Source organism: Ictalurus furcatus, chromosome 12 (genome assembly GCF_023375685.1).
Source record: "Ictalurus furcatus strain D&B chromosome 12, Billie_1.0, whole genome shotgun sequence".
Taxonomy (NCBI): Eukaryota; Metazoa; Chordata; class Actinopteri; order Siluriformes; family Ictaluridae; genus Ictalurus; species Ictalurus furcatus.
The window spans coordinates 28,076,410-28,148,498 of NC_071266.1; the positions used below are offsets into that span (position 1 = coordinate 28,076,410).

The window sequence follows — 72,089 nt, forward strand, 5'->3', positions numbered from 1 at the left end:
TCAGCACCGACAGTGGTGTTTCCATCTGAAAAGGTTGATAATGAAAGAATATCCAGTCACAACACTCCTGCGGTACGGTTCTTCAATCATAGCACTTCTGTAGGACATTTGACCAATCACAGAGTTCGTGTACAGTAGCAGCATTCGCTAATCACACTGCCCCTGTAGCTCCTTTTCATAATCACGGCCATCCTGTAGGACCTTTCTGTGATCGCGGCACTGTTTTACACTGAATTTCCTCCAGCAATGATGGAACTAATTTGGAGACCGAGCGGATAAAGTGACATAATGTGACTATGTTTATGAAAGTCTATAGCTTGTAGGTCAGGGCTTATTAACAGTTGTCAGACTGCGGGTGAAGAAATATTTCAGCAGATCGAGTCAAGCATTTGAAAAATTACGTAGCAGAACTGATCAGTCTATAGAGAAAAATGGCTATAGTTCAGCAACTCTAAACGTGAATCAAGGCGTCTTCTGTCGCAGATCCTCTGTCGAGTCTCTTTGCGTTTACAGTGGGCTCCAAATGTCTGAGACCACATTGAAAATCAGGTTTTTCTTATTTATTTGAAACTGGAAATAAACTCTGGAATAAATTCTGAAAAACATTTGGACTATTCAGTATTCAAGATGTTGTACAATTTCTAGTTGCTATTTAAATGTAGGCAAATGCGTGATATGACATGAGCGTGTTACCCACTTTGTTCAGAAGGTTTTGATCAAAAATGGATCGTAATGTTCTGCACAAACTTGTGTTGTCCCTGCTGTTGCGAGCGCATGCTGTGATTTAAACAAAAAAGGGACCTCCCAAACATTGAGAAATTCATGTCAATATTTCTACAGGTCTACTTTTCACTCAGGTTATTGCAGATGATATCATTTGCAATGAAGACCTTTGTGTTAAATTGAAAAAGAACACCAAACTGAAACGTTTTAGCTAGCGCACTCAGACTTTTTGGACTCCACTGTATATAAATTATTCTTTATACGAGTTTTCAAAGCTTTAAATTCAATGCTCTAATTACTCAAAAAAAAAATTCAAGAAAAGGTTCAAGCATTAAAACAAAACTGCTGTCCACCAATCAGTTACGTTAGCTGTTTATCCTGACATTTGTAAATGACAACGTTTGTGTAGCTGTACTTTCACCTCATTTTAGTTGAACGTCTGTATTTTAGACCGCTCGAGGTATCGTATCGCATGAGTCATGACATCATCCTGCTGCCTGCTGCAGAATCAATGTGCCTTTCAGGTGTAGAGAGAGTGGTGTCAGTTCAGCCACTGTGTGCAGGGGGTGCGCTAACGGCACAGAGATCGCTCTCATACACACACGCCGCACACAAAAGTGCACACTTACCGACCTGGACACATTCGCATGCACATTCGCAGAGACTCAGGTATGAGAGGCCTGCCACTTGGTCACTGGTTTTCAGCAGCCGTTTCTAAGTTGGATCATGAGTGTCAAGATGAACCTAAACCCATATCAGTGGGTCACCGGCTTGATGCAGTTACGGGATATGCAACCAAATATGACTTCTTGTTCACTTTCATTTACTTTAAGACTTATCTGCTCCTATACTCCTATACTATTGCTCATCTAAAAATCGGTTGGTCTACCAGCAAAGGTGCCATGTTGGTGCCAAGTTGTTTAACACATCAAGATGTAAATACGAGGAAATGAAAGCTGAAATTCTGAGCTGTCGTTGATCTGAAACCCAAATGTCTTCGGTGTATAGCAAAAACAAAAGAATTGGCCTTGTTGTTCCAATACTTTTGGAGGGGACTGTATAACAACAGGCTCAGATCTTACACAAACATTAGGCATGGCAAGACTTCACAATGAAATGCTTAAACACCTGAAACGAACAGGAAGTAATTATTAGGTCACACTGAAACTCTAGTGACTGTGATCTCTGCTGGCGTGAAGCGGAAGTGTCCTGAGATCTTGTTACAAGAGGTGACTCAATTTATCCATCGGTTATGTTCATATTATATACTGGTCCTGTCCTTTGGCTTAGTTTTTGTCTAAGCAGCTCGCATTGAGAAAAAAATGCTTCAAACTAAAACACACGCCAGTGCAATTCACTCCCTGCAGTCGAGTCGATTCAGAGTCGAATAGCTTTCCTCACCCAGATGCTCTCAAACCCACATGTGTTTGCTGTGCTCTCATCAGCCTAAAGAACCACACCGTGTGTGTGTGTGGGGGGGGCCGCACCAGGGTTCCGACTATGTATATTTGCAAACATCCTTAAAAATTCTGTTGAACCACACAGGTTAACCTTTCAGAAAAGCTAGAACCTCTTTAGAAATCTTCATAGGCCCATTAGGAGTGTAGCAGACAGCAGGAGATAGAAGAATGTTGATACTGTGCGATCCCGACCTTACACACACACACACACACACACACACACACACACACGCACACACTCACACACCCATCACAGGCCCCAGCTTAATCTATGCCTGGACAGAATGAAATGTACTCGGCTCACGCAAGCTGACACAGAGGCTAGAGGCGGGGTATGTATAAAGCTCTGTTTGTCCGCGTGTTGTTGGTGTGTGTCTGTGTGTCTGTCTGTCTCCACCTGTAACACTGTGTACTGTGTACCTTCTACCTCTCTCTCCACTACGTAACCAGCGTTCAACACTTCATAAATCACGCATGGCCTCCTCTCCTCACATGAGTTCCATCTCTGTGCTGGACTCTATAGTGGAGTCGTTGTGCGGCTGGTGGCGTTCATCCCTCACACTCGCGCACGCATGCACACACACACACACACACACACACACACACACACACACACACACACACACTGGAAAACATACCAGCAGAGGCTATAAATAGCTCACAGTGCATCTTGACAGGTAGAAGCATTCCAGTAAACAACCAACATCACCACTTACACTAGTATATACACAAATATACAGGTGTGCAAAGTACATAATGCATGGTCAGAAAGTCATTAAAGTCACCTCAGAACACACTGCGTGATCTGAAGACACTTAGGATAGAATATAATAGAGTTTTTTTTTTAGAGTAGTTCACTTTTTACGATATAAAAAAGAGGTCGTCTTTGGTCATGGCACCATAAACCGACTATGTATATATTTATATAGATATTTTTAAGAAAAATTTCTATCAAGAACTCAGAAAAAATGAAGCAGTGGTAGTGCGCAGTTGGGAAATAGACATGAAAGAAACAGTTACAGATGTAAATATCAACAAGTTTATATAAAAAACAGAGAAGTGAGGGGGTGGGATGGGGGTTTAATAATGACAGCCTAATTGTTTTTGGGATAAGTAGTGATCAGCGATTGGTCAGTGGATTTAAACTGGTGGTGAACTCATATAACCAGCAGCTGTTATGTAAGATAGAGAGCCCTATAAAGTACAGGACAGTTGCTAGGACAGTTGTCGTTAGGCACTTTTTTTTTTTTAAACAAAGATGCTAAAGGTTTGTAAACGTTTTTAAGGTCACTAAGTTGGCAATGCTGTTTGTATTTAGTGGCATATTGACTGGTTTGCTTGTTTGTCTATTCCTGATTCCCCTGCATACCAGGGAAAGATAAAGGGTGGCAGCAACACTTCAAGCTCTTGGTAAGCCATTCTCGTCTCCAGTCTCAGTGGCCTCCACAATTGAGATTGGCTCCTTAGCCCAAATCCTAAAGGACATGACCTGTTCTTTAGGTTTTATAATGGTATTCCCAGGGGTAAAAACAAGTTTGTTCTCTTGTCCTCACTTTAATTTGAGCATATCCTTTCAAACCCAACTAAAATCAACCATAATTATCTAGTGGCTCATGGGGGAGCATCGAGATTGCATTGGTTCCTTCACCCATGGGAAGTATGTCTTGTTGTCGACCACTGGCTTATAGGAGAGTCTGTTCTACACTACACTGTTTACACTGTGACAGACCTTAAATACCCTTCCAGAAAAGCAAGTACCATTGCTAGCAAATATTACAGTGCATTATATCTTAGATGAGAACATCTGTTGTGTTAAATCATCATTATCTTCTATCTTACGTTCCCTATTTCATCTCTTAATAGCTCAGCTTCTGATTTGGAGCAACAAGTCCACCAGCCCCCACTTCAGTCACAGCTTTATCTACAGCCTCAGCTGTGTCCCTGGTACTGCTCCTACTAACACAATCTACTAACACAATCTCTGTTGATACATCTGCTCTTAGCTTTGTCTTAGCTTCTGTGCTTCTAATATCATATCATGTCACCCCTGACACTGTCTTAAGCTCAATCCCTGACCCTTCCCTTGTGTCAGGCTCAGCCACTGATCCTTCTCATGTGTCAGGCCCAAGGACTGTCTCAGGCCCTGATCTGGTGCCAGTCCCTGTCTCAGTCCCTGACCCCGTCTCTTCTCAGTCCCTGACCCCATCTATGTCATGGGTCCTGACCCTGGCTCTACTCTCATGTCAGTCTATGCTGCTCATCCTGACCCCTTGTCAGTTCTACCCATGAGCGTGTCACTGTCACTGACCTTACCCTTGTTTCAGTCTCTGAACAGTTTAAGTTCTTGATCTAGCTCCAGATTTTGCTTCTGCTTCTATATCTGACCCCACTATAGTGCCTGTCCCTGTATCTACTTCAACATTAACTCTGGCTTCACCAGTGTTTAAACCCACAGGTTTCAACCCCTGGTCCTTGAGAACCCCAAGTCCTGCAGATGTTTTTGCAATTTCCCTTCTCTACCACACCCACATCAACTCAAGAAGGGCTGTTAATTAGCTACTTAGTTGAGACAGCTGTGTTGCAGCAAGGAAAACACTCAAATGTGCAGGACAAAGGGTTTCCCACGAAATTCTGATGTTTTGAGATGCACCTGTATATTCTAACCCTACCGTTAGACCAGCTTTTAGTTTGCCTCTTCAAATAAGCATCTGAAGTTTGCAGATGATCCGACACCTATTTGTCTCATATAAAATGGTGATGATCCTGTATGATAAGTCGGTGTCCAGAGTGTATCTTGTATCAGTGTCAACAGTTTGGAGCCTAATACAGTGCTCTAAGGGGGCTTTCACGGTTTCACGTCTACTCAGTTTGAACAGAACCCTGGTGTGTTTTCTCAGTCAGTGCAGTTCTTTAGGCAGGTGAGAGCACAGCAATCATACTGAGCCAGGTGGTCTCAGTCCTCATCCAACTCTGAGGATAGAACTGTAGCGCTGCAGAAATGCTGTGTGATCTGAAAATTTGGACACACATATTTGTGAAACACATTCAATCGGTAAAAATTTGTGTTCGTTTTTTATTAGGTCATTTTCAGCCCTACACATCCCTCAGCTGTTATTTTGCTTTTTGGTTTGTTTAGTTATATGCAGTGTGAAACCAAACCAAACCAAACCAAGGGTAACAAATGAACCAATAGCATCCATCTGACTCAGACTCAACAAATGATGCAGGTGTGAATGCAGCCTAAGAGTCCAGAGATGATTTTAGATGTCGTAAGAGCTCTCCTCTCTACTCCACCTAATCCCAATTTGATCAACTGTAAACCATTTAGATTTCTCACCGATACCATTCTCAAGAAGGCCGAGCAGATGATGTACCTCCAGCAGCAAGTGAATCCTATTTGGATAATTAAATTGATTCTGATTATGCCGACTGTGACCAGCGTACAGAACTTTTAGTCTATCGGCGGCTAGATTCAGACTAATAAAACACATTCATATTGGGCTTCAGGACATCCATCAGGTTGCAACCACAACCCAGAGTAGAGGAGCCAATTGGTACCTCTATCCACATGATTAATATGATTTAAATCACCATTCCTTCATTTAATTAGCTGTATTTATTTTCTCTGAGCAATTCCCCAGTAGCACCAGCTTAGACAAACATACGCTGCAATTTCTGTCTGCTTATTTTCCTTAGAAAATAATTAGCGCCATAACGAGTTGTTTGTCAAAAGTGTTTTTAGAAGGCAGGCCTGTTTTTTTCTGATATATTTATATATTTCACAGTGGGAGGTAACGCTCTGTCCGTTGAGTGGAAAAAGAACCTGCTCTCTCCCCGACCTAAATAAGGCTCTTTATACAGCTCGCAGGTTCGCTATAGTTTGCGTGTGTCTGGCTGGACGCCTGATGATGACATCATTACCATGTTGACTCTGGAGCAGATGAGTGATGAACAGTGTGTGTGTGTGTGTGTGTGTGTGTGTGTGTATGTGTGTGTGTTTCTCTTTCCTCAGACCGTATGTAATGACTGTCAGCTTGGTAGAGTGCAGGACCATCCAAATGCTTCACACATTTGAAGCATTTTTTCTGAAATATGCATCCATCAGACACTGTTCTGCAGAATATTTTGAAAATTGGCACAAGATGACGTAAAACACGTCATGTTACATCATCGAGTATTCCAAACAATTTGTTTCAGTCAGCCTTTTTCAAATTATCAAACATTTATCTATTTGTTTGTTTGTTTGTTTGTTTTTTAATAAATTTCTTAAGTTTCCATTTTTTTTTTTTTTTTTTTAATGCATATTCAAAATTCCCATGTAAACAGGTGGATGGAAACCAAGCTACTGACCAGCCAGCACTTGGCCAATGTTCATACAAATGGCCAATGATGAAACTTTGCTGCCTAATGCTCTGGCTAAGGTTCAATCCAGATTTAGCCAACATTCCACCAACATTTCCCTGACATTTAGTTAATATTCAGCCTGCCCTTTTCCAACCACAGTGTTCATCCAGCATCTAGCCCACACTTGACTAATGTTTAGCATAGGGTTAACCAGCATTTAGTCTGTACTTAGCCATCATTCAGCCCATTTTAAACCAAAACTTAGCCCACAGTGAGCCAGTTTTTAACCACATAAACCAAAAAGCATTGGCTGAATGTAAGTTAATGTTCAATATATGTTTGGTCTACATTCTGTCCATGCTTAGCCAACATTCAGATTGAGCCAGTGATTATCCCACATTTGTACAAGATCTAGCCTGTATTTGTTCAGCGTTAAATTTAAGTTTGGCCAACATTCTGTCCATGTTTAACCAACATCGAACCAACCTTTGTCCCATATTTAGCCATATTTCTCTCTGCCATCTATTTATCAAATGTTCAGTCTATGACTTGCCAACATTCAGCCCATGTTTAGCCAACATTTAGTCCACATTTAGCCAGTTTTAAGCTAAATTTAGCCAACATTCAGTGCATGTTTAGATGATTTTTAGCCCACATTTGGTCAATGTTCAATCTGTGTTTGGCAAACATTCTGTTCATATTTAGCCCAATATTCAGCCAAAATCTAACCAACATTCAATTGGTCAGCCAACGTATTTCCCAGATTGCACCGGTGTGTAGGCCGCATTTGATCAATTTTCAAGGTATATTTTTTGAACTTTCACCCCACTATTAGCTAACATGCTATCCATATTTAGCCAGCATTAAGCCAATGTTTATCCCACACTTACTTAACATTCCACCTGTGTTAAGCCAGTGTTAAACTTACATGTATCCCACAATGTTTAGCTCATCTTCAGCTCACATTTGGCCAGTGTTCAGGGACTGGCAGATCAACGTTGGGATCACACTTAAATAAAGTTCTGCCCATTTTGAGCGTACACTCGGCCAGTGTTCATCCAACACCTGAAGCCAACGCTGAGCCAGCAACTGTCCAGCTTTGTTACTATCACTCGACACAGCTCATCTGCTCCACTAGCACCAATTCCCCTTAATTCAGATACAGAACGAGGTTTAAATGAGGGTGTGTGTGTGTGTGTGTGTGTGTGTGTGTGTGTGCATGTGTGTGTGTGTGTGTTATTGTGTGAAGCTCATGAGAACGTCTTGATGTTACACCTTGTGAATAAAACAAATATTTAATGTGTATGGACAATCCATCACAGTCACCATGAGAGAATAAAGACTGTGTTAGAGAGAGAGAGAGAGAGAGAGAGAGAGGGAGAGAGATGGTGAGAGAGAGACAGAGAGAGATAGAGAGAGAAAGAAAGATAGATGGTGAGAGAGAGACAGACAGAGAGAGAGTGAGAGACAGATAGAGGGTGAGAGATAGAGAGAAAGCAAGAAATAGAGAGAGAATGTGGGAAAGAGAGAGAGAGGGAGACAGACAGATGAGGTTAACAGTGGTTGTGTAAATGGTTAAGCAGAGAGACAGAAAGAGAAGGAAAGATAGAGGGTGAGAGACAGCGAGAGCGAAAGAGATAGATAGAGAGAGAGAATGTGGGAGAGAGAGGGAGACAGATGAGGTTAGCACCGGTTTGTAAATGGTTACGCAGTGAGACAGAGAGAGAGTGAGAGAAAAAGTGAGAGTAAGAGAAAGAGAGAGAGAGTAAGAGAGAGAGAGACAGAAAGAGTAAGAGAGAGAAAGAATGAGAGAGAGAGACAGAAAGAATGAGAGAGAGAGATGGAAAGAGTGAGAGTAAGAGAGAGAGAGAGCGAGAGACAGATGAGGGTAGCAGTGGTTGTGTAAAGGGTTAAGCAGAGACAGTAAGTGAATCCAGATGTGCTGTTATTATTAATATCTGGGTCTGATGAATGGGAAGGTAAAATTACAGGCGCCAGCCAGGGAGGCCCCACACGCTCACCCTGCCACCCAGCGCCACGCCGCTTACCTCCACACACTCGTCTACTGCTCACTCCCTTGCTTCACAACTTTCACCCTGCTATCGCTCTCTCTCTGTGTCATGCTCTCCTTCACCTCCAGCTAGTAAAAACATCGCAGGGAGCGAGAGACGAACGGAAAAAAGAGAGAGAGTGAGAGATGGCGAAAGAAAATAATGAAGAGAGAAAATATAGAGAAATAATAGTTTACTAAAGAATGAGGGATATATAAAGTATGCACACACACACACACATTAGAGACTGAGTAAGCCAGCTCTGTTAGCCATTTCACACACTTTAAAACTTTATGCTTTATTAGACCATTAGCATTTTAGTTATCATGAGATTAAACCCAGTCAATTAGTGCTCAGCTAACGTGTCGTGAGAAATAGACTGGATTTTTCCACTCAGCTCTGTGTGTGTGTGTGTGTGTGTGTACACTAGTAGAGAAGTGTGTCTGCACTTTTCCATGCACCATTTTCATGCATTTAGATTGAACCAAATAAGAGCCAGAAATATTCATTTAAGTCTGATTCCAACAAAGCAAATGAAAAAAATCACACTTTTTATTCACTTTTTTTGATTTCCGGAGACGGACCAGATCTGTGCCGCATCTGGGCCAAATGTTAAATCTAAAACATGGACCTGCACCAGGGACAGGACATAGTAATATTCTTTATTGTGTAAAAATCTGAGCTGGCTCTAAATTTGGCTCAGATCGGTAAAACGGATCCATTCTGATAAAGACAATTGGCTGGTTTTGTTGTGCGAATAGGAAGCAGATACTGCACTATTTTTGGTGATGATTTGATGATGTGAATGTTCGTTGCCTGGGAAAAGGAAAAAGGAAGAAGAAGAAGAAGAAAAACAAACAGGAAGAGGAATTCACAGGTCAAAGAAAATGAGGGGACAAATAAATAAATAAAAGCAGTGAGATATGTTAGATAAGAAAAGAAAAGAGACTGGAGAGAGCCTGTCTTCAGATTATAATAGGAGAGAGAGAGAGAGAGAGAGAGAGAGAGAGAGATAGGGATGAAAAGAATAAGTAAGGCAAAGGGAAAAAAAAGAGTGAGAGGTTAACTAATATAATAAGTAAGAAAAAAAATAATATTAAAACTGGTGTATTTTGTCGTAGGGCTCCCTGATGTCCTGCACATGAGCAAAATGATTTCAGACAAGCACATCTGCCCATTTATAAGGTAAAAAGTTTGATTATATACACACAAACCAGCCCTCCAGCCAAGAAGAGAAGAAAGACAGGATTTACACAGGAGCTGAGAGAGTGAGACAGGTGAGACAGGTAAGAACTGGGAGAGAAGAAAGGGAAAGGATTAATCTGCAGAGAAAACGAGAGAAAGAGAGACTTAAGAAAAAGAGACAGGATAGATGGGAAAACATTAGTGGTAGAGAGAGAGAGAGAGAGAGAGAGAGAGAGAGAGAGAGAGAGAGAGAAGATCAGATAGTAATGCTGAAGTAAAGAAGAAAGGAAAGAGTAGGAGAGAGGAGAAAGAGGAGAGAGTGAGAAATCCACAGGTAAATGGAGAGGAAATGTCAGCGAGAAAAAGAAAAAAAGAGATAAAGATTGAGATATATCAGTGAGACAGGTATGAACAGAGGAAAGAATGAGAACAAGTGTGGGAGGACTGGGTGATTCTCCGAAAAATAGAAAACAGAGAGAGAGAGATGCATGAGAAAAGGCAAACAACATGAACGAGAAAGGGCAACAGTGATGGAGGGGAAGGAGAAAAGAAAGAAATGAAGACTGGAGGAGCAGTTGGAGGAGCAGTTGAAGAGAGAAAGATAGCATGAGACAGGTAGGAACAGAAAGAAAGTAAGAAAGAAAAAAGAAAGAAAGAAAGAAAGAAAGAAAGAATAGACATATGGATATGCATGAGGGGAAAAGAGAAAGAGGGACTGTCTCTATGGAAAAGGTATTGAAAGAGATATTGAAAGATAAAAGTTGAAGAGTGAGAAAGGGAGAAATGCGAGATGAAAGAATGGAAGAGAAAGAGATGTGTGAGGAAAGGAAGAGTAGGAAAGACTGGATGGAGATGCTGAGAAAGAGGCAACCATTTGGAACAGAAAGAGAATGACAGCCCAAGAAATGAAAGGAAGGATGAATCTCAGAAGAAAGAAAGAAGAGAAAGAAAGAGTGAGAGAGACAGGTACAAACACAGAGAGAAAGACAGACCAAGAAAGGAAGGAATAGATTAAGCTTAGAAGAGAGGAGTGTGAGGAGAAAAAAGAAGAGAAAGACAGTGAGACAGGTAAAAACAGCAAGAACAAGAAAGCAAAAAAGCCTGCCTATATGGAGAAAGTGTTGATGTAAAAGATAAACAGAGTGAGAGATTAAGACAGAATCAGAGAGAGAGAGAGAGAGGTAATAGAAAGGGAGTCGAGGATGAACGAGAGGAGAAAGTGTCATGGGGCAGAGAGATGTGAAATCCTGAGGGACAACGTAAGAGGAAAGAAAAGAAGGAGGACAGGAGACGGGGGGGGGCTGGAGCGTGGAGGGGGGCTCTAGTCTGGCGCTGTTGTTCCAGCCGTCACACACTCGGCCATGAGGGGAGTCCCTAGTCCCTCTCATAACACACACACACAGACACACTCACACTCACACTCACACACACACTCACACAAGTCCTCTGGGAGATCCCGGCGAGCCTCTCTGTCGCTGTCTGCACCCCCTAACACCCCCCACCCCCAACACCCCCAACACACACACACACTCGTCTCTCGTTGTGACAGCTCAGAAGAATGCTTCCTCTCTCTCTCTCTCTCTCTCTCTCTCTGTCTCGTTGTATGTTTGCAGCCCTGATGGGACACCAGACAAATGGGCTACTTTGTTGCTACTGTCAAGAGTAGTATAAATGCATGGTCCACACACACACACACACACGCACACCATGGGCCGACACATGACTCAGTGGAAGCTGGGAAGGCTGCTGTCACCTGAGGAGTCGGCTAAGGTACTACATCATCTCCAACAGAAGGTGGATGAGCAGAACACACACACAAACACACACACACACACACACACACACACACACACACACGGCTAACTGTTTTCAGGGTCGCAGGGGTTTAAATTAGGCTACTAGTTTGTTTATATTTTGGGAAACATTGCAGGTAGGTACGAACAAAAGTAACTGTCAGAGAGGGAATAAAAAACAGCCCTACACTTATCTATAGTTGAGATCTTTACAACTGTACTGATGTAGCTGTGGTTGAGGAACTGTCAGAGCAGGCTTCTTGTGTTTCTTTTTTTGGGTGTTGGGGTGTGGGGAATATTGAAAAGTTCATATTTCATAAAAAAAAAAAAAACTGGATATTTGGAGCGCTAAACAGATGCAGATAATGTCATTGCATTACACCCCTACAATAACTAATCATAACAAATATCCACAACAGATGTAAATCTTCAGATGTTTACAGAGGGAGGAATGTTCGAAGTGAAGCTTCTTTCACCACTAACGCGAGATCTTGCAAGATGTACACATTTACATTGAAGTCATTTGGGAGGCGCTTTTATCCAAAGTGACATACATTAGAGCTGAGCAGATGAGACTTTGGGGTCTTGCTCAAGGACCTAACAGTGACAGCCTGGCAGGACCGGATTCAAACTCACAATCTTACGATCAGAATTCCAGAGCTCTAACCGTTGAACCTCCAGAGATCTTGTACTACGAGTGCGTTTAGACCCCAGAGAGGGACACCCTGAGGTTGAAAACCTGAGTTAGTGCGTCAGTTTGGTTCAGAACCAGAGATAATGTAGATAATGTGTAGATAATCTGAGAACTCAGATTCCTTGAATGCTCAGACAAGAGTTTTGTATTAGATTTTTTTTTTGCTGCAATAGGAAGCCAGTGGAGTTCCTCGGTGCCTCATTATTAAGGTCACATGAGAGAACTTCAGGAGGAATGCAGCATCCTGAATGTGCTGAAGGGGAGATATGGCGATGGTCATGTATAGAAATCATGAAGGTTTGTATATTTATTTGAGCAGATTCTGATCCAGTGGTTGATGTAATCTGACCAAAGATGTTAAATCCATCGCACCACAATTCTTAGCTCTGTGTGCCACCTTGACAGTGAGGGTGGTCCAGCAGGAGGGAGCTCTTCTCCGGTAGGCATATCACTTTAGTTTTGTCAAGGTTGAGTTTCAAATGATGGGTCAGAAAGGCAGTCTGATATCTTCAGAGCAACTTGGGAGGTAAAGTTGTGTGTTATTGGTGTAGCATTGATAAGAGAAGCCATGAGAACCATTCACTGAGCCCAGAGATTGAGCATAAATGGAGAACAAAAGTAGACTGAGTACTGACCCCTAACGCACTCTAGTGGTAATGCTGAGAGGTGATGAAGTGAGGTGAACCTCTCCATATTTCCAACTAGGATTGATTCTGTAAGTACAATGAGAACAGAGTTCAGAATGAGATCAGAGCGCAGCTCCCAGTCCACAAGTTGGCAAGGGTGAAGATGAGGATCTGGTGATTCACAGTGTCAGAGCAGGATAAGAATCCTGAGTTCTGGCTATGTGGAAATGTTCAGTGACTGCGTTGCTTGTATCCCCATCAGTAAGAACTGCATGTTCCAGGATCTTGGATAGGAATTGAAGGAGGGAAACGGGTCTTTAGTGGAGTCTAGCATGATGAGGTGTGACTTGAGCAGACTTGAAGATGAAAAGAATCAGAACCACTTGATCGAGATTCACTGATCTTCACAGTCTCATACAGTGCAAAGACTCTGAAGATTGTCTGGAGGAGTCTGGATGGTATTGGGTCAAGCTAGCAGGTTGGCAGATGGTTTGTGGTCATCAGTATCACTACTCTTCCTTAGTGAGCAGCTTGAATGTGGGGAAGTTTAGAATCGTGTGTTGTGTATGAGGTCATTCCACCTTGCCTGATGGATGCCTGAATGTAAATAAACACAGGTGATTTCAGCTAGTGTCAACCAAAATACCTTCGGTCTGGAACTAAGAACCAGCAGCTTGGGAACACCATGATTTGATCTCCGGGACAAGAACTTGAGCAAGTCAGGTTATTTACACTCAAAAAGTATGCAAGTACACAAATATGTGCTTTCTAAATAAGATCAACACACAGTTCACAGTTTGAGGGGTCATGGGAACACTGTTGCTAGAAAACTGGGAAATATGAAAGCCCAGCATAATGATTTAGCCACCAAGGCTCCTACTTGTCAGTGTGTGACATTACTTTATAAATAAACAGGACCAAAAAGATTTCGTATGACACCTGTGCTTGAGAACTCTTGTGACTTTTACAGACTTCAAGGGTAATAAATGAAAGTGTCAGTGATAGTAGATACTCATTTATTTCTAGTTTTCTGCACAGGACATCATCAGACTCCAGTCTCTCTGAAGCTCTCCTCCCATCCTCTCTTATTCAGACAGACATTCCTCGAGGAGCCATCCCCCCTTTCGGCCCCATCCTGAACCTCCAGAAGGACGATGCTTTAACAAATATCAAACACACTCGCCTACTTGAGATGATGTACAGACGCCAGAGAGATCGATCTTTTTCACCTCGACCACTTTCACCAAACATGGGGAAAAAGTGAAGGAGGATCTGACTGCATCCTTTTCCCACCAAGTGCAAAACGACACTCTGGATGAGTGGAAGGCGATTTTGTAAATTTTTATAATTTTTTTTATATATTATAATAGTATTAAATATATATTTTTAGTGTTTTTTATTATTGTGTGCCATAGAACTATAGCAGGTAGCCACAAATATAGAGGCTAGTTGAGCTTATCTTTAGTGGCTTATGTTTAGCTACTCCATTGGCAAATTACATACAAATTCAGTTAAATTTTATGATGTATGAATAGTACAGCCAGTTACGATTTAAAAAAGGAAAGGAATCTGCCATACAAGTCCCTGTGAATGAGCTGTTGCTATATAAATGGTAACATATGAGAAAGAGGAAAATGAATTGATGAAAATAAAGATGTTGCAACCTTCTTTGTTTTCCCTGAGAAGAATCAAAAGACCGTGACCTACATACGACCTTTGCACGTTTCCTGAAATGTATTCACCATGTCACAGCATGGCTCCTACCACTTCTCACAACCTTTACATATCACTACTGGCCAATTGCTGGAAAGACGAATGGCACGTTCGGAACTTTCCACATTACATTGCCTCCAAAAGTACACGTCTGACCTTTTGAGGGTTCCGGAAACCTATTTGGCTTAAGGGGACAGGATTGGGAAACGCTGATTTCTGCAAGTCTGGAGCTCAATATCAACAGATGATTTGTGTTTCACGCTAGTTTTAAAAGGAAACGCCGGCTGTCTTCAAGCTCATATGATCAAAGCCTTAGCAACAAGCACGAAGGACAGCAAGGGTGTCAAATCCCTTTAATGCTTTAAGCAGGACCCAAGTGTTTAGCCAATACTGCATCTACTTTCCCAAAGGGCTCAGCCTTTGGATAACAACATATGCCTTAACAGTAGTACAATACAGGAAAGGATAGAAAGTGGCTATGGGACTATGAAAATATTTCATAAAAAGTAATAGTGTGCATTATATATATATATATATATATATATATATATATATATATATATATATATATATATATAAGGACATTTTGAACTGAATATATAAAATATAAAGAGTTGCAATGAGAAGAAGAACTAAAGAGATTATGGTGAGATGAACACAAAAGAACCAGAGAAAGAGAGTTTAATGTCGCAAGAGAAAGGGAGACAATGGAAAGAATTGGAGAGAAATGATGGTAGCGATAGACCCAGACTAGGGGCTAGAGGGGAATAAAGAATGCTTCTCTCCCTCTTTTTCTCTCATCGAATCAGACTTTATGAGTAGATCTTTATGGAGTCACTGATGCATCTGGGCCATCCTGATCTCATGCAAAATCCAAAAGCGTTTCTTTTTTTTTTTTTTTAAATGAATGCTGCAGGAAAAGAGCCCTAGGGTTGAAACATTCAAAGTAACTAGAGCAAGACTATTCCTAAAGTATTAGCCTATGCACAACTTTTCAATCATATATACAATAAGGTCATTAATATAGCCTGTGTAGTAATATTTTACTGCATTTTGTACCATTACTGTGCCCTGCGATGGACTGGCACCCTGTCCAGAGTGTACCCCGCCTTGTGCCCGATGCTCCCTGGGATAGGCTCCAGGTTCCCCCGTGACCCTGAAGAAGGAGTAAGCGGTAGAAGATGGATGGGTGGATGGATGGATGTACCATTACTTGTAAAAGTCTGCCCAGCTCTGCATCGATGCAGTTCCCTAAATATATTGTTAATGATTAAAATATCTCAGAATTCATCACTGAATGCAGAATGCAGATTACTGTAATTTATTGTAAATTTTCCATATGGGACACTATTTTAAAAATTTGCTGTAAAAACAACAGTGCACCAATGCGCTTTGTTTCTACACAGGTATAGTTGTTCAAAAACCGTTGCTCAATTTTTTTTTTTCTGTAAAATATTTATTTTATTCTATGATTTACATCTTAATCCATGAAGCTGCAGGTCTTTTAGTCTTCACCACAATCATCTCACCCAAACTAATGGCTGATACGTTCCAGGAACCCTCTCACGAAATGATTCCCAGCATGCCTCCCCTCTCAGAGCATCTGTTATAGCATTCACCTTTACACCAGCACAAAGTGGCACCCCTTTCTCTTTCTCTCAGGAAAATCCATCATCAGTCTGCACAGGAAGTGACCTCGGCCCTGAGAAAGAAGGAGACGAGTTATGGACACCAAAAAAAAAAAAAACCTATCACTAAGAAAGCTTCTACATCCAGTTCTTTAATCTGTTCTGAAGATTTAGGATCTGTATTGTTTTAAAAACAAACTATGTTGTCATCGTGGTCAGACAATTGCAGAAGCCATCTGGTAGGAAAAATTAGGAATGGTTAGCAGTCATGGCTTTTCTTATGACTTCATTTATGACTTCAATTCAACAAAATTACTACAAATATTGTCATTGTAATTTCAAATATGTTTCCAGAGAGCCTAGCAGTCTTAAAATATGTGCTTAAGTTTGAGTTTGCTAAATCCATTAGCTAGGTGGGAGAGCTAGCAGAAGTTTCTGTGGTGTCTGTGGTGGTCGAGAGGGTAGAAGTGCTCAGTGGAGTATGGAGCATGGAGAAACCCTGATGTAGGGTGTTCACTGCTTCAACTACATAATCTTAGAGTGAAGTATTTAGTATACAGTAACTCTGAAATGAGGAATGAAAGATGTGATATGAGGTATGTATGAAGTATGGTGTATACAGTAACTATACAGTGATATACTGAGTATACAGTATATGTATAGTGAACTATTGAGTAAACAGTAACTGTACAGTGAACTATTGAGTAAACAGTAACTGTGCAGTGAAGTATTGAGTATATAGAATATGTACAGTGATGTATTGAGTAAACAGTAACTGTGCAGTGAAGTATTGAGTATATAGAATATGTACAGTGATGTATTGAGTATACAGTAACAGTACAGTGAAGTATTCAGTATACAGTAACAGTACAGTGAAGTATTGAGTATACAGTAACTGTACAGTGAAGTATTGAGCATACAGTAACAGTACAGTGATGTATTGAGTATACAGTAATTGTACAGTGATGTATTGAGTATACAGTAACAGTACAGTGAAGTATTGAGTATACAGTAACAGTACAGTGATGTATTGAGTATACAGTAACAGTACAGTGAAGTATTGAGTATGACGTATATGCACAGTGATCTATTGAGAATACAGTAACAGTACAGTGACGTATTGAGTATACCGTATATGTACAGTGATGTATTGAGCATACAGTAACAGTACAGTGAAGTATTGAGTATGACGTATATGTACAGTGATTTATTGAGTATACAGTAACAGTACAGTGAAGTATTGAGTATAATGTATATGTACAGTGATGTATTGAGTATACAGTAACTGTACAGTGATGTATTGAGTATACAGTAATTGTACAGTGATGTATTGAGTATACAGTAACAGTACAGTGATGTATTGAGTATACAGTAACAGTACAGTGAAGTATTGAGTATACCGTATATGTACAGTGATGTATTGAGTATACAGTAATTGTACAGTGATGTATTGAGTATACAGTAACAGTACAGTGATGTATTGAGTATACAGTAACAGTACAGTGAAGTATTGAGTATACCGTATATGTACAGTGATGTATTGGGCATACAGTAACAGTACAGTGAAGTATTGAGTATGACGTATATGTACAGTGATGTATTTAGTATACAGTAACAGTACAGTGAAGTATTAAGTATAACGTATATGTACAGTGATGTATTGAGTATACAGTAACTGTACAGTGAAGTATTGAGTATGACGTATATGTACAGTGAAGTATTGAGTATACAGTAACAGTACAGTGATGTATTGAGCATACAGTAACTGTACAGTGAAGTATTGAGTATACCGTATATGTACAGTGACGTATTGAGTATACAGTAACAGTACAGTGAAGTATTGCGTATAAAGTAAAGAGTTTTGGTCGTTGGTGGAAATGTAAGTATCAGTATGTGTGCATGTCTGGTCTCTACTTGAAGTTGTGTGTGTGTGTGGTTTGTCTTTAGTCTCTAGAGACCAGGTGACCATGTGAAGCCAGTGTCTGGTGTGTGTAAGCTACAGCGTGTGCTGACAGATGAAATAATAAGAGCTTTACTTCTGTCTGTCACCACTGTTTTTATCTAAATGTAATACCTGCCTGGCCGTATAGAGTTCCAGATCCAACAATCTGTGGAGACCAACGAGAGAGAGAGGAGAGATAGATAGATAGAGAGAGAGAGAGAGAGAGAGAGAGAGAGAGAGAGAGAGAGAGGAACAGAGAGAGAGAGAGAGAGAGAGAGAGAGAGAGAGAGAGAGAGAGACACTTCAGTGTTGTCTTAGCTAATCTGCTTGGCACACGCTCTAACCCATAGTGTCTGCTCCAGTGTGTGCTTTTCCTTCTCTTTCCTCCTCTATCAGACCCTGCCATCTCTCACTCCAAGCCTGTCTCTTTCCCCTGCCAGTTATTCAGCAAAACACACTACATACAAAACACACATACACACACACACACACACACACACACACACACACACACACACACACTCATAATAATGGACAGTGACATACTCCAGGTGATGAAACAGACACTGTGGATGATGCTGATAATCAAAGCAATAACCACACGTTCCTGGCATAAACTTGCAATTCTTTCAAAATGTGTCACTAATGTTGTTCCTCCATTAGTAGATGAGGTTATAAATGTTTAGTTTGGCATTCTGTCTTTCAGCAGAATTGGAATGAAATCTTTAAATATAATTTCCTCCTCTTCTTTTTTTTTACTTTTTACTTTTTACATTTGGTGGATTTTAAAATACTAAACATTTCTGCTTCTGCTTTCCAAAACTACACATGTGGTAGAAAAATGTCAAAATCCCTGCTCTTAGCTTGTGCTGTTGATGTTTGACTGTGTTTGAAGAAATTCTGCCCGTGAAATATGTATAATTTATTTTTATTTAATAAAATGTGTTTTGGTACATAATTTTTGTTGCTACAGAACTCCTCACTGTGTGTTTAAACACCCTCTGAAGTGAGCTGGCTGAAGGTGTGGCACACACACACACACACACACACACACACACACACACACACACACACACACACACAATCCAGGTTACAGACACAGTACCTGGCTTTTCCATAAACCTGCACAGACAGACTGCATAAACCCACACGCACAAGTATGCCCATACTATAAACTTCTACTCACACACACACACACACACGCACGCTGAGCCAGGAGAAAACGCATGATCAGAAACAGACAACCACAAAGACACAAACTCTGACTTTTCCATAAACCTGCACACACACCCCCCCCACACACACACACACACAAACACAAATGCTATAAACCAGTGCACAATCACGCACTTGCAAACACACACACAGCCATAAAGATACAAGCTTTGACTCTTCCATAAACCTGCACGTGGCCAGAGACACGGTTTGCCTCTCACACAGGCTTACACTCAAAGACACAGACGCATAATCTTCCCTTACAATAAACACAGACTCTCTCTCTCTCTCTCTCTCTCTCTCTCTCCCTCTCTCTCACACACTCTCAAACACACACACACACACACATACACACACACACACACACACACAGACAACTGCAGAGAGAAACATTCTGTACTGATAAGAGTCAAGCCTCTCTGGTCGAACACAATCCACATCAACTGGACTCTGATTGGTCAGAAGGTGGTGATTAGTATTCTATAACAGCAGCTTTGACAGTACCACAGGTTTATACTAATGCACTCGCTCTAATATGTTATCGTTTCTATAGTAATGGCTCATTCACAGGGACGTGTACGATGGATTCTCCACATAAACGGATTCAAAATCGTTGATATGGTGAAGTTTTCTGTAAGGAGACGTTTATTTAATATTTATGGAAGGAGTCTCCAGTGTCAGCGCTTATCAACATTTTCAGGACAGAGGAGTTTGCACTTCGCCGTTTCTCAGTAACACGACAAGCTGCATTTCTTTGTGTCTTAAATTCAAGAGAATTTGTAAAGAGAAGTTCTTTACAAGAGAAAACCCTTGTACCATTAATTACAAGGGTAGTCAGGCAGGCTGTGTAAAATAGCTTAACTACTTATTTCAGTTGTTAATCATCTAAAATATATCTGAAAATTCAACAACAAAATGATTAAACTGACTGTACAAATAAATTAGCACAGTGGTTAAGACATTGATCTACTAATCAGAAAGCTGTGAGTTTAACTCCCAGCACTGCCAAGCTGTCACTGCTGGGCCCTTGAACAAGGCCCTTAATCCTAAACTGTTATATAAATGAGATAAATGTAAGTTACTCTGGATAATGGCCAAGTCGTCTGACCAAATATAGTCAGCTTTTTTAAATTTAGCCTGACCACCACTGACCAGCTAAGACCAGCCTGACCAACACTGATCAGCTAAGATGAGCCTGACCAACATTGACCAGCTAAGACCAGCCTGACCAACACTGATCAGCTAAGACCAGCCTGACCAACACTGATCAGCTAAGACGAGCCTGACCAACACTGATCAGCTAAGATGAGCCTGACCAACACTGATCAGCTAAGATGAGCCTGACCAACACTGACCTGCTAAGACCAGCCTGACCAACACTGATCAGCTAAGACCAGCCTGACCAACACTGATCAGCTAAGATGAGCCTGACCAACACTGACCTGCTAAGACCAGCCTGACCAACACTGATCAGCTAAGACCAGCACAACCATCTAAGACCAGCATGACCAACTCTGACTAGCTAAGACGAGCCTGACCAACACTGACCTGCTAAGACCAGCCTAACCATCTAAGACCAGCCTGACCAACTCTGACCAGCTAAGACCAGCCTGACCAACACTGACCTGCTAAGACCAGCCTGACCAACACTGATCAGCTTAGACCAGCACAACCATCTAAGACCAGCATGACCAACTCTGACTAGCTAAGACGAGCCTGACCAACACTGACCTGCTAAGACCAGCCTAACCATCTAACACCAGCCTGACCAACTCTGACCAGGTAAGACCAGCCTGACCAACACTGACCTGCTAAGACCAGCCTGACCAGCTAAAAAAAAAAAGTGGCCAAAAACATCTAAAACCAGCCTGCTGAAACAGCTATGACCAGGCTGGGAGACCTGCTAAAACCAGCCAATCAGCTTAGGCTAGTTTTAGCTGGGGTTTTTTCAACAGGGTTATGACAGTCCTAGTTTTAGCCTTTACCTTCTTTAATGTTTTATTGTGATCACTATAACGCTAGTTGTGTGAGTTAGTGTGTGTCAGAGTAATGCTGTACAGGTCACGGAAGAGGATTAATCACACATTCTGTTGTGATTCTTTGGAGAAAACAGACAACTTGTCATTTCTATCAGTATGGAATTATTATTCTTTTTAAAATAATCATTGTGATGAAATATACTGCAGTGTAAATAAACAGTGGCACGTGGACCTTCAGTTTGCTAGTGAACTTTGCGTTTTCTTTCTGAATCGTTTTTCTTTATCCGAGTATGCATCTGTACCTTGTCTCATGAAGACATTGTGCAGTGTGTTAGCAATGGAGACAGCGCATTAGCCGACTCACACACTCAAAACACACACTGTACTGATGCGTCCAGCAGAAACACAACATTCTGAAGTGACTCTGTGCCACATATCAGATCTGCTTAAGCCCAAAGCTGCTCCAGGGTGCTTCAGCTGCCAGGACACTTCACTACTCATTAGCTGATGAAAGACAGAAAGACAACCTTTTAAAAATAGTTTTCGGTATTGATGTGCTTAGAATCTAAAAACGATTGACACTAGCTTTTGTGCTAGCATAGTTTGGTGTATATACAGTATCTCACAAAAGTGAGTACACCCCTCACATTTTTGTAAATATTTGATTATATCTTTTCATGTGACAACACTGAAGAAATGACACTTTGCTACAATGTAAAGTAGTGAGTGTACAGCTTGTGTAACAGTGTAAATTTGCTGTCCCCTCAAAATAACTCAACACACAGCCATTAATGTCTAAACCGCTGGCAACAAAAGTGGGTACACCCCTAAGTGAAAATGTACAAATTGGACCCAATTAGCCATTTTCCCTCCCCGGTGTCATGTGACTTGTTAGTGTTACAAGGTCTCAGGTGTGAATGGGGAGCAGGTGTGTTAAATTTGGTGTCATCGCTCTCACACTCCCTCATACTGGTCACTGGAAGTTCAACATGGCACCTCATGGCAAAGAACTCTCTGAGGATCTGAAAAAAAGTATTGTTGCTCTACATAAAGATGGCCTAGGCTGTCAGAAGATTGCCAAGACCCTGACACTGAGCTGCAGCACGGTGGCCAAGACCATACAATGGTTTAACAGGACAGGTTCACTCAGAACAGGCCTCGCCATGGTCGACCTAAGAAGTTGAGTGCACATGCTCAGCGTCATATCCAGAGGTTGTCTTCAGGAAATAAACGTATGAGTGCTGCCAGCATTGCTGCAGAGGTTGAAGGGGTGGGGGGTCAGCCTGTCAGTGCTCAGACCATACGCCGCACACTGCATCAAATTGGTCTCCGTAGCCGTCCTCCCAGAAGGAAGCCTCTTCTAAAGATGATGCACAAGAAAGCCCACAAACAGTTTGCTGAAGACAAGCAGACTACGGACATGGATTACTGGAACCATGTCCTGTGGTCTGATGAGACCAAGATAAACTTATTTGGTTCAGAGGGTGTCAAGCATGTGTGGAGGCAACCAGGTGAGGAGTACAAAGACAAGTGTGTCTTGCCTACAGTCAAGCATGGTGGTGGGAGTGTCATGGTCTGGGGATGCATGAGTGCTGCCGGCACTGGGGAGCTACAGTTCATTGAGGGAACCATGAATGCCAACATGTACTGTGACATACTGAAGCAGATCATGATCCCCTCCCTTCGGAGAAGCATGATAACGACCCCAAACACACCTCCAAGACCACCACTGCCTTGCTAAAGAAGCTGAGGATGAAGGTGATGGACTGGCCAAGAATGTCTCCAGACCAAAACCCTACTGAGCATCTGTGGGGCATCCTCAAATGGAAAGTGGAGGAGCACAAGGTCTCTAACATCCACCAGCTCCGTGATGTCATCATGGAGGAGTGGAAGAGGACTCCAGTGGCAACCTGTGAAGCTCTGGTGAACTCCATGCCCAAGAGGTTTAAGGCAGCGCTGGAAAATAATGGTGGCCACACAAAATATTGACACTTTGGCCCCAATTTGGACATTTTCACTTAGGGGTGTACTCACTTTTGTTGCCAGTGGTTTAGACATTAATGTCTGTGTGTTGAGTTATTTTGAGGGGACAGCAAATTTACACTGTTACACAAGCTGTACACTCACTACTTTACATTGTAGCAAAGTGTCATTTCTTCAGTGTTGTCACATGAAAAGATATAATCAAATATTTACAAAAATGTGAGGGGTGTACTCACTTTTGTGAGATACTGTACTTCTGTTTCTGTTAGCGTGTTGACTAAAATCAACACATGGATGAAGTGCAGCTGACTGTAAGCTAGCGTGACAATCAATTGTAATTTTGGAGAAGAATGAACAACATTACTACATTACTGTTGTGTATTTACACTTTGTGTAGTCTTGCGTACTGTTCTGTGTTGCACCCTGGTCCCGGAGAAATGACATTATTCATATGCAGGGGCAGTGGTGGCTTGGCTGTTAAGGCTCTGGATTACTGATTGGAAGGTCGGGGGTTCAAGCCCCAGCACTGCCAAGCTGCCACTGTTGGACCCCAGCTTCCTAACATACTGTGAAAAAAAGAATTTCACTGTGCTGTAATGTATATGTGACTAAGAAAGACTCATTATAACTCATATCCTATACAAGCTATATAACAGAATAACAATAAAAACTCACTCGACTTGAGTTACTCGATTAATATTCACTCAGCTGGGTTTGGCCACGATATGGCTGCCCTGGACTACCTTACCCATCAGCCATATTAGACCACTACAAATCACATGGCTTACTGATTGCATTCACCTTTATCGTGTTTCCCCTTAATTAGTGTCCATATTTAAGCTTAGTGGTCACTGTTTGGCTCTTGGTTCAGATTATGCATGATTCTTATTTTGACCTTGCTTGTTTTATTAGTTTTTTTAATATATATAATTAAATGCCTGCAATTGCATCAATCTCCACCACTTTGTGAGACAAAAAAGTTATTAATTGTTTTATTATTGTTATTATTATTCACCTATTGAAACAGTAATCAGTAATAGGGACACAGGGTTAATCAAACTGAACCTGTTTTATGGTTCATCTCCTTTTTTTTTCCGTTTTAAAAAAAAATTGTTTTTGTCTCATTCTGCTTGACATTAAGCCTGGGCTAGGCATCTTCCTACACCACTGTAAAAGAGCAGTTCATACCCGAGTGTATTTTTTACCCAGCACTCCATCACAGTCCGGCTCTGGTTATGTCATACAGAGCGAGTCCCGCTCCCCCACCGACACAACGAACAATACGGGAATTGTCCTTGGTCTCTCAGCAACCAGGGTCCTTTTCTCTTTACACCTACAGTACTGTATTCCAAACAAATTGGGAAACCACATGTTCAAATATACACCCATTCCAGTTAAATATTGATGGAATTCACTCTTTGACTCGTGTGTGTGTGTGTGTCTATGTAAAATCCAGAATGTGTGAAGCAGGGCCGTTTGGAGCCACTACCAGATGAAGGATGGAGCGTGCCACTTTGATCGATGTGTGCGTCATATTTTCATGGCCGAGCGACCTGCTTTAATAGCTCATTGATGCGTTCCCTTTTGGGTTTGAGCTAATTAAATGCTCTGAACCGGACCGTTCGCTTTATTTTGTGTGTAAATGACATTGAAAAATACGTCCTGCAATTCCTCAACACCGCAAACGTAATAAACGATCCTAGGGTGCCAAGAAAACGTCTTCATCTCGTGAGATTGATTTGGTGCTACAAATGATCCCTGACCATCAGAGATCTGCGTTGGGGAAATAAAAACCTGATAGTTTAAATTAGCTGGACAGTATTAACTTTTTTTTTTTACAGAATTGTCATGAATGTGTTTGGATCGGTGGTATGCCAGGAAGCAGCTCCGGGCTCTCAAAATATTTGGCCGCTTCGCTCTGCAAGTATTTGTGTACCCAGTGAGCGCAAAGCCATTTAAAAGATATCTTTGCCAGACGTTCTTGGGACTGCTTTGTGCTTGAGTAAAAGTTCTTTATACAGCAGCAGAAAATTGAACAATGTTCTTTTCTGAAAGAACACGAACAATACCAGTAGCTTATTCTAAAACCAGAAGAACACAAAGAAACAAACACCAGACAGATGTACTGGACTGAACAAGCCAAGTCTTCCGCCCATGGGAATTTCCACTAATTCATTTGTATATATATATATAAAATAAATAAATAAAACCCCAAAAGGTTGAGGAACGAGAGCTCTTCTTCACTGAGACTGACAGACAACCAAATCTCTTAGATGATTAGTAAGGAATAACACACAATGGGCCATGCAGTTATAGACAACATAGCACAACGTGCTATTCCACTTATACAACAGCAATTTGCCAGCAATCACAATTTGTAATTAATTAACTAGAACTGTTTGTAGTTATAAACTTTCCCATATTGTACCACTTAAAGTTACAGCTTTACCTCTCACTGTTACAAAGCGCTGACACTGGAAACTCCTTCCATAAAATGTTAAATAACATCTCCTCGCAGAAAACCTCACCATATCAATAATTTTTATGTATTTCTTTGTTAAACATGTTTTTAAAACTGTTTATGTGGAGTGTCTACAGTGCAAGCCCCAATTTAATGTTCCCATAGAAAGTTAAGTTAATTTTATAAACTGTAAAATTATTATAATAGGTGGCTTTTTGTAATGTCACCAGGATGTGAAAGATAACTCGACTGCTTCTGATCAGATTTTCACCTGCTTGAGCTTCATCTCCAGTTCCAGCAGAGGAACTCATGAGGAACCACAGGAGTGAAGGTCTCCAGAGACATTGATCATCACAAGGCAGACATGGCATGTAAGTATTAGTAAATAAATAACATAACTCCGTACAATTCCTCTTGAGTTACTTGATGATTGTAGGATCAGATCTCTCTCTGTAGATGTAGGTGTAACACCTCTCACAGGTGTTACACAAAATAATATTTTTTTTTCTATCTAAAAAAAATATTTTATCTATTAAAAAATAGTTAACATGGAAAAAATGCAAAAAGTAAATTGTTTATATTTTACAGTCACGTGTTTTGGTTTCCAATGTTGAATTTCCATTTTGCACAAAGACAGTTGATGATGTAAATATAATAACCTATAAATATAAATAACCTATATCCAACCAAACTTTATCTAAATAAATGTATTTACCACCATGTTCTCTGTGCATGGGTGATTTTTTTGTGTTAGGTTTGTTTAATTTTCTTTCATGGTATTTCTGACCAGTTATCAAGAAAGACTTTTTCAGCTCTATGCTAGCAAACAAACCAAAAGTACAAATTTCTCTCTGATTCAAACTCCACAAACAGACTAAAATGTGCTCTAAAATGATCAAAATTTGGGAGTGTATATAAAAACCTCCAAAGATGGAGATATTTTTTTTCATTTCAACAGATGAAAAGATGGAAAAGGTGAGGTATTACATTCATAGCAGTACACCTGGAATGTTTCTGATCATATACTACTACTACAAAAAAAAAAGAAAGAAAAAGAAACAGGGGTCCAGACCACTTTTAGACAACACAATGTATTCTATGACTACTGCCAAAACCAAGCAAAGGTTTTACTTTGAATCCTGACACATGGATCTCTTAAAACACAGACAGTGTGGTTTCTTAAGTGCTGCAAACTGCACACAGCATCCTAAAACTCCCTTGAGGCATTTTATGGAAAACAAAACAACTAAACAAGCCAGCTAATTCTCACCGGCTATGCTAAAATCAATAAACAGGGGCTGCCGAGTGGAATAACAGTCTAAGCATTTTGCTCTTTTGTCAGAAGATTACGAGTCCATGAAATTATGTCCATAAAGTTGTTCTTTGGTCTGAGTGGGAAGGATGCCGTTCCTCTATCCCCTGTCAATCAGAACGATTGAGCCATCACAGATGTCCATTAGCTCACATATACAGAAGAATGAAGTTAGAAAAGTTTGAAAAGATTCAGTTCCACGTTCGTAAAAGCTCAGATGACATGTCTCGCGAGGAGCCGTGGCCTTCCTGACCTTAGGAAACAAGAACTCGGCTCCTGGCGGCTTCCCCCTTGGGTTTTAACTGCTGCTTATCACTGCAAGAGAGAAAATAAAAAATGAGGTCAAGAAGAATGTGTAGGAGCCATGAGCCAAAGCTATGGGAGTTTTAGCCTCGATGGCATTTCTCCACTCGAATCCAAGTCCAGTCTGAGAGAGAAGGGTTTGGGGTTATCTGCTAGAGCACTTACGATGGACAGGTGAGATGGTTGGAGATTAGTTTGAGGAAAAGGATGTAAAGCTGAGAAAATTTCCTGGTTTCTTTGAAGACCCTGATAACCTTCCTTCTGTTTGGGTAAGATCACAGTGTCTAGGTTGTAGGCAAAACAGCTGATGGCCACATTAATAATCTACAAAATAAAAGCAAAAGAAAGTCAACAAGTCTGCTGTAGTTTAAGGAATCGCAGTGGCTAAAACCAATTATTTCCTTTAGCATACATTAGCACATACCTAAGATTCACTGTTCACTTATAGTAACGCTTCCCAAAGTGAAGGATTTTCTCAAAACAGCACATACCCAAGTCTTTCATTCCTCTTATACAAAAGCAATTTGCTGATGATGACAATTTATTTTAATTAAGTAACAAAACGTTTTTGAATCATTTAATGTTTAACATTTAAGGTTAATTAACAGTCTATCTCTCTCAAGCCTCTCTTTTTTCTTTCTCTTAAAGTTATTAAAAAGCAGCTTGTCATGTCACTGAGAAACCGCAAAATGTTAACTCCTGTGTCCTGAAAGTCTGAAGACTTTATTACAGCTTTACTTCTGACTGTTACAAAGCACGGACACTGGAGACTCCTTCCATTAACTGTTCATTTTAAATAAATGTCTCCTTACAGAATGCTTCACCATATAAACGATTACACATGTATTTTAGTCTGTTTACATGGCGCGTCCGCTGTGCAAGTCCCTGTGAATGAGCTGTTGCTCATTCGATAACGATAACGTATACGAACGAGTGCATTAATATAAACATGTGATTTGCAGCTGTGCTACTGTCAGAGTTGCCGTTATAGAAAACTAAGCAACACCTCCTGACCAATCAGCATCCGTATTGGTTTATTTGGTACAAATAACTGCACTGTGGTATAAATGCTTCTGCTTTTTATCACACACTCCAGTTATTTGTACCAAATAAGCTGATATGCTTCTTTCATGCTAATTATGAGTCATTGTTCCTATGCTAATGGCTCCACTGAGTCTCACAGTGCTTTCCAGAGCAGACGGCCTGCTTTCACTTTTGGTGCTTGCCAGCTAAAGTATAAACACTACATTTCATCTCTGAAGAATTATTGGGGGTATAGGATCTTCCGCAGTGTTTCTGAGCCAAGAGAAAGTGATCTCACAGCCCCATGGTAATCACTCTAAAACTGCCCCAATCAGTGGCTTCCTCATGGCTTCTGTTTCACCGATTTAAATATTTAGACAGGAGACACAGAGGCAGATGACTTGGCATTTTCACTGAACTCTAGGAATAGAAGTTCCAAATGGCCTAGTTAAAAAAAGAGAAAGAAAATAAAGAGAGGAGAAGGAGGCATCACTATGACAGCAACAGAGAATCACAATCGCCCCCTGGCGGTTGTGTCTGTAAAAATCACATACTGCAAGTTAGGGGTTTTTTTGTTTGTTTGTTTGTTTGGTTGGTTGGTTGGTTGGTTGGTTTTTAATTAAATAAATTTGAACGATTCAAAATTGTAACAAATTGATAACAATAATTTAATTTCAGTTCAAATAAGGACATAAGATATTAAATTACACAAAAATATCTTGCTAAAATGACCAATAACAATAACCAACTGTGTTAACAATAAGTTAACAATACCAGGTGTTTTACAGTAAAGTTAATGATAGTGTGTGTTTTACTGTAAAGTTAACAATGCTGGGTGTTTTACTGTAAAGTTAACATTTCTGTGTGTTTTACTGTAAAGTTAATGATAGTATGTGTTTTACTGTAATGTTAACAGTGCTGTGTGTTTTACTGTAAAGTTAACATTGCTCTGTGTTTTACTGTAAAGTTAATGATAGTATGTGTTTTACAGTAAAGTTAACAATGCTGTGTGTTTTACTGTAAAGTTAACGATGCTGTGTGTTTTATTGTAAAGTTAACAATGCTGTGTGTTTTACTGTAAAGTTAACAATGCTGTGTCTTTTACTGTAAAGTTAACAATGCTGTGTGTTTTACTGTAAAGTTAATGATGCTGTGTGTTTTATTGTAAAGTTAACAATGCTGTGTGTTTTACTGTAAAGTTAACAATGCTGTGTGTTTTACTGTAAAGTTAACAATGCTGGGTGTTTAACTGTAAACTTAATACTAGTGTGTGTTTTACTGCTTAAAGATACAATAAAGTGTATTCATACAGCATAATGTACTCAGTGATTACTGTAAATGTTTTCCCAGATTTCCACATGAGCCACTGTAAGACACACTGTTTTAAAAATGGTGCTTTATTGCAGAAATTCTATAGAAAGTGAAGCACAAATAGAAAAGAGTTAGAGGTAGTAAAGTATGAAACATATCCCAACACTTAACAAAGCACAAGTTTAGCACAAACAACACAGAACCCAGCAAACAGCACAGCTTCATTCTTTACATTTCACGATCATTAATAATGATAAAATAGCTTGCAAAGAACCTTGTAAAAATCCCACAAAATAACCTAATAATGATAATTACCTATTTAAAAAAAAGCTGTCTCACATTGTCTCAATTCTTAGACAATTCTGTAAATTTTTATAGGCCTCTTAGTGGCCTTTTTTAATGTTACACTCTGCACGCACACTTGGGTAATCTGATTTTAGGCTAGAGGATTGTATAAAATAAAATTCCTGTATATATGTAACCAATATTTTGGTCAATAATCTAGGCTATTTTTTACCACTGGTAATAAGGTACCATTTTTTGGATTAGGTATTGAATGTTAGAACTTGTTGAGAAAATATAAATTTTTTAGATTAAACAATGAATAACTTTAAAATGACACATTCCATAAATGTGTAGAATGTGTTTCAGATTTAGATGTCTACACTTGACATAATCATCAAAAATAAAGTACATGAAGCATACAATGGACTTCACACTTTAGGCCACACCCCCTACCTAAACAGTTAACAGCACCATATGCATTGAATGTCAGGGTCGTATAGGAGAGTATCTTAAATGTTTACATGTCTACTAGTGAGCGTAGAGCCTTCAGTGTGAGCTCGGTCTCTCTGGCACTGATATATACAGACAGGAATCTCTCCCTGCTTGCCAGGAACCTGGAGAACACACTGATCCCACTAAACACACGGGCCTCCTCCAAGGAATGCAGCCTAAACCACACATGCATACACGCACACACTCGAAAAGGGTGCTATTATTTTAAATGAATGCAAAGACATCCTAAAGAAAACAAGTCGAATGCAGCAGATCACCAGAAAGTATCACTGTTTGTCTTACAGGTTTACAAACTCTAGGCCAGACGTGGTCCAGGAATGAAGGTCTATGAATCAAGGTAAGAGGGATCTCTCAGATCCAACATAAATGAACAAGCTGTTTGTAGTTACTTTATATTGATGATGTGGTTAAGTCACATAGGTTCCGAACCCTGGTCCTGCAGTCCCCCTTATGTGCACCTTTCCTCTGCTCTAACACACCCATGTCAAGTGGCATGAAATCTCAAGTAGACAACTATGTGGATCAGGTGGGCAAGAGCAGAGAAACACCAAAATACCAGGACCGGTGCACTCTAGCACCAAGGATGGAAATCACAGGTATAGCAACCATTCCATAGCAAGATCTGATAATATTAGAAGTGTTATAGAAGTTTTTACATGAGAACTGCTCTCAAGGCCGAGGGTAGAAGCTGGCCACCATTACTACTGGCATGTATAAAGCATCCTATTTTAGTTTTAAACCTTCTTTCCTTGAACAAAATATGTGCACACGTTTGTCAGGAAAGTCCTAGTTTCCTCTGCCCTTCACACTCTCCAACAGACGTTCTGTGAAAAAAAAATAAAAGATGAAGCGTAAACATTAGCTTAAGCATTAGCTACCATTCCCAAAAGCGTTAAACACACAGACACTGGCTGATGTCTGAATTTCTGGGCTCCAGTGGAGGCAAAGTCCTGAAATGGTACCCTATCTTCCCATGTTTGTCAAGGGGCCATTCTTTGACCATTCTCTGCCAACGGTCAGATGCATGATATTAAAAGTTACTCAACTTGCTCTCTGCCTTCCAGGATCCAGGATCTTTCCCAGCACAGCTTGGATCAAAGCCAGAGATGGTTTAGAAGTGTGCAGGACTGCCGGAGGAAGGTTCTTTCACAGAATTAACAAAATTGAAACTACAAAGTTCGGTAAGTCTGCACTATTTTGCAAACAACTTGGAAAACCAAGAATTGACTGCTACCCATATTGACTAACAGTAGATGGTGAAGCAGCAATATATTGACCCAGCTGTTCAGACCGACAATTCCAGCACTATGACACTTGGCTTTGTACTCAAAAGATCATCAAGACTGTTGGGGTCATGAATATAGACCCAGTTTCACCATGATGTCCAGCCACTCTCAGATCACATTATATTTGGCCATTTTGCTTCACGTGTTCAGTTCCAGAAGCTTCACCTGGTTTTCAAATAAGTCCAGCCATTTGTGCTCAAAGATGGCAGTCACTCACCATAAAGGAAAAAAAAACTGGAAAAAGATATTCAACAGATGAAAATACAAAGTGGCCCCCATGGATCCATGGCCTATAGATATCATATAACGGTTGGAAGTGTGAGGATGTCCAGCAAACCCTTTTCAGATCATGCCAGCCTCTGTGGAACCTGAGGTGGAAAAGGTCATCAGTAAGCTCTGCTTTCTCAAAATCAGACCCTAAATCCCAATGCTAAATTCTTCATTATTCTAGATGTTGTTACACATTCTGGAAAAAGTATTCTGTGAATTAAGTTCTCCTATCAGCAGACATGCTTTTCTTCAAAATGCCTGCTAACAAGCTATATGCTGTGAGAAACTGATGATGGCCTTATCATGAACATTTTTAACCCTAAGGTTAAGTCACAGGGACCGGACCCAGCCAAGGCAAAAGACATATGCCTCATACCAGCCATTGCGGCCACCATACTCTGAAAAATATATATATATATATATATATATATATATATATATATATATATATATATATATATATATACCTTCTGTCATTAAACTGGTTAGCACAGATGGTTTTGCAAGGATGAACCAAACTGCATTAGTTTCACCAATACAAAGTATGTACTTGGAAAATAACTGTATAATGCCAGGCTTGGGGTCTTTATAGAAGACAACGTAGAGATGGAAAGTAAGCCAGTATGAGGTGAGCATGGTTCGGCATGTATATTTGGATTTAATGCCCTCCATCAAGCCAATCTCCAAGCATACAGCATTGTACTGCTAAGCAACCCCTGTATAATAGCCTATTCAGCCTGGAGGCTCATATCTGTAATTGTAATCTATGAAGAATCACAAAGCGCACAGGCAGCTTTCCAAGCAGAGGGTCTATTCTGTTCCCACTGGCAGACAGAGCGGCACCTGGGAAATCCGAGCAGGCAGTTTAGACTCGGCTAGATCACTTTCTTACGCTAATTGGCCTTGTGTATTACCAATCACAGGGAACCTCCGTGGCCAAGAAATATATTTGTCTTGCACTGATGGAGGTCTGGAGTTTAGTGGGACTGGAGCCTCACGAAGGATCAAATTAGGCGCAAAAATAGATCTGATTTTCATCATCAGACACACACACACACACGCGCACACACACACACGCGCACACACGCACACAGCTTCACCCAAGACAGCAATATTTTTTGAATGAACTTTAAATTTCAGTGTAGGAAATGATTAAAAATTATTTGATTGACAGAACAGCTATTAAGGACCAAGACAGGATTTTCACCTGCAGAGATACGTCCTGGTGTTTAATTTATTTTCAAAATTTGACAAAGAAACAAAGTAAAAAGAAAAAAACTGCCACTTTTGAAAGCAGGCGTTACAGCTATGAATGTCTCTACATGTTTGTCATGGCCCTTTTTATTTGTCAGTCCAAGGGAGGGGGTGTGGTATCTGTACCTGTCAGTCCCAGTGAAGGAGGTGTGAAGGAGGTGTGGCCTCTGTGTGGCAGTCCCAGTGAAGGAGGTGTGGCCTCTGTATCTAAATTAAATATATATATTTCTTTTTTTTATGGGGCTCCACAGAGACCAGTTTTATTCCACAGGCAAAAGAAATTCACTTACCTGACTTGGTGCTATATAACTCTCTCTCTCTCACACACACACACACACACACACACACACACTATTGAGCTTCAGCAGCAGGACATTTTTATCTTGTTACCACCAGATGGCTCTCTCTCACTTTATATCCATCACTGAAGAACAAATATGTACATATAACTGCATATTTTCTGTATAATACGGCATTAATCATTTCAAAATTATGGCATATGGCATTTTATACATTAACATTTTCACATATAATTTTATTTAGATTGGCTTAGATCTGATGAAAGTCTTCTATGATCAGTCATAACCAAAAAAAAAAGATAGTATTGGCTGTTTGTTTTTTTATGTAATAATTTTATTGCATTCCGAGACAAACAGACCAGAAAATCAAACACCACACTACAACTGATTAAAATATACACACATTACAAGAGGTAGTTATGCATGGGAAAAACTATTTTTAAAATATAATGAAATAAATAACACAGCAAAGAGAAAGAAAAGAACAGCAGAACCACATTCTGATCAAACTTACCCATATAAAGCACATGTATTTCAAAATATATTTTTAGGATATGAAAATATTTTAAATTGACCCCCTTTTTTTATAGAAAAAACTTATTTTAAAGATTAGAAGATCTTTCTTTGTGCAGCTATTGAAGGACGTCTTGTCCGAAACCTAGTGTTTGTCTGGAAACTTTGTGTAGCGCGCTTATCTTTTACTGCACCTATAATAAGTCATGTATCTTGACGTATTTTACAATGAGGTAAATAGATTCATCATATTCATCATCATAACCAACAAATGCATTATTTATATTGTGATATGTTATCCTTTGTGTTAAATAAATGCATAGTGAAATAAACCAGTACAATCTTAGAAAAATAGGTTCTTCAAGGTTTCTTTAAATCATTCAAGGTTCTTGGTACCCTAAAAAAAACGGTTCTACTTTGAAGTAAGGTGGGTTTCAGAAATATTTACATACATAAATGACATATTCTGAAATATATCGCTTTTACATATGGGTAACTACTGATTTGTTTGCTTCAGTATGATGAATTAAGTGCTCTAGTTACACTAGCCTCAAAGATCCAGTGCAAAATTGAAAAAGTTAACCCTAACATTAAAAACGCTAAACATGATAAACTACATTTATTTTCTCTGAACTGTTATTTTAAACAAAACCTAAATTCATCTCACAGAAAGAAAATGATTTATCTTACTGCGATTAGCCTTAAACCAGCGATTAATTTATTGATTTTTAAATCTACTCTGTGTAACAGTTTAAATATTCTTCAGTGCACAGCATAAAATTTCTCTCATATATATCGCTCTTCAGTATGTGGAAAAGCAGTAAGCCATCGCCAGGCTCATGTCTCCTATATAAAGTGCACACATTCTTATATTCCTCTCTAGCTATCTTCAATAAAATGATGGGTTAGGGTTAGAAAAAAAACAACAACAACAAAAAAACATAAAGCATGGAGTGTAGAACAGCAAAAAAGATTTCAGCCCCACGATCATCATCAATCATTAAGCAATACCACATGCAGCCAGCAGGGGCAGCAGATCTACATGCATTCATTACTACAAGTGACGCATGAAACAGCTGCCATGATCACACTGAGCGTGTAATGTGTTATGAATGAGAATGATCCACTACACTGCAGCTACATTTTGTGTAAATGATTTTGCTTATATTATTAGGAGAATTTGATAGCTGCAGGATCAGGTTTTTTTTTTTTAATTATTTTTAAATTTCAAAAAGGCACCGGTGCTGATCCTGGTCAGTTGTGTACCATTCGGACAAAGTACAGCATTGTGTTTGGGACACAAGCTTTTCTGTTTTTCTTTATTTAAATAGAAATTAATGGCCCATTGTGGACCGGAGCGCTAACTTTGAAATCTCATCCATCACTTTATAAAGTAGGGTTTGTTTATCACCATGATGATGCTAATAATCTCTGGCACTGCTGAAGAATTTTCATTGTTAGTGGAACAACAAATATTATATATATATATATATATATATATATATATATATAAAGCTGTATTTTCCTGGTATTTATTAAAATGTTATTACTAATAAAAGCCCAAATGACATTTCTTTGCTGCAAAAGTGAAAAAAGAAGTGTTTTGCAGCCCATAAAGTACGGAGAACATTTCAGATGCATGTAACTGCGTGTAATAATAATGACTTTAAACAACGAGAACTGTAAGGACAGCTACGGCAAAACCAAACCTAGCCACGGAAACCGAAGTAAGCAGCATCTGTCACAATCCTTCTCCCATTCAGTGACCAATCAGGCAAAAGAAAACTTTTCTTTATTCTTTTCGTTCTCTATTAGTATTGTACTCCCTGCATATAGTTTTATGGGTGACACAAGTGAAAAATTAATAACTGCCACGACCCTCTTCCTTCTCCAATCCATGCTGCAGCTACTTTTGTGTGTGTGTGTGGTTCTTATTCTGTATTTATAGATGAGTACTGTTTTTTTTGTTTGTTTGTTTTTTTTTTTAACAGCACATTTGAATAGGAATGTGTGCCATGGGATGCCACTCTAAATGGACAAAAAGTCAATAAGGAATGTCTTAACATCACAAGGTCATAAAAACATTTTTACAGCGGAGTTTATGAGCGTAGCCTATTTGAATGGGAAGATAACTTATTTGAAATCCAGGATTTTGAGAGCGTAGGGAGGATCACTGGAGGACACTGGAGAAGGGAGTGTAGGGAGATGTTCACGCCAACGCTATGATGGAACGCTTTGGGTCTCTTGTGTGGTTATGAGCAGAAATACAAGCGTCTTGGACAAAACTGCGCCGAATTCATTGGAGGATTATCTAGTGTTTTAGCGAAAATATCAAACTAGTGTTTGCACCCTAGTAAAACAGCGGGCTAGAACCACAGTACAGCTCGTCATTGTTTAAAGTCCTTATAAACATAACTATTAACTCAGACATTCTTCATGGCTAGGACAAGCGAGAGACAGCAGTATGAACGATGAAGACAGACAAGAGACGAGCGGACAGATGAAGAAAGAGAAAAAGGCAGGTCAAAGTGCACTTCACTTCCTGTTCTTGCAGTAGTTAGCATATTTACTGCAGGCATCCTGCATGTCCTTCAGAAAGCCTGGAACTCCACTCTGCACCCAATAAAAAAACATGAACATCAACCTCAATCCAAGTTTTCTTCTATTTATTTCCATCCTCAACCTGCTCACCTTCGCCGCCCAGTTGATGAGCCACGTTGGGATGTTACCTCCAGGATTGTCAAAGTAGTTCATGAAGACTGAAAGAAAGAAAAATATTAAAACTAGAACTATCGCAATCTTACAAATAGCACTCCGATTTCTCTGATGAGAAACTACGGACACACGCCAGCTTTAACGGTCATCTATATTGTGCATCATCTTGTGCATGGTGAAAATGTCATAACTTCTTCATGATCGCCTCCTACTGGGTTATACACCCGCATCCACTTTCTAATTAGATGTTAAATATGTATTTGTTTTGTTTCGTTTTGATAACTTTTGCACATTTTGCAAAGGCTAAATTGTCGTGTCCACGTCGCTGCCGTCCTCTAATCGATACGAACGGGATTTCGCGAGGTTTTTTTTTTGTGTGATTGTTGCAGCCAAAAATGCTCGATTTTGCTGCGACGTGTTTTTTGTGCATTTATTGCGGCAAACTACTTGAACTGGCGAAATCGCAGGAAATTGTTCTGCGCGGTCTTTCACAGCGATGTTTGTTGGTAAACGAGAGCTTTTAGCTGTACTCCCTTTCGACGCACGTGAATCAAAGACGGCGTCGGCTGAATGTGCGTCGTGATGATGTCACATGATGCGTCTTGGAAAATCCGTGGTAATTTTGAAAAATCGCAAGCTCCTCTGAGTATTGTGGGGTTCGCTTGATTTTGCGTTCATTTCTCATCGAGAAATCCTGGTGGGACTGTCTATAGAAGCAGTACATCATTACTTAGGAAGATAAATGGCATCGTTTATCTTCAACACCGTAAGCAGAATGAACTCCCTTCACACACACAACGAGTTGATAATTTTCATCAGTTCCAAGTGTTCTCACTTACAGCTATAAACATCGTCGTCTCCTCACCAAACAAAAAAGAAAACGCAGCTCGTCATGTTACTGAGAAACTGCAAAAAGGGTAAACTCCTCCGCCCTGAACATGTGGGAAACCTTAAAGTTACAGCTTTACCTCTGCCTGTTACAAAGCGCTGACACTGGAGACTCCTTCCATACACGTAAAATAAACGTCTCCTTCACGCGGTGGTATTTCTGTGTGTCTGTATTTGTTTTGTATGTTGCTATTTCACATGCCAAGGGGTTCAAAGTTTAGCATTAACCTTTTACTTACTACCACTTACTACCTACCATTACTGTCGCTATGGTTACCACATAAGAAAAGATGTTCGCCTTCAAATCTAGAAAACTGTAGCTAAGGAATAAACCGCAAGATTCATGTCACTTACGAGGGTTTTTTTTTAAGGTCACATGATCATCATAGAGCAGAAGTGAAGAACAACCTCAGATGTGCGTGTGTGTGTGTGTGTGGACCTTTCGTTCCCTGGGCTCCATCAGTCTCCATGGCGACGGTCTGCTTGTAGTCCTTCACCCTGATCACGCCCGACCTCTCAGGGCACTGAGACACGTCCGAGCTCCTTGCCAGCACCACCCAGATCTTCCTTCCATTCACCTGCAGGTCCCTGCGCTCCCGGATGTACACATACTGAGGGGGAACACGGTTAAGGAGGAGTAAAGCTCCACACACACACACACACACACACATCGTAGAGTCAGTGATGCAAGTAATGAGGGTTGTGTTGAGGATACATCTCTGTTGGACAGGGGAAATGGATATTTCACCTCCCAGTAAATGGCCTTCTGTCCACCATAGTCTTTCTCATGGAGCTCTGCGTGGGAACACACACACACACACACACACACACACACACACACACTCTTCAATCAGCTGCCTTTTGCAACAAAGCACAGTTGTTTCCATTCTACAGGCCACAGATAATTAATAATGCAGAAATACGTGTACTTTCTAACATGTTTTTATAGTTAGTTAATGAGTAAAGGAAAAAATCCACATTGATGAAGTCTCATGAACATCACCGCCTAGAAAAGGTTGATTATGACTTCAGCTGGACTTTAGAGGGGTTAAAGTGTTGGGACAGACACGTACACACACACAGCTGGAGATAATCAGAGAGGAAATGCGCTCCACATGGGCGCTGTGTTATAGTTTGATTGTTTCATGATGTAAATCACACGAGAGTGAATGTTATGACATGTGTGCAGTTTTATACACAGACCACATACTGCTGTTCAGTGTATAATAAACACACACACACACACACACACACAGATTCAGTCAGCTTGTTTGCATTTACAGGAAATCCGCGCCCTGTTCTTTGTCTCGTCTTGCAAACTAAGAGGGAGAAAAAAATTCGGCACTGAAATTTACGTTAAAGAGATGACACACACTTGTTTATACAAAAATACACAAGATGCACAACAAACAGCCATTAAATTATCCCAAACATCAAAATCAATTATAGAGATTAATGTAGAAAAGAAGAAAAAACCCAGCACTGTCCTCTATCACATATTAACAGACTCAGGGCTCCGTCCTGAATAAGTAGTAACAATCAGTGTGGTACAGCACAATAAAGTTACTAACTCAAACCCAGGACCATCAGTACCCCAGCTGGGTCTCTGTTTACCTGCAATAAAACACTGAAAAATTAATAAAAATGAACCTCATTTAATTATGTTCTGTTACATAGCTCTATTCTGTGACTGCATCTTATTTATATCGCAGTAAGTTAGAGTTATTACACACACGGCTACACACCACCAAACACGTCGCTAACATGCTAACACATGTCACGCCCCTTTACCTGTGCAACGGTTTGAGAATTTTCCAGAAAGAGGCTACAAGACAAAAAAAAGAAGGAAATCAAATTCATTTTCAAAATGCAGCGTTAAGAATGTGGCTATAATCTAATATAATAATAATAAAATAATATATAATCAATTTACTATAATATACTATACTATGAATCTAATATGGAGCTTATTGCTATTTAGATCTCAATTATACTGTACTATATATCTAATAAAGAGCCTATTACCATTTAGCTCTCAACTATACTATACTTTTTTAATACTATACTATACTTTATTATTACTATACTATACATCCGGTCAGTAAAAACAACAATCACAAGATACCTAAACAGCTGTTTTCCAAGAGCTGTAACAACTATCAATAAACTCTGAATCTCACATCTACTTCTCAAGAATGTTTCATATTTCGCACTGACAGCACCTTGAGCCCTGCCTGTTGAGCTGTGAGTGAGTTATGTGGTGTCTCCGGTTTAGGGTGTGGGTGTTCGTGTGTGTTCATGTGTGTGTTCGTGTGATGCTGGGGAAAAACAAGTGTGAGCTAAGAGTCGTTTTCAAAATGACGGAATGTTGAATTCAGGACTGGTAATCATTCAACCCATCACTCAGCCCGTCACACTCAGCCCGTCACACTCAGCCCATGTAGCACAGTGACGGAATGTTCTGGAATTTTATTTACAGCGGATCACTGTTAATCCGGCAAATAAAGTACAGGACTTTATCCCTGATTTCCTTTTTTTTTTTTTTTTTTTTTTTAACCTTATCCCTTCTAATCTCACTGCAGAATGTTCAGAGATTTAAATGCGGGTCAGTGATGTGATTGGACGACAGACAGAGGCAGAGCTCAGAGGAAAAATTCACGTCCACTTTTTCACACCACCACTACATCTAAAATGGGGTCACAGTCACTCCTGTTCAATTTTACGATTTTAAGAATTTTCATTAACTTGTGTGTTTGCATGAAAACCTTTAAAGACGTTGACAACACATAAAAAAGGGATATGAAAAAAGAAAAAAAGAAAATAGATTTTAATGAATGGATAGATAGATAGATATTCAACTTCAAGAAAGTCAAGAAATTCTTTAACAGCTGATATTATGTGTTGGGATTTTATAAGTCGTGTAAAGATCACCCTGCTTCACCCTCCGACAGCACCCATCTCATATGATCAACATCACCTGCTCTGACGTTACCTTTGACGTAAGAGTCCCACTGCTTCCTGTAGGCCAGATCCATGTAAACATCTGCACAGTCCTCTGGAGAACAACTGGACAGCGTGCCGATCACTTTATACTCATAAAGGCCTGTTTCCTGTAAACTCAGCATGGGAGAGTAAAAACATTACGACCCCTACACCCTAGGTAGTGTACAACACGTGCCTCCCTATACGAGTGCACTACAGAGGGTCTACAATAATGACCTCTATACCTACTCAGTGAACTACATCTTTGAAAGTAAGGTTCTTCACTGAGCTTTTGATCGTTCAGTTCTCAACATTCGATACGATACTATAATATAACTACACTAGGAGTCATGTGACATTCAGATTCCTTACCCCTACATAGGTGCACTCCTAAAACACTAAAATGATTTCCCAATCCTTTACACACCACTTTATACAGCCAGTGAGGAAACATGTGACATTTAGGTTCCTGCTTGAGAAGTGCATTCTGTACAGCATTAAAATTCAAATGAAACCCGTTCTGGATTGTATACACCATCTACTGCACTATATGTTATATATGGTGTAAATATTATCCCAAAGATCCCACTGTTTACTGGAGATCTTCTGCAACTCTTCAGCGTCACGAGGATAAATGTTTCCGAGCAGCATGAGTCAGTTACTGAGCCTGAATGGTGAAATGTGACTAAACGCTCATGAATCCCGTCCTCAGCCTGACAGTCTGGTATTCCAGTCCAGCTGGTTCACAAAACTCACTCGACTCGCCAGCTGCTGCTTCGCACTGATGTATTTAAAGCGAATTTGAACATAAATTCTGTCCCAAACTGCGCGGTTTTACCTTGTCGTAAAGCCGGTAAATTTTCACGCCGGTGGTCTCTGTGAAAAGCTCCCATTCCCCCTTTAACTGGGGATCGTCAAGCTCCTTCCAGGCCTCCTGAAAATCCGCGTCGGTGAACTGCAGAGCCATGTTTTCAAACCACCAACACTTCCGGAACACATGCCAAGCACCTGGCGCGACGTCATTGCGTCATCACGTAAGGGGCGGTTCCAAATCGTTTGGTTTCATTATGATTATTACGTACTGTTGCATTAAAAAAAAAAAAAAAAAAAAAATTAATAAATAACGGAAACAAAAAAATATATAATAAACTGCCAATTATATCACCAAGTTTACAACATAGCACTGTTCAAATAAATAAACAAACAAACAAATAAATAAATAAATATAAGCTCACAAATTCGTAAAGGCACAGTTCAAATAATTACAGTCCAAAAACAAACATAATAATACAGTCCTGGGGTGTAAATTACTATTTTACTAAATTACTATTTTACTAAATTACTAAAAAAAATCATAATAAACTACATGAATTAATATATTTGTTTAAAGTTCTTAAGAAAATGATGGTAGAAATATATATATATATATTTTTGCATAATAATAATTTGTACATATTTGTATATTGGCAAAAAAAAATTGCGACTGAATGTCTGAGCAGATCTGGCATTTGTAGATTGGTGTTGAGACAAGCACAGTTCTATGTGCTCTAAGATCTATAATGCAAGCGACAGTCGCTGAATAATTCACATCCACCACTACGACAAGTTTCCCTTTTTTTTGTTTTTTTACAAACAATAGTGTAAGACTTTTTAAGAGAATGGTGATACTGTGTTGATTTAATGGCTTTGTGGATTTTGCAAAGGAGAATTTTTACGCCCTTTGTTGATACCTACACCTAATTAGCTCAGGTTTGCCATACATGCTAATCTAGCTAGGTTTGAGAGCAGGTTTAAACAACATGACACATGTGTGTAGGAAATGTGGAGCTTTTGGGGTGGCGAGAAGAAGAAGAAGAGGTTCTACATATTTATATAATTTTCTTCAGAAGGGTACTCTCATTGTGTGTATGTGTGAGGAGGGGTTGGAGGTTCAGATAATTTAAGAGACAAAGGAAGGGAGTGTGTCTACAGCCAGTAAACGTGATCTTTCAACCCAATGATAAACCCAGACTTTGTGTTTTGGCTGCTGTTTTCGTGTCAGTGCTTTGGCACAAGCCAGATCCTTTATTTCTTTATTGAATTATTTATTGCAGAATATCATAATAGTGTTCGAGATACACCTGACCCCACTGAATCCAAACAATCCTGAGAGTATCTTAGCGAACAAGAAGAAAGAAGTTTAGAGTGGGTTTTTTTTTCACCTGGGGTGGGTTGATGAGATGAGATGCTTTGTGTTTTTGGAGTTTGGGCTGCAGTACAGCGTCAGCAGGCACAAGAGTCATAGGGTTGTTACTGAGGTAGAAGTGCCGACAGTGTATAACGATGGAGTCTGAGGTAGCGACATTCTGGCATTGAACAGCCACATGTTGATAAAACACTTGGAGCTTCAAGCCCCAGCACTGCCAAGTTGCCACTGTTGGGCCCTTGAGCAAGACCTTTAACCCTCTTTGCTCCAGGGCCAGCGTATCATGGCTGACCCTGCGCTCTGACCCAACTTCTGAACAAGCTGGGATATGCAAAGAAAAGAATTTTACTGTGCTGTAATGTATATGTGAAAAATAAAGGTTTCTTCTTCTCATTGATGAAGAAAAGAGCCGACAGTCTGAGCTAGGGACATTCTGGCATTGAACAGCCCAATGTTGGTAAAACACTCCTCACACAAACTCCATCCTCCATTCCCACTGAATAAACTCCAACCGTTTGTTCTCCACTAAGAGATGGTTGAAAAAGGGAACAGTGTATGGGAAGACACGCAGACAAAAGACACACTGACGAACCATGTTTATTGATAGTGAGCAAGACCTGCCTCTGAGGGCGGGACATATGTTCCAGAGAGTATTTCATTGGGCAAATACTTGACTAATACTATTAAATTCAATTCAATTCGATTTCATTTATACAGCACTTTTAACAATGGACATTGTCACAACGTAGCTTTACAGAAATCTAGATATGGACTTAGACTTGGATCTCATACAGTAATTGTCCTGCATGTGACAAACTATAAAATTATAATAGGAATATCTCCAAAACATTTTTTTTTCTAGGTATACTGTCATATAAGTCAGTGTCTACAACACAAAGATACAAGAACAAAAAGCCCAAATTTTCATTTCAGGGCCACTTTAAATAATGGGTTCTATAAAATGCATAGTGCACTATATCTTCTCCATGTGCTGAGATGTACTAAACTAAAATTATTGCTTATAGACAGCCACAGATGGTCTGCAGTGCATTTTGGGTAGTGTGGGCCCCTTGCTGCATGCCTGGAGAAGCCGGTGTTCCCTCTTCACATATTGGAAAGCACGGACACATCTCTTTTTGGTAAACGGGATCTCCAACAGGAAGGAAGGGTGCAGACAACACACACATACACACACACACACACACACACACACACACACACACAGCATCAGGTTACGTCCTGAGAGAGAAGGGCAGAAAAGCAGCACGGCCTGCTCAGGTTTCACTAATGAAACACACACACACACACACATGTTTTGCTAAGAGTTGGTGGTGTTTTATGAAACATGCACACACTTAAAGAGAAGTGGAATTAAACAGAGAAAGTTATCTGTAAAGTGAAAGCTAACTAGCAAAAAAAAAAAAAAAAAAAAAAACCCTAGCGATAGCAAAGCAAAGCTGATGAGAGGAAGTTAAGTGGTTCTTGAAAGCTAACTAGCAAAAAAAAAAAAAACTAGTTAGTGAAAGTTAAACTAGGGTGAGGAAAGCTAATCTGACAAGAAGTTAACTGTAAAGTGAACTCTAACTAGCTAAGCTGTCGAGACAAGATTAATTGGTGTGTGAAAGCTAAGTAGCAAAAACGAAAAAGAAAACCTGTGTGAACGCTAACTAGCAAGAGAAAAGCTATGATGACGAGTGAAAGTTAACTGGTATGTTAAAGCTAGCTAAAAAACAAAAGCACCCTAGCAATCCTAAGATCCACAAAATGAAAAATAAATGAAAGCTTTGCAGTGAGCGAAAGCAAACAAGCAAACGAAAGCTAACCTAGCGAGCAAAAGCTAATTCCAGGGACATACTAGACGATTTGTTTTTATCTTAACCGATTTTAAAACCGTGGGAGACCACAGACATAAAGAGAGTTTTAACCGATTTTTAATATATATCATAATCAGGAACTAGACGATTCGGCCAGACCGCGAGACCACACACCTGTCGATAGTAACGATTTCACAGAAACTTGCGTTTTATCAAACGTGACTTCAGAAGACAATATCACTCACATGTAATTTTGTTTATTAGCCGCATATCAACCGCCTCATTCACACAGCAGAAAGTTATTTAACACACACTCTCCCTCTCTCTTTCTTTCTTTCTTTCTCTCTCTTTCTCTCTCTCTCTCTCACTCTCTCTCTCTCTCGCAAGAACCAGAGAGAGCAGCGTCCTAGGCTCAACACACTATTAAAAAATTCTTCGGTTGTCTCTGTTGTGGAACCATACTCCACTTTCGTGGCATGTTTGTGGCTGCCATGTTTCCGCTATAAATCACACAACACCCGGTTGGTGACGCTTGCCCGCTCTCATTGGCTGTTGTGGGTATCCCGCCTCCGACAGCTCGGAGCTTCCCCGATCATGCTCGGGATCGGGGAAGCTCCGACTCGATCCATCCGGAGCAGCAAAATAATCGCAATGACACCGAGGATTTTTCTGGACAAAAAGTCTGTATTGACAAGCCTTGAATCGGGCCACGCCCCCACCCATTGTCTGGAGGGCGCAATTCTGCTTAAAATCTTCAAGCGTGTGGCCAGCCTAAACTAGCAGAGCATAGCTAATGTGTTTATCTGAGGGGTTCCAGAGAGCTGTCAGTCAAGTATGCGTGTTAGAATATTAGGCCACGCCCACTCGAACAGTAAAATGTCAAAATATTCATGTTTGGTTAAATTAAATGATTCATATGTTAAAGTCCACAATTTAAGCGCATTTTTAAAAATATATATTTTGTATTGGATATAGTTTGAGTTATAGTTTCCCTCCCTCTCTGTCTCTTATACACGGTCACGCCCACTCCATCTCTCTCTCTCTCTCTCTCTCTCACTCACTCATTTTGCGCAGGAGAGTCACTCAGCGCGCGCAACCGAAGCAGCTCTGACTTAATCCGGATTATTACTACCATCACCTTCTGTCTCATCAGCATTAATCACCTCTCTGATTTAAAAAAAAGTCCACATGTGTTCAAACTTCACGAGACGGGATGGAAAATGAGCACAAGGTAAAATATCTTCTTTTTTTCAATACTTTACTTTTGTTTATTCCAGCCGAGAAAACATCTTCACCATATTACCGAGTTAAACCTGAATTAAACCTGAATTAAACCTGAATCAAACCTGAATTAAACCTGAATCAAACCTGAATTAGAAACACAGACATGGGGTAAACAGTGGAAAGGAGAAACCTTCGCGGTTCACTGTTAGATTAGATTTCTTGTCTTTGTGCTGTTTCAAGCACTTTGCATGGACGAGGTGATGAAGTTAGAATCAGTTCGTCAGTACAGCAGCTTACTGTCAGGAAATAATAACTAAATTTGTGTTAAAATCATCTGTAACTGATTAACGGTTGCTCAGTTTGGGGTTAAATGCTCACTTGTCCCCTTTTCGGATGATTTAGTGCCAAAAAGTTTTGGTCTAAAGTCTTTTAAAACTCGGTGTCTGTAATATACTGTCCACCCAGACATTTTGAACTCTATCTACCTGTTGGGTACACACACACACACACACACACACACACACACACACACACACACACACATATATATATATATATATATATATATATATATATATATATATATATATATATATATATATATATATAATTTTATTTATAAGTGCAGTATACAGATACATCACAGAACCCAAACAAATATAATCCAGCACAATCCAACTATAGAAATACTACTCATATTAGCCAAATTTGTATGACGTGTTTATTATTCTGAACCTTTGTCTGCACAGAAGAAAAATCCTGTTTGTTTTTAAGGTATTAATGATTGTTTATATATATATATATATATATATATATATATATATATATATATATATATATATATAATTTAAAATAATAACAAAAGCAACTATAGTCATTACCACTGTAACATTTTTTAAAAAATGTCAGACTGTTTGGCTATGCTTCACGAAATTTTGAGTGTCCGCAGTAATGACTTTGGAAACCAGGGTGTTACAGTGTGAAATGCTATATTAAACTAGCCATAGAAATTTTAAACATCTGTTAGATGAGACCTGGTAAATAAAATGTAAAAAAAAATATAAAAATATTTAAATCGCAAACTTTCTTAAGAAAGAGCTGGGCTATGCATGACGGGATTACTTGGACTTGAGTTCTGATGAAGGAGTGAATGATTAATATCACAGCAGTTTACTGTATGTTTTCACTCGTACTGGTCATTTTAACCTAACCGCAGTATCTACAACTGGACTTGCATTATAGTTATGTAGGCTACAGTATCTCTACTTCCAACACATTGCATCTTGATATATGATGAATATTGTTATGTATGAAATATCTTTTTCAAAAAGTCAATGGTTTTGACGTGATTCAGCTACAATGTAATAGAGTTTGTGGCCACGCCTCCTTCACTGGGACTGAGAGGTAGACACATATCGATTCAGCGATGAGTTCCAATCAGTTTATTCAATATTCTGTATCTGAACTGAAATGAACTATTTTTGTTCGCAGTGCTCTAGACCTGAAGGTATAGCCTATTGAAGGCGAGACTGTGGAAACTGCGATGCCCGAAGATACTCTGAAAGACACCATGACGGTCCCCGAGTGCCCCTCTCTTACCATTAAAGCCAACAACAACAACAAAAACGATCCACCACCTTCAGTATCCATCCCTCTGGTGAACGACAGTCCTCTGACGGCGGCAACAGGTGGCACGGAGCTCTCGTGCTTCCGCTGTACTCTTCCCTTTGGCGTGGTGGTTCTGATCGCCGGCATTGTGGTCACAGCCGTCGCCTATAGTCTTAACTCTCATGGCTCCACCATCTCCCACTTCGGCCTGGCACTGCTGTCGGCCGGCGTCGCTCTGCTCGGCCTCAGCGCCGCCTGCTGGAAGCTCCGCAGTGAGAAAAAGAAGGAGGAACGGAGACGGGAGAGCCAGGCCGCACTAGTCACCAACCATAGGATCGTCTAATGACTGGTGGATCTCTAGAACTTCTTGGAATTTTCAGAAATGTGATTGATGGTCAGAAAAAAAGTCTAGAAAAACCACAGAAGCAGCTTCACTTCTTCAGACTCTTTGGACGTCTTGCTTAAGTTGCAACATCTTCCCAAACAAACTCACTAAAACCACAAAACTCTTTGGATTACAGATTTTAACTAGTAGTCTTTGCCTCATGTCTTCAGACTATTCCAAGTGACAGGAATGTGTGCCTGCTTCCATGGGTAAGACTGAACTCAATAAAGGAATTAGTCAGGTCAGATTGATCCAGAGTACCAGGAACATCATCCCCTGATGTCTACAGAGCCAGAGAGTCAGGAAAAGACTGAAAAGCCACAGGAGTATCTTTACCTAACTGATTTCTTAGAATTCAGACTGTTCAGATTTAGACAAGCACTCTATAAATTCAGTCTTCTTGCTTCTTGAAAAGAAGCTCATAAAACCACAGGACTCCTTGGATTTTTTAGATTTCAACTTCTACGTCACTTCTCTTCAGATTGTTCAGAGTATTAGGAATTTGTTCACTTAATGTGGTCAGACTCTCCAGAGTATCAGAAACATGTTCCTATGATGACTTCAGGCCCGAGAGGCAGGAAAAAAGACTTTAAAAACAACAAGAGCATTTTCTAAGGATTGAAGCTTTTCAGGCTCAAGACATACAACTTCTTGCTGATTACAACTGCTTCCAAATAAACTCTCCAAAACCACTGGACAGTTGGAACTTAGACTCCTCAAACGTCGATATTTTGGTTTTGGACTCTTAGGACACTCAGGAGTACCAGGAACATCTTTCCCTAACTTCTAAAGCCTCTACTGTGTCTAGAATCCACTTTCTCTCTTGGCACAATGAGTCTAAACCTTCAGAGGACCAGGAGCATCTTCTCATGATGATGTCACTGGATGCTTCTGATGTTTTGCTGATTCAGTTCAGAACTTTTCGGCTCTTATACATCTTATAGAGGAAAAGCAAAACATTAAAAAGCATCATATGACCCCTTTAATTCATTGGACATTTTGGACTCTTTCAAGTCTCAGCTATAAAGCTGAGACACTTCAGACATGTTCTTGTTCAGATAAAGAGAGAAACATGAGCCCAAATTTTCTGCATTTTTTTTTCATACATCCTATGCCACCCTTGCCTGGATTTTCTATACCAAATGTGAACGAGTCAAAACTATGAAACTATGAAACCTCGAGGGGAGCCAAGACTTTAAAAGGAGACACACATCATCCTGTGGACAACACTGGATAATGGGATTATACTAGAAACTCAGACTCTTCACATTTGAACTTTTTGTATTTGGACTTATGGACACTGTTTTTAAGGTGATCAACTCTGAATAAACATTGTGTGCTTTTTCATTAAAGTAATCAGGTGTGCCGGTGGAGATTCATAGGCTCAGTGTAGATCCTGTAGCTTGCGCAACAATATGTAACAAGACACAAGAAGATTACTCATTACGCTGTGAAAGAAACACCTCATTTCACATGGGTTTCCCTGATGGGCATGAAACCTCCAGACAAGAAACAGAATAAAAACTAGCAGGAAAGGGTTTGGATCCAGAGCCCGAGGCACTGGTCCATGTAAAGTGGTTGGTGTGTGAGGGGTTACAGAGGTGAAGAAGGCATTTCTGGATATGCACAGCTGTTTCCAGATGTTTAGGAGTTGCAGGACACTGACCTTAAAGTGATTGGCTGCGGTTCCTTTTTGCTTTGAAGTGGACCGGCAGGATTTTCAGGATTTTTATTTCTTCCTTCCCCCCACTCTTCTTCCCTCCTCTCTCTCTCTCTGTCTCTCTCTCTGTCTCTCTCTCTCTCTCTCTCTCTCTCTGTCTCTCTCTCTCTCTCTCTCCTTCACATTGCAGATTGTTTGCATCTGTTTAGCTGGGCAACAAGCCAGACTGTGAGCGTCAGGATTAAGAAGAATAGCTGCACTACAATCCCAAAGAGGGGAAGAAACACATTAATTCACCTCTCCTTCCTCCACTCTTTCTTTTTTTCTGATTTCTTCCTCTTGTTCTCTTTTTCTCTCCTTCGGACTGGTTGCCTCTTGCACTTTTTCTCAGTAAAAATACATGGTACTTATAAACACTATCGTATGATGGTATGGAAACTTCGGTCCTAGTGATTGAAGAACTTTACTTGCTACATTTACCATTAAGACTCTATAACCATGTGACTTGGTGCACAAAACTAGTGCCCTTCAGAGCCATAGTGACTCACGGGACATGACAGTAACTTATGAGAATGACTATAACTACAGATAACTCATGCTATATGATATCACTATTGGATGTGTAACTGTCTTACTGCACTTTGCTGTATGGATATAAACAGCGTTTGGTTGACGTGAGGTTCTCCTGAACTTCCAAACAGTGTTTATCTTCTGAACAATTTTTTAATAAATAAATAAAATTAATCAGTTGGCACAACTCAGTCACTCTCTGCTAAGTACTTAAATCAATATATAAATGAATCAAGAAATATGTAACTATATGCAGTTTCAACCCTGTTTAATATTTTCACTCGCTGGGGTAACTTTCAACTGTTAGGCTAGATTTTACTACTTAGTTACAGCTAGGTGGCGTTCACGCACTAGTTATTTTTCACTAGGTTAACCTTCACTCACTCAATTCACTTGCCAGGGTTACCTACACATAGTAGGTGAACGTTATTTCGTTAAGCTAATTTTCTCTTGCTAGGTTAGCTTTATATATATATATATATATATATATATATATATATATATATATATATATATATATATATATATATATATATATATACATATATATGTATGTGTGTGTGTGTGTGTGTGTGTGTGTGTGTGTGTATGTATATATATATATATGGGTGTATATGAATACATTTTTCAACCTTTCTGTCTTTCCTCCTTTCAACTGGAGCTCAATCCCGACACTTTTTTAGACAGTTTTAGAAGCTAAACATTTCCCAGACCAAATGAGGGACAGATACATCAACAGATACTATGTTAAATAGACAATGATGCGCAATGCTACTGATCGATAAAATAAGAGTAACTCTAATTTATCTCCAGCTCAACTCTTCTATTTGTGCCTATTTTTATTACAGGTAAGTTACTTGAAGTAAAAGCATCTGTCAATAAAAACAAATGAACATTAGTGATTGGTCAGTTGAAGTTTGGACATTGAGGGTTCTTTGCACTGGACACAGTGGGGAGTTAACATAACTCAGACGCTGAGCTGTATTTTTAGACTGCATGTGCGTCTAACGGTGTCACCAGACACGACAACGCAACACTCTGCTTGCGTCAGAGAGACACCTACAATGCATTCTGGCACTTCTAATAGCTAACACCACCACCCCCAATCCCCGCCCCCCAACCAACATACACCCCCACCCTCCAACCCTTCCCCACCCCAGTCTGGCCCCAAAATATTGTGGAATGTGTGTATTATAGACAGGTCCATACAGTTGTGATGTTAAACACACTATTATTACAAAAATCATCCTGAAAGAAAACCCATTACGATCCATGGGAAAAATCTCTTATGGTTTCTATCACATTCCTGTAGGTTTCCATTAGGAGTTCAGGTTAATGATTACTCAACACCTTCAGGACGGAGGAGCTTACACGTTACAGTTTCTCAGTAACATGACAAGCTGTGTATTTTTGTCTTGTTAACTTCAACATAGAGGTGGAGAAAAAAAAAAAAGAGAGGCCGGTCAGGGAACTGACAGAAAAGAACTTGTTTTCCGATGTTGCACAACATTAAATGTAACCATACATGAATAAAACCATGACATTTTGTTCATTAATACATTAAAATCTTCCATTGTTGCCAAACTGCTGTGGTGTAAGAGAAATTAAACACTTAGTCAATCCTTTTATGGGAAAATAATCAACTTCAGGTAAGTCCAGTTCATCACACCGCCCTGTTTTTGAATATATTCCTATAACAATACCATGTGGAGTGCTTTAGTTATTATTTAGCTCATTTGTGGTCTTGACTTATCGTCTTATTCTCTAGTCATTGGTTTTAAGATAAGAGTTTTGTTCATGAAGGATCTGGAATTATCTGAAAGCTCATTGCACACTGCAGTCACCAGGCGCTTTCACAGCGATACAGTCACACACCCACTGGTGCAAGAGAGCACAGGGATGAGCTGAACTTTCTCCAAAGTAACTAAGCAGGCTCAACATTGAGGCCAAGAGTTAAGAGGATGAAGAAACAGCGGAGACTCCTGAAACCTCTGGCTCACTTATTGAGAAATCCGATCCGAAGTATCGAGATGTTTTATTAAAGTAAACAAGACCAACTTGTGCAGCGTTGCACCACCGAGGAGCAGCAGGGGGTTAGACAGCTCTGATTTGTATGTGTGTGTGTGTGTGTGTGTGTGTGTGTGTGCGCGCGTGAATGCACATCTGTTTTGTGGATACATGTGTTGTAATGCAGTAATGTAACACAGGGTCATAACAACAAGAGGGACATTTGGGGCTGAGAGTCCAAAAGAAGCAAGAAATTGTAGTTCTGGAAGAGAGAGACAGTTCAGGAGGTATATCACAGACAGAGACAGGTCAGAGTCAGTGAGACAGGTTTGAAGCAGTAAAGTGGGTCTAAAGCAGTGAGACATACAGTAGTATATGGAGCCAAGTCTGAAGCAGTGAGACAAATCTGAAGCAGTGAGACAGGTTCTGAAGCAGGATGGAAGCAATAAACCAGGTCTAAATCAGTGAGACAGGTTTGAAGCAATGAGACAGATTTGATGCAGTAAGACTTGTATGCAGCAAGACTTGTATGCTGAAGTGTTCTTCGGTTTATTCAGCAACACAGGATTTCCTTTTAGAAAAGGTTAGAGTAGAACTTCTTTTAAAACAACATAAGGAACCCTTTGAGGAACCCATTTTTTCCCATGATCAGTAGTTAATAATACTGCGTGTCTGTACTGTACAGTGCTGATCCAGGATCAGTACTAAGAGGAACACGGGTCTTTACTGTGAATAGAGAGGAGACTGAAGAATGAGGTGGAGACGCCCTATAAAGGCATGTTATCTGGAGCTCGGAGAGATTAGAAAGAGGAACCTGATGCTTTGTGAGTGGACTACAGAGGAACCCAATCCCAGATTAGCTCACAGACTTGGAGAGTAATGAACATGGTAATGAATAATGCATTTAAAAAAAACACGGGTTGTGTGTCATGGCCCGAAACCTGACACCGGTCACCCTGAATGTAGTCCATCAAAACATCTCCGTAACTTCTCTCGTACATGACATGGTGAATCCTTAACATCCCAGTATAAACGCTGAATGGTTACCAGCTACCTAAAGGAGTTCTCACTGCTTTAGACCTGTCTTACTACTCTGGTGCTGTCTCACTTCTTCAGACCTGTTTTACTGATTCAAACCTTTCTTACTGCTACAGACATGTCTTACTGCATTGGGCCTGTCTCAGTAGTTTGGATCTGTCTCACTGCTCTAGATCTGTCTTGCTGCTCTGGAGCTGTTTCCGTGTTTCCATGCTTCTGGCCATTCTCAACTGTGTCAGAACTGTCTCAGTGCTTTTGACCTGTCTCACTGCTTCATACCTGCTTTGATCCCGTGGACATTAATATAAAGCTGTGATGTGCAGCTGCGCTACTGTCAGAGCTGCTGTTATAGAAAATTAATCTGGCGTTTAACACATCATAAATCTCCACCAGCTGGACATTCACAAACTGCCGTCACACGGCTACACAAAAGCCGAGATCTCATACATTACTTATGTTTCTTTCTCTTTCTGTCTCTCTCTGGGTGTGTGAGTCATCTCTCAAATATTATATTCAAGTGCTCTACTTGTCTTTCCTTTTCTGTCCAGTGTGTGTGTGTGTGTGTGTGTGTGTGTGTGTGTATGTGCAGGGTCAGGGTGGGGTCGGCAGGGTCAGCATGAGGTGCACAGGGAGGTTTTTTTCCTTCCTGAGAGCCGCTGTGTGTTTGTGTTTGGCCTGTCGCTCTTCTTCTGGGTGTGGGAACGCGACTCCTCCCTGAGCTCCCAACTTCCTTTAGTCAAGGACCCACACACACACACACACACACACACACACACACACACACACACACACACAAAGAGAACTGCAGGCATAATGGACCACCCAAAACTCACACCAACAGATCAATCACAAGAAACATTCAAACTATGATGTCATGCACTCATGCATGTGTTTTGATTGCTCCTTATCCCACGGCGCTGATGAATTCTGGATTCTGATTGGTCAGGAGGCGTTGATTAAGTTTCTTTAACAGCAGCTCTGACAGTAGCGCAGCTGCAGCTCACAGGTTTATGTTTATTAATGCGCATTAACTATACTATTACGTTTACTATTAACGCAATATAAACTACAATGTGTAGTGTTTTTATACATTTATAAATAAACTTGATTGTTGCAAAAATTTCCGTGATACAAGAGGAATAAAACACTTCATCACACCATGCTGTAATTGAATATTACTTTCCACGTGAGAAAATCCATCTGATATAACAATATTCATTTAAAAAAAAAAAAACATTTCAAACCATTGCGTCCGCAGTTCTGATTGATTACCGCGTGTCAAAATCACAATCTTAATACAGACACACGACCAAAACTGTATTTTACTAACCGTAAAGGTCAATCTGTGTATGTGCATGATATCATATTTAACACCAACTAATAACTAAGTATAACTGATACTTTCCAACATTTCAACTTTTACACAAAAGGATCAAGAAGAAAACGAATGTGAGGTAAGAAGGTATTTCTTCTTTCACTGCAAATTCAACATCTACGTAAAAGTGTGAATGGAACCAAAAATGAACAAAGAAAATTTTCCATGCAAAAAAAAAATATTATTTTTTTTATAAAGCAAAGTTTTCAAAATGTTAAAAGTACTTTAGTGCAAAACTTAGCACTGAGATCTTTCTCATGCACGACTTGAGTTTTTAACACAGAGATGAAAGAAAAGCCACTGTGAAGTAGTGACTTCCTTTCACATCATCACTCTGAGCTCGAGCACTTCCCTTTTCCTGTCCAAAAGCTTCTCCAATTATTTCTATTATCTGTCCTCTGAGAACCGGGCAAAGGTCTAAACACAAGCAAACAGGACAATATAGATAGATATAGACGATCCATTCATAAAAAGAGGTCAGGAGGAAAAGCTGGGTAAAAGAAGAAGAAGAAGGTGAAATGATAAATCAGGATTTGGAGAAACAAGGAACAGGTGTGAGCAGCATGGAAAGCCAGGAGAGACAGGACTCTGTACCTACAGCAGCGTTGAGAGGAATCAACAAAGTTCACAAAGAAAGTGTTGTCCAGAGGCAGGTCTGAAGGCCTTGTGCCATCTGGGGTGAGGCCTTAATCACTGTTTCCACTAACACAATGCTGGTATTAGAGCCGGAGCTGGTGTACATTTACATTTACATTTATGGCATTTGGCAGACACCCTTATCCAGAGCGACTTACATTTATCTCATTTATACAACTGAGCAGTTGAGAGTTAAGGGCCTTGCCCAAGGGCCCAACAGTGGTAGCTTGGCAGTCTTGGGGCATGAACTTCTGACTTTCTGATCAGTAACCGTGAGCCTTTAACCACTGAGTCACCACCACCACACCACCACTGGTGTAAAGTGGCTTGCGTAATTATTCACTGGGTAAAGAGAGAAGCAACCAAGAGGGTAACGCTCAACATGATGCCTCCACCACCATGATTCACGGTGGTGACGGTGTTCTCAGGTGCCGAAACATAGTGCTTTTTGTGCTATGAGAACCAGAGGACCTTTTCTCAGCATGTCTTTTGGCTAAACTCCAAACAGAACTTTATATGACTTCCATACTGTACAGCTCAGTTTTGTTGAGTGCTTAAGCTACAGTATGGTTGTCCCGTGAACCGAGCAGTGGATCTCTCCAGCCCCTTTAGAGCTACCCTAGGCCTTTTGCTTACTTCAGTGACTAATCCCATCTTGGCCTGCTAACTGACTTTTGGTAGACAACCTTTTAGTCATGGTTGTGCTGTGTTCTTTCCTTTTTTAAAAAAAATAATGGATTTAATGTTACACCACAGAATGTTCAAATTTTGGAATATTTTCATAACATATTTTCAATATGTTCAAGGGGGTTAATACTTATGCAGGCCACTGTAGATTCAGGGAACCAGTCAAGCTTTTTTGTTTATTTATTTTTATTTTTAAAGACTCATCCTGTGATTCCACTGGTTTCAAAGCTAAAAAAAAATAATAATGGTGACACAGTTTCAGGATAGATACAAGTCCCAGAACAAGAACCGCCACCTTGTTGGTAGAGAAAGGCAAAAGCATGATGGACACAATGAGGGAAAGAGGTTAAACCTCTCAGAAAGAGGTTAAAGCAGGGTTTAGTGGAAGGTACTCACAAAACCTTCTGATCAAGGGTTCAACAAGGTTCATTGTGTAAACCTGAGATTTAAACTTATAACCTTCTGCTAATCCGAACTCTAATCACCAAGGGGCTAGTGCATAGTTATTGTACAGGTTATAATAAAGCCACAATGCCACTCTCGCCTTGTAGTTTTATTGTTTCCTTCCTGGAATTTGTCATTGTTTTAATATGAAACACTCAATATGTCACTCGCAAAACATGTCTGCATCAGATTAGAGCAGAAAGCACACAATCCTTCTATTCGTGTGTGTGTGTGTGTGTGTGTGTGTGTGTGTGTGTGTGTGTGTGTTTTGGATTAGATTAGGCCGAACATTTTCACAAATGCCGTTGATATGATGCAAAGCTCTTCCTGTGACACGCTTCCTCACACTCCTCACATGAGATCCCACGTCTGAAGTGCTTATCAAAAAGTCATCGAGTGCACTATCCAAGATTTCTTTTCTCTGGCGAACGATCAAGGTTGTGTCAGTGTTGTGTTCGGGGGTTTCATTCAGAGCAAACGTCACATCTTTTAGCACACATGGCTGTAACTGTGTGTTTTCCCAAAGTCGAGGTATGAAAAACTCAACATCTGAGACTTTATTGTGCTTTCTGAACGTTTCTTTATGTCCACATTTAATATGCAATAGACCAGTGTGTGTGTGTGTGTGTGTGTGTGTGTGTGTGTGTGTGTGTGTGCGTGTGCGTGGTCTTGTACAGATGGTTTTGTAAAGAGATCCTCATGAGGAAAGCATAACAAAACTCTAGAACTTTTTACCAGGGCACTCCTGGGTTTAATTAGGAAAGTGTGTGTGTGCGTGTGTGTGTGTGTGTGTGTGTGTGTGTGTGCATGTGTGTATGTGTGTGTGTGTGTGTGTTCTAAAGTATTGGGTGGAGAAGAATGTGAGGGGAAAAGCTGCTACATAGAGTATAGAGATAAGCGTTGTGAGCTGTCTCAGACTCCTGCTCTGTCAGTCATCGGCGGACGAGACGGAGCTCAGCGTCACTCTGTCCAGCAGTGAGGACCTGTGATTTATGGAAATCGTTTGGGGAAAAACACAAAAAGCCATTGTTCCTCACACAGAGACGTTTTTTGCCAACACCCAGTTCACTTGGTGGGCTACACAATGGACAGGCAGGAGAAATTACAGGCTGGGTTTAAAGACACACACACACACACACACACACACATACACACACACACACACATGGTGAGTCAAGACTTGAAATGTGCCGTGATGCATGAGTAAGATGACAAAAAGTCTAGTTCAGTAGAAGCCAAAACCGCACTGACGCACAAACAGAGCAGAAACACATGCATGCACACTGGTGTTTATAATGTGTCTCACAAGACAATTGAGATGAATGAAATGAGAAACGTGTGCAATGCTGGAACAGCCATTTGTTGTTTAATTGATGCCACATTCATTTTGTGAGAACAAGAACATCATAGTGTGCATATGTGTTGAATAAAGCACTGTGTCATGCTGCTATAGGAATATAAAGAGAAGAGAAGTTAGTTTCCTGTAACACAATGTCCTGGTGTGCTTTATTCCTCTACTACCACAGCAAGTTGAACATTTTTTTTTAACTTTTTTTATTTTTTTATTAATGAATAAAATCCATTTATAGTTACATTTAATGTTGTGTAATGTCCATGAAGCCATTTTTCTCTCTCGCAGTTATCACCAAGACACAGCAAAAGCGTAAACTACGCTGTCCTGAAGATGTCGGAAAACAGTTACAGTTTTACCTCTGACTGTTACAAAGCGCTGACACCATGCAGACATATGCACACCTCAGCCAATCCACCTAATAGTGTGCTTTTGGGAGGTGAAAGCAAACCGGAGAACCTGGAGAAAACCCACACAGATACGTGGCGAACTTACGTGCAAATTTCTGCCCAGACAAGAACCCGTTGAGTAGGATCAAACCAGGTATCCTGGAGCTGTGAGGTTCCTGAGAAGGAACCGCAAACCTGATTTCATTTTGTATGTCCTGATTCAGGGTAATACATATTGTGTGTGTGTGTGTGTGTGTGTGTGTGTGTGTGTGTGTGTGTGTGCGTGTGTGTTCAGGAAAGGCAGTGCCTCCAGGCTGTGTGTGGGAATCTGAGAAAAGCCAGAACCACACCAGTAGGCATCAAGCACACTGAATGGAGGCTGGTACAACATGAGACAGTAGCATATCTGGGAAATGGTGGGAGGAAAAAAGAGAATGAGAAGAGGCAAAGAGACAGCTCTTTTTCAATTAACAGGATTGATGACATGACAGCAGAGTCAAACACAGGGCAGTAAAAATGTCCCAATCTCCCACACGCTGAATTTAAGGGCCAATTAATCTGCGCTGACACCTGAGTGTTTACCGAACGAAGCACAGCTCGTAAAAATGTGGCACAATCCCACTTTCCCCCTCGCAGTGCTGTCAGGTCCGAGCTAAACACATCCTCCCTACACACTGGAGAAATTATGTGGAGGTTATGTAAGGAGTGTACTGTTACAGGATCGAGCCAGTCTGGTGTGTTTTGGATGTGTTGGATCTCGAGCTCCATCGATTATCTGTGATTGCTAAGAGTCAACTCTCATTGCTGAACTCTGTGTGCGCTTTAGTGATATGAATTTCTGACCCTTTGCAGTGATTCTGTCCATTTGAATCAGCCCAGCAATAAGAGTCGACTCTTTTGGCCCCCAAGTGGCTCACTCCTGACTCAATCAGCCAACTCAAAAGCAAAATGATAAATGTTCTGCACTTATATAGCACTTTTTTAACCTCAGAGGTTCTACAAAGCGCTTTACACTGGTTCTCATTCACCCATTCACCCATTCACACACACTCACACACCAATGGTAGCAGAGCTGCCATGCAAGGCACTAGCTTGCCATCTGGAGCAACTTGGGGTTCAGTGTCTTGCCCAAAGACACTTCAGCATATGGAGTCATGTGGGCCAGGAATCAAACCGCCAACCCTACGATTAGTGGACAACCCACTCTACCACCTGAACCACAGCCGCCCAAAGGGGGCTTTCACACTGGCAGTTTAGTCCAAAACAGCATGGTCTGCATGAGAATTCGATAATGTGAAAGCTGTCACGCAGACCAGGAAGTGTGCAGCGGTACCGAACCCGAGACTACCTGTAGGAGGTATGAATGTGAACGCAACTCGTACTCGGGTCTGCACTTGTCCAGGAAGTAAAGTAACCTGCGCATGTGTTTTAGCCGATGACGACATCATTCGTTTCCACAACACACGTGTGCCATGAGTGGCAGGGGAAAGCTGTGGGACACAGAAGAGGTCCACTACTATGCATAATATCTGCTGTGCATACTGTAATAGCACCAAAATAATTTTTTTTAAAAACAAGATGAACGTAAAAAGAACGCAAATGCGCCAGGGTTCAATAGAATCAAGTGAGTCTGAAACGCTGCAGAGAGCGCCGGGAAGAATCACACTCAGATTCTCGGACTCGGATAACTACTAGTCATATATTAATATAAGGTATTTAAAAGAATTATAAATAAAACTGGTATTTTCTTACCTTTGTGGATGCATGACCAAGTCGAAAAGTTTAAAACCTTTCACCAGCTTGCTGTAAAGTTCTTTTGAAAGAACAAAAACAAAGAGCCAACTTGTTTGTGAATGATACATTTACATTTATGGCATTTGGCAGACACCCTTATCCTGAGCGATTTACATTTATTTATTTTATACAGCTAAGCATTTGAGGGTTAAGGGCCTTGCTCAAGGGCCCAGCAGTGACAGCTTGGCAGTGATGGGGTTTGAACTCATGACCTTCTGATCAGTAGCCCAACATCTTAACCACTGCCTACATCATTAGTTTTGGTGACAATCAAACATACAGTTTTTTTTTTTTTTTTTGCTTTGTAATTAGTTTTACGTATCAGATGAACGTCATTGACTTTAATGTTTGGGAGCTCATACAGACACCGACTCAAATAATACTGCCACTGCAAGTGTAGTGAAAGAACCGGAACCACAGGAACCGTGCTTATAAGAAAGTGGAAGTGTTTATGCACTGAACCTTTTGCATCTTGCCTAACCGATTTTATATTAGTGACCATTAGCATAGGTAGCCAAGCAGTGTAATGGTTTCCACTACAAATACCATTACAAACCATCAGCTAACCATTAAAACCATTCTATTATTGGTCCTTAATGGTATCCACTAGACATAGCATGCCACCCATAGAAGGCAATAAATTACCAGTAGAGATCCACAGAGACCATTACAGTTTCCATTAAAACCAGTGCAATTCCCATTAAAACCATTTAAATCATTCTATAAGGATTTCTGTTGTTTCTTTTTTTTTCAGCAAGGAATTCTTTTTAGAAAGCACCACTGCCCCCTTTTGTCAACTAATGTTGCAACACTTAATTTAATACTTTATTTAAATTACTTTCGTTTACTCTGTACTATAAAAGACAGCTCAAAAGCTAGCAAGCTAATTTGATAGCGTCTAACCGTTCTAGAAAATTCGCTTTCCACATTAAAATGCTGCCTAGCAACGGTTTTCTCCTCAGTATTCTCATCATTTTACCCATGGGTTCTGTTTTTTTTGTTTGTTTGTTTTTGTTTTTTTTTAGCTCTCTAGCTCAGATGTGTTGAGATAAATTACAAAAACTAATAAAATCCCTCGTAAGGTAAAATGATAAAGTAGGTAAGTAAGTAGGCTAAACTTAGCATCGACTGCTAACTCGACTTCAATTCTGCTGCCATATTGAGGAGCGTGATCTCGTGAACAATGTTTAGGCTTGTTTTTCTGGGTATAAAGTGTGAATGGTAACAACATACATGGTAAAGGTAACTAGTGAGTTATGTGTACAGTTACATTATTAATTATACATTATTTAACCTTATAAATACCAGCAAAAACACATGTGAAGTGGCTGTGGTGTTTATTAGAGTACAGTCCTGGAGTCTACACTTCTGCATTCATTCACAAGTTTAAATTAATCAAATACGTGTTGTAGTTTATTTATTTAAAAAAAAAAATATCCTCACACTAAAACACAGTCGTGATCATTTAGGGGATCAAAATATAATTCCAAATATCTCAGTCAATTAACAAGTATCGTAATTAAATCATTAAAGTGAGTCATCATCCATCCATCCATCCATCTTCTACCGCTTATCCTTTTCAGGGTCGCGGGGAACCTGGAGCCTATCCCAGGGAGCATAGGGCACAAGGCGGGGTACACCCTGGACAGGGTGCCAGTCAGTGAGTCATCATGTCCCATCTATACTTAATATTCATTGTTCTATAGACACCACTTGATGGCGCTATGTACACTGTATTTATGATTACTGGTATTGGTTTAATGCCTGCATTCCCCGTTTGATTTTCTTTTCCTTCTCTACTGGCTACAGAACTCAAACACTGAGCATACATTACTGTATGTAGTTTTAATAAATAATTATAATGGCCTGTATATATATATATATATATATATATATAGAGAGAGAGAGAGAGAGAGAGAGAGAGAGAGAGAGAGAGAGAGAGATGTGTTTTTTTTTTAACACATAGTATTAAAACAACTTTTCATGTGGTTCATTGTACATGTGTTTGATTTTGGATCAGGATATTATGTGTTTAAAATCCTGCTGATGCTAAGTGTGGACTTTTTCCTCTGCTTAATGTCAGAAAAATCTCTTGTCTCTTTTTTTACTCCTAGGGGATTTCAAGAGAAACGTTTGTGGCAAAGTTAACACCTGAATGAAACACAACCTTGCTGTTTAAAAATACAATAGAACCCATCATAGAATCTGTAAAGGTTTTAATGGTTATAATGGAAATTTTATTGGTTTTAATGGAAACTGTAATGGTCCCTGTGGGTCTCTACTGGTAATTTGTTGCCAGTGTCTAGTAGATACCATTAACGACCAATACCGGTAATGGTAATGATTTTAATGGTTAACAGTTGATGGCTTGTAGTGGTATTTGTAGTGGACGCAGAATTTCTGTGATGGTTCCTATTGTTTTTTTTTTTTCAGCAGGGAAATGAGAATCAAAGAAATGTTTTCTCTGAATGAAATCATTAAAACTTGTTCAGAGTGTAATGACGATGAAGAGGATGGAGGAAATGAAGGATGTCATGGCCTTCAGGACAATAGCAAAACTGGTGCATGTTAAGGCCAGGGGTTTATACCTGTCACATGACTGTTTGGATGCAGCAGCTACATACACGAGCGACATAGTTCAGATAGTCACCTATGCACCTTTTGTACATCTGAAAGGATTAAAAGCTCTGTCCATTTGCAAGCCTGCCACTATGTTTATATTTAGAGATTTCATGCCAGCTATTCTCGGACACATATCGGTCTCTGTGAAAGCTGTACGGAGGTGTTAAACACGCGCTTTAGCTGTGAGTTTCTCTTTCTGCCATCGCTGTAGCTGTTGTCATGAGCTGTGTCTCAAGTCGCATACTATGAGTTTTGTTTTGTATTCTGCATAAGACGACAGAAGGAAATTATGGTTACGGTTATACAAAATTAGTTTAGAATACTACATAAGAATGCGACTTGAAAGAGTCGCTGATTTCGTCACATCACATCACTTTATACATTGATTTACATTTACATTTATTCATTTAGCAGACGCTTTTATCCAAAGCGACTTACAAATGACGAAACCATTAACTGTTAACCATTAAAACCATTAAAACCATTACTGGTATTAGCCGTTAATGGTATGTACTAGACATTGGCAACAAATTACCAGTAGAGACCCACAGAGACCATTACAGTTTCCATTAAAACCAATAAAATTTCCATTATAACCATTAAAACCTTTACAAATTCTATGAGGGGTTCTATTGTATTTTTAACAGCAAGGTTGTTTCATTCAGGTGTTAACTTTGCCACAAACATTTCTCCTAAAATTCCCTAGGAGAAAAAGAAAGAGACAAGAGATTTTTCTGACATTAAGCAGAGGAAAAAGTCCACACTTGGCATCATGCTGATTAACACTAATTATGTAGGGAAAAGCAAGTATAATCCCGGCCTAACACAGTTTAGTAATCACTTGTTTGCTGGACACAGTTTTTAAGAGCATCAGTGATTCTGTGGAGCTTTTCCTGGTCCACAGAAAAAAGAAGTACAGACTCAGGTTCAGCAGGCGTTACAACTGTTCCAGATATTAAAGTTAAAACATTACCATTTCCTGGGTTCTGGAAAAGTAAAATTTCCTAAAATAAAAGCTTATGGGTTCCTGATAAGGGTCCTGAAATGGTTCCTATAGTGGAAGCATGCTCCATGACAGTCCAGCGTTATGTTAGTGTTGTGTAAATAAAATTGTCAAGCACTACCAGAGAATCTTAGAAGTACATCTTGTAGGGAGCATAGTAATTGGCATATCTGATGGTAACTTCTTATCATTCTTCATCCAAACACACACAGTTGCACAAATGTGTGTATTCTGGTTTCTACTCCGGAAAGGATTTTGGGATTTAGATTTCAGTTGTCTTACCATTGTGTAGTAAGAGAGAGAGAGAGTGTGTGTGTGTGTGTGTGTGTGTGTGTGTGTGTGTGAGTGTGTGTGATCAGGCAAAAATTAAAGGGGTGGGCTTATGGACTGCTTGATGATTGGTTGAACAAAGTCAGGGCCAGAGGATTAAAGGATTTTCAGCACAAAGCCAGTGAGAGAGAGCACAACGTGCAAGAGAAGGACAAGTGGATACTGAGAATGTGTGGGAAAACCTGTATTAGAAGAAAGAGGGATAGGCAGAGAGACTAAAGAATAGAGCAAGAGGAAAGGACTGTAAGACAGAGGGACGTGTGATCTAGAGACATTTAGATGCTAAGAATGAATGATAATAGTGAAAAAGACAGACAGAAAACACATAATAGAACAGATGGACAGAGGAAGATAGATTTGTCACTGAGCTCTAACTCTTGATCCAGTCTTTTCGAGACAAAAATCGCAGTGTGCAGGTAGATGCTAGCAAGTAAAGTGTGAAGAAAAGTGTGAGCATTAGCAACCTATTCTACAAGTGTATGTGCGTGTGTGTGTGTAGTTTCAAATCCCAGCCATCATAATGCTGGACGAGGTGGAGATCGACCCTGTAACACTGAACCTGATCATCCTCGTCACCAGCTACGTCATCCTGCTCCTCGTCTTCCTCATCTCCTGCATGATGTACGACTGCCAAGGCAGAGACCCGAGCAAAGAGTACGCTCCCGATCCAATAGCCGGCACCAACCATACACCCATCCGCCTCGTCGTCATGCAGAACTCGCCCACCTGCTGGGACAACACCGGAGCAGTCGCAGGGCAAAGGGAGAAGAAGATCACAGTGGTGTAGAGCTGTTTTTCCAGGAGCTAGGGGATGAACTTATACATCAACTACTGGAAAATGGAGACACGTGGAATATTTTAAAACTCGAGGCAACAACATCGCTTGCAAATTGCAATCCGAGTGCAATGTAGAGCTTTTAGTGTGTGTCTCTTGACTATAAACAGTCTATGGTATAGATTAAATATTCTCTGCTATGTTTTTGCAAGTGACTCATCAAGAATAATGGCACAGTGACTGCTGACCTGTGTTTCTTTGACATCGAAAGGAAATCTTGCACGACTTCCTGGTTGCATTTTTTCCCAATCATACATTTAAAAAATAAGAACTTGCCAGAACATGAGCTGGGGAAACACTAGTTCTACCTCACTTTACTTTACACTGTTTTGTGAGATGAGCGGTCACAGTGATGACCAGTTTCAGTATGTGTAACCAGGCAGCAATGAACAAGGCTGCTAGTCCAACCCCATGCTGTTAGGTCCATTTGGTGGTTTGATCTTGTGCAAGTACCAAAAACACATCCAACTGGAATGTTGGTACCTGACTGGTGACCGACTGTAAGCATCTGGTTCCAGTTTAGCTCGCACCACAAGATCCTATAAATTGCCCAAAAATGGTTAGGTTATTGGCGGAGAGACATCAATTCGGACAAGTGACACTGATTCTGCTTTTGATTAGAGCTTGTAAGATGACATTTCCGCCTTCCGACTAAGCAAAAACGTCCTGTCAACTTCCTCATTCCAACATTCAAATTCCTACTCCGAATGTTGAGAAGAAGTCATGAACCGCATGTTCAGCACGTAGCATGCTATCAGTAAGTCTACTCACACCAACAACAGTAAATAAAACACCACTTCTCCAATTTTAAATGAGATTACGATAGTTTGTAGATCGATTTGTGTTAGATCAATCAACATGCAGATACATTATTTTTTAAATCTGTAACATTGACCACACAGTTCTCTTTAGCACCGTGAACGTTCAGGTTATCACTCATATCACTAACATCAGCTGGCTAGCTTGTTGCTAGCTCATGCAATTTGAACAAGTCTAATGCAGTACAGTTTCACTGGATTTGGTGCAGACGCTGACCCTGTTCCTGGCTTTTCATTAGATCGTGTGAATAGATAACACATTTAAATGGTAAATGGCGCACTTATATAGTGCTTTTATCCAAAGCGCTTTACACTGGTTCTCATTCACCTGTTCACACACACACTCGCACACCAATGGTAGCAAAGCTGCCATGCAAGGCGCTAACTTGCCATCGGGAGCAACTTGGGGTTCAGTGTCTTGCCCAAGGGCACTTCGGCATGTGGAGTCCCGTGGTCCAGGAATCGAAGCGCCAACCCTACAATTAGTGGACAACCAGCTCTACCACCTGAACCACAGCCGCCCCAAATTTAAATTATCCAGAGGAAAGAACAAGAGTGAGTTGACCATGGAAAAGCAGCAGGGTTACATCAAGACCTAGTGAAGTAACCCCTATTGGTGCAACTATATGGAATTTGTTCTATTTTAACATTTGATACACTTTCATAACCCCCTTGTTGAATTTTTTTGTGTGTGTGTAATATCCCAACTTGGCTGATAAATTGTCCAGCAGCAGGAACAGCAGTCAAGGATAAAGAACCTTTGCTTCCAAGCCCCTAAAGTGGATGTGAACTTTGGACTTTATTGGCCATGTGTCATCTTCAAAACACCCAGTGCATTCTGGGTGATCTGTACCTGCTACAGAATAAAATGTGGACGCAACCCATTGTGGTGCATTGTAGGAGTTCAACAGTGGGCCTGGCATGCTACCCCGCCTTCTCACTCATAAATAACCATGAGACCAGGTCAAGAGGACTGAAAACAGACACCGAACACACAAACACATACGACTGTTTTTTAAAAAGGAGGACTTTTTGTACGAATGCTGGGACTGGATCTGAGGAAGGCCTCGCTGAAAGGGTTAGTGTGTGTTTGTTTCCTTTATTCTTTTTTAACCCCCATGATTTTGCACTGTTAGCAGGTTGTATTCAGAAATAAGAGCCTAACTCACACACACACACACACACACACACACACACACACACACACACACACACATTATATAACCTATTTCCAAAATACCATGTCATGGAGCATGTGCTCCCACTATTTACCCACACATTAATTTTACCTCAGCTGTAATCAATTAGCTAAGCTTTGTTTTTCATCTGATGCTTGCTTCTTCAAATTACACTAAAGTTTTAAAGCTTTTTTACTACTGTTTTGAACTCTGTGATGTACTTCTGACCATCTAGGTTTAAAACTCCAGCACAACACCAAAGAAGAAAATTTCATACACCAAATATGTCCTGGCTTAGCGACTATATTTGGAATAAGAGAGACACTGGGTATGCTTTTGTTCCATGAAAGAACGAGACACCATCAGTGTTCTGTCCAAGATATCAGACACTTTATCGTACCTTTGTGCTCGTTTCCTCTTGACTGTTTTTTTCCGTAATGGTTTAGCTTTATCATGTAACACTGGCAAGAGACTGCCTCGGTACTCTTTGACCCCCAGGTGTCTGAACCTTATAAAGTGATAAGGCATCTTCGTTAGTCCTCAGACTTAGATAGATGATCATGAGTAGTGGTGACGTTTCCAGGAAACCGTCAGTTTAGCATGGCACGAGACAATACTGTGTTTAATCAGCCATGACACATACGCACAGACGTTAATCCCCTTCATTTGGGAATTATATTACTGTCCCTACAGACAAAGGAAGGACAGAAAGAGAAAATGACAGAGAGAGAAGAGTTTGGCAACTGTGAGCGACAACCATCATTCAAACAAATCCAGATGTCAGCACTACTGATTTAGCACGTTGATGACCAAGTCCACCATGTTGTAAAAAGGCTGCAAAGTGAAAATCTTGTTCTTCTTCCAGTTCAAGTCATTTGTCTTTTTCTTTTTTTTTTCCATATCGCAAATTTTGCTCCCATTTGGTCTGACTTTTCCTTAAACCCAAACAATTATCATGATAACAGTCTGGAAATCTGCAGCTTCCAGGTCAAATAAGCATATTACGCATTTCATGAACAGGTTAGCTAAACCTTCTTACAACAGCGTAACCTTTACTTTATTGACAGAATGATTGAGAAAGTCTAGACAGAGTACACAGTATGAGGAATTTCCTAATATCGCAGCCTAGGAATTGAGAGATTAATAGTTGTTTCCAGTAGCTTGCTAATGGTTACTGGTTACTGTTACTCTCAGTGCGTTCGGAGAAACACAAACATTCATCTCTTATCATATCTCAATCTCATAACGTAACATAAATATTATCAGCATCAGCTGCTGTTATAGTGTTAATTAAACATGTTTCAAAGGTTGAGTGACAGTAAGAGCTCGGTCAATATTTAGCACACTGTAATGATAAGACCTACATGACGTGGAAGTGTAGTGTGGCTCACACACACACACACACACACACACACACAGAGTGAAACCAAATGTTAGACACTGATATCAGATAGATTATATTGTTTAGACTCAGTATTGATTTGGTTTAGAACATAATAAAATTGAGACATCTATACAACACCAGATACGCTGCGAGCTCTGAAGACACGCTCTGATTCTAGTATTGTTTTATGGACAGAGAGCATACGCTAGCTACTGATTACAGAGGATAACAATTACAGTGTTGTGAATTCTTCTGTTTTTGTGTATATCACATACGAAACAGTTTTAGATCTTCAAATGAAATACAACGTAAAAACAAAGGCAATCTGAGTAAACACACAAAACAGGTTTTTTTTTTTTTTTTTCTGAAGCAAAGAAGTTATCCAACACCTATAACCAATGTGAAAAACTAATTGGCCCCTTAAACTTAAAATCTGGTTGTGCCACATTTAGCAGCAACAACTGCAACCAAACTCTTCCGATAACTGGAGATCAGTCTTTCACTTACTTCCAGGACTAGGACTTACTCCTACACTTTGGATCATTGTCTTGCTGCATAATCCAGTTATGCTTGAGTTTCAATTTACGGACTGAAAACCAGACATTCTCCTTTAAGATTTTCTGGAGAGCAGAATTCATGTTTCCCTCAATTATTGCAAGTTGCCCAGGCCCTGAAGCAGCAAAGTATCCTCACACCTTCACACTTCCTCCACCATGCTTGAAAAAAAACAACAACACAGTAATAGAATGCAGGACTAGCTCAAAGGCATTTATGTGTGCGAGTGTGTATCAGTTTCGCTATCATCGTGTATTGAAACAACTGCATGGAGTCCAGTACAAATTGTTGCTAACCAGTCATGCCACATTTCAGTGTTGAAGCCAAAAGGGAAAGAAGTACACCATAGCCTGATGAATTGAACAGTGCTGATGTAAAAGAACAAATATGTTTTCAACTGGAAGGTAGTTGTGTCACTGTTTGTTGTGGCCGAATTTACACTACATGGTTCAAATGACCCAATTTCGATTTTTTCCTCCCATGAGGCACAGATAAGATATGACCCATGAACGTGTGCGCAGGAAAAAAGCACATGGACTCCAATATTCTCAGATCCGTTTCAGGCCTCATTCATACGTGGAAATAAATCTGATATGAATCAGATACGTGCATTTGCATCTGCCATGTAAGCAGACAGATCGGATATTCCCCTGTCAATGTAAGTCATACATCATTGAAAAAGCGACGGTGGTGAATTATGTCAACTCAGGTGGACACCAACCCTGAAAACACAACTATCAACAAGGGCTCTCTTCTTTTTTCTCTGCTTTAAGATGCCGGTGTTTTGCTGACCTTTAAATATGGTGCGGAAAGCAAAAGTTTGTATTATATTTTCATCTGCGTCCGTTGCAAATTGCGCCATATTTACTTCCTTTTTGGCCTAAGCTTCCAGTGACGTTTACCTTGGGTTAATACACACATTTTTACTACGCCGAACAAATGACCAGAGGCTCGGATTTCATGTGGAGTTTGCTTTCTCACCAGAATGTCAGCCATTTTAATAAAACATTTGACCGCTGAGAAGATAATAAAACTTCCATATGTTTTATTTTTGGGTTGTTCAGTTGTAATGAATGGTTTTGCCGTGGGAAATACAACCCCAATTCCGAAAAAGTTGGGATAGTACGGAAAATGCTAATAAAAACAAAGAGGAGTGATTTGACTTGTATTGAAACGAAAAACATATAAAGACAAGGTATTTGATGTTTTACCTTATCAGCTGCATAGCTTTTTGAAGATAAACATTTATTTTGAAATCAATGTTGGGGTTGTACTTGTCATTCAAGTGATGGAAGTTGTGAGATCATAGTTGTCTGTTAAATGGTTAATTTGGATGCCACTGTCGCTGTACATGAGTCTAGCTAGCAGAAAGATGATAAATTCTTTAAACAGATTATGTAAAGGCATAGTGTGTGTGTGTGTGTGTGTGTGTGTGTTTCCACATGCAGTACTTATTTCACATGACCCCATTTAACACCCAAAACGAAACCAAGACAGCCAAGCTTTCCAAAAGCCTTTACAAGACATTAAATCTTATTAGTTAAGTCACTTAGAAGGCAGGCTTAGACAAATGCACACACTCACACACACACACACACACACACACACACACACACACACACACACACACACAAGCTGCAGTCTAACAGGAATATCTGTGGAGATGAGAATGGTGCTACTGAACTTCAGTGCTTTTCCTAATCCTGTTAACTGAAATGAGAATAATACTGTAGATGCTCATCTGATGGCAATATATCACAAAATTTCACACACGTCATAACATTAATGGTGGCGCTATTTCAGATTACTGTAATACGCACGTACACCGATATTATCGTCACACCTGTAGTTGTTTTTTGGATGAGTTACCCAGCCTGTCACACAGCATACAGTCTCTCCTGAATCATTAACTGTCAATGTAAAGTTAATCACAGGGCAGGAGGGACAGTTTTCCCTCTGGGTGTTTGTGTGGTGTGTGTGTTATAGATCAGCCATTAACATCTAAGAACATTCCTCTTTCATGAACACACACATACACACGCTCTCATAATAAGCTCTGCAGTCTGGAATACTTACTCCTTCCTGCTCTGCATCAGCTCTGCGTTTTTCCAAAAGTAACGTCTCCTGATCAGGTTCTGTTCATCCAAGCAAAATATTATTGGACTATTATGAGAATGGATTATTTATGACCCAGTCGCTATTTCTTTAGAAAATGTCAATAGCTGAATTAAGCAACCAGACATGCCTGAACAAGGTTTTCCAATTAACCTGTTTCCCTACTTAGTAATACTGTCTATCTTCTGTTACCACCCAGAAAAGTCGATTATTTTCCTATAACAGCACATCCTGAAGTGTTTTAATCATTTTATTAATCCACAGCAATTTGCCAACATTTTTTTTTTTCATTTATTAAAAACACATCATACTTTTGTTTATCCACATATAGTTACATTTAATGTTGTGGAATGTCCACGAAACAAGTAACAAGCTTATCATTACTCAGAAATCACGAAGTGTAAACTCCTCTGTCCTGAAGATGTCAGAAAACTTAGTTACAGCTTTACCTCTGTCCTGTGAACGAGCTGTTACTATAGAAATTTAATCACAACCTTCAGAATACAGAATTGAACAGTGCTGTGGGATGAAAGGAAATAAATGTCCCACATTCACAGATTTATATCAGTGATGCACTCAGAAGAGAATGCTTTTAGAGCTGGTCATGGTTCCGCTCACGAAAACGAATAAGGTATTGTTATGTAATTGGTGTGTGTGTATGTGCAGATTTACAGGTGGATACATGTGCGCTGTTTCTAACAGAAGACAAGACTGATGTTTAATATGTAATCCCGTGGGAATCGAGACTGACCTGCTTTGTTGTACAGCATGGTTTCGGTGCTTTTGTGTTTCTATTGTGTCTTATAATAGTCGTAACTGCAATAAGTGCATTGTTCACTGGCATTGCTGCGTTTTAAACCACGCACAGCAAGAGTTCATTCAAGGCCATATACAGGTATATGCAATACAATACACTGGCTGTATTGAAACTAGATTGTTTCCGAGACATGGAAAAATCTTACCTTGTTTTTACGTCATATACTCTCGTACATCTCCTGTGCAAAGCAACATCTATACACATGTTGCTGTATTTACTGATCTGTGATTACAGTCATCTTACTTCCTATTCACAGACGTAATATCAGTTGGATACCAGATGGAAAGGTAGAGGTTGTGGCTGCATCATGCTAAGCCGGCTGATCCTCTTCTTCCTCCTCATTCTCTGTTCGTCTGTCTGATCCGACCTGATTTCCACTCATGACGTGACATCGTACAAACACTCCATCAGTTTTCTGGCACATTTAACCCACGTTAAAGTTCTAGATAGGCAATAAAGTGTACATTACTGAAGTTAGAAGTTACTACCCCAGAATTTAGCATCTCTTGTATAT

General features: G+C 40.1%; 4 protein-coding genes across 5 annotated transcripts in view; 3 read left to right on the forward strand and 1 right to left on the reverse strand.

Moving 5' to 3' along the window:
* Positions 1–33,977: 33,977 nt before the first annotated feature.
* Positions 33,978–42,355, reverse strand: pctp (phosphatidylcholine transfer protein). The gene is made up of 6 exons (XM_053637843.1): positions 41,590–42,355; positions 40,762–40,879; positions 38,485–38,564; positions 38,209–38,380; positions 36,858–36,925; positions 33,978–36,779 (listed from the first exon to the last, which is right to left on the reverse strand). The coding sequence occupies exons 1-6, from the start codon at positions 41,716–41,718 to the stop codon at positions 36,702–36,704; spliced, it is 645 nt and encodes a 214-aa protein (XP_053493818.1). The 5' UTR covers positions 41,719–42,355; the 3' UTR covers positions 33,978–36,701.
* Positions 42,356–45,843: 3,488 nt separating this feature from the next.
* tmem100a (transmembrane protein 100a) lies at positions 45,844–48,459 on the forward strand. The gene is made up of 2 exons (XM_053637850.1): positions 45,844–45,981; positions 47,466–48,459. Exon 2 carries the CDS (start codon positions 47,518–47,520, stop codon positions 47,923–47,925), a length of 408 nt encoding a protein of 135 aa, XP_053493825.1. The 5' UTR covers positions 45,844–45,981; positions 47,466–47,517; the 3' UTR covers positions 47,926–48,459.
* Positions 48,460–63,584: 15,125 nt separating this feature from the next.
* LOC128615626 (small integral membrane protein 36-like) lies at positions 63,585–64,952 on the forward strand. Its single transcript, XM_053637854.1, has one exon. It carries the CDS (start codon positions 64,394–64,396, stop codon positions 64,658–64,660), a length of 267 nt encoding a protein of 88 aa, XP_053493829.1. The 5' UTR covers positions 63,585–64,393; the 3' UTR covers positions 64,661–64,952.
* Positions 64,953–66,265: 1,313 nt separating this feature from the next.
* Positions 66,266–72,089, forward strand: part of mmd (monocyte to macrophage differentiation-associated) — a 16,542-nt gene continuing 10,718 nt past the window's right edge. Inside the window, exon 1 of one of the 2 annotated variants that reach the window (XM_053637812.1) lies at positions 66,266–66,604. In XM_053637812.1, the coding sequence (XP_053493787.1) occupies positions 66,335–66,604 (270 nt within the window). In that variant the 5' untranslated portion in view covers positions 66,266–66,334. The remainder of the gene's footprint in view (positions 66,605–72,089) is intronic. The other variant, XM_053637811.1, reaches the window with a different exon arrangement.

Excerpts from the sequence above, each read along its gene's own strand:
- pctp (XM_053637843.1), bottom strand. The coding sequence starts at position 41,718 with ATGGCTCTGCAGTTCACCGACGCGGATTTTCAGGAGGCCTGGAAGGAG. Across the intron at positions 40,880-41,589 it reads TTTACCGGCTTTACGACAAG|GAAACAGGCCTTTATGAGTA; the intron begins GTAAAACCGCGC and ends CTGAGTTTACAG. Across the intron at positions 38,381-38,484 it reads TTCCCCTGTCCAACAGAGAT|TATGTGTACATCCGGGAGCG; the intron begins GTATCCTCAACA and ends GTTCCCCCTCAG.
- LOC128615626 (XM_053637854.1), top strand. The coding sequence starts at position 64,394 with ATGCTGGACGAGGTGGAGATCGACCCTGTAACACTGAACCTGATCATC.
- tmem100a (XM_053637850.1), top strand. The coding sequence starts at position 47,518 with ATGCCCGAAGATACTCTGAAAGACACCATGACGGTCCCCGAGTGCCCC.